We start from the raw sequence: 71,871 nt of genomic DNA on the forward strand, positions 1-71,871 counted from the left end.
TGTGAGATATGGCTTTTTCTTTGCAACTCTGCCTAGAAGGCCAGCGTCCCGGAGTCACCTCTTCATTGTTGATGTTGAGACTGATGTAAAAGGCTCTTTATGGTCAATCTGGACTCTGCATTGGCCTTACAACACTTACTGTGATGCAGCCTCTGCAGAATGCAGAGCTTTCATGCTTCACGGAGCAGAACTTTTGTGACAGAAGTGGTCAAGGAAGTGAGTTTGTGTTTATACAGGACCTCCGGCCTCCAACTACCGTCAACCAATCATGTCAGTGAGGTGCTATCTGGAGCCCTCCACATTGTTAAAACATTTGGGAGGCGCAAAGCGATGCGGTACAGAGCTCGACTTGGCCTCTGCAAGCCTCCAGAGGCTCCACAATTGTGTCAAAACCTCTGCCTAGCCTCCAGATCGCATTGCCAGAGCAAGCATAAATTGGCTTTAATGCATTAACAGTTTACATAATGTCAAAAAGGGGAAAAAATAGTTACTGATGTTATGAAATAGACTCATAATTATTGATTTCGTGCCAGTGTAACAGTATAATTTTAAACCGTCCCCTCGCCCATACCCGGGCGCGAACCAGGAACCCTCTGCACACATCAACAACAGTCACCCTCGAAGCATCGTTACCCATCGCTCCACAAAAGCCGCGGCCCTTGTGGGGTGTTTGTCTGCAAGGGGACTCGAACTCACCGCATCTAAAAAAGTTAGTAGCACAGAACATTAGCGACTTCGACCACATGCAAGTCTCGATGGAACTTTATGTAAAAAGTGGTGAATCGAAGCTGATTGATTTTCACTGTTAATTAAGTTGTATATATGCTAATATATTTGGAATCCAGCAATTATTTATATAATGAATTAGAATTTGATATTATAATTTTTTTTATATCAATAATTCCTTTTTATATAACTTAATCCAATTTTTGATGGCGGTAATTTAATTATTTCTCCATTGAATCCCATGGGGAATTATTGATATCCAGACTGTATCACAATCGGCGGTAATTGGGAGTCCCTTAGTGCGGCGCACAATTGGCCCAGCCTCGTCCGAGTTTGGCCGGTGCGCCGCCCGATAGGCCGTCATTGTAAATAAGAATTTGTTCTTAAACTGACTTGCCTTGCTAAATAAAGGTTGTATATATATATATATATATACAATTGTATGTTTTGATTTGTTCTTAAACTTTTGTTTGTTCTTAAACTTTTGTTCTTAAACTGACTTGCCTTGCTAAATAAAGGTTGTGTATATATATATATATATATATAAAATCGAATTACTGATATTGATAAAATCATTTCTTGATATACATTTTTGAATGATTGATATCAAAACATACAATTATAGATGAAAAACATTATATAAATATATGTTTTAACGGCTTTCCATTCATCCAATGTTCTCTGGCAAATCCGACATATTATTATGGTTATGATGAACCAAGCAGATATTCCAACGAATAACAAAATAGCACACTGGCCCTTTAATGCTGTCTTGCCCCTCAGGGAATGTATTCGTTGAATGGAGAGGAGATGAGGATATCAAGAAATTAATGTCGTTACATATATAGCTAGCTGTTGGTTGCAACAGAGTAGCGGATAGTTCTACCGAGTAGAGTACATTTGACCCGTAATTGGTAGCTGTATTTCCAATAGATAAGGGTACTTTGCGCCGATTTTCTTTCGAGAGAGCACGCCTGCGTTTGTGTAGGGGCGAGAGCAAGGAATGGCCGCGGACGTGGATAAAAGAATCCCGGAGGACAAGAAAGCTTGTTTGGGGGAGGATGAGCGTCTGGACAAATCTCAAGGCGGCGAACGACTGGCGCCTGGCAGGTCCAAGCGATCTTGGATCATTGGAGCAATGTCAACATTGCTTATGTTCATTATTGTTCCCCTTCTTGCCTTTGGTTACACATATTATCAGGACTCACAGCTACTTAAACGTCATGTAAGTTCAACATCTGTATCCATGTTTTACGCATCTTGTTCAGCAGATGTCTTTAGTTCTGCATCTGAATTGACTGTAGTGGTGTAAAGTATTTAAGTAAAAATATTTTAAAGTACTACTAAAGTCGTTTTTTTGGGTATCTCTACTTAACTATTTATATTTTTGTAAACTTGTACTTTTACTTCACTACATTCTTAATGAAAAAAATGTACTTTTAACTCCATACATTTTCCCTGACACCCAAAACTACTCGTTACATTTTGACAGGAAAATGGTCCAATTCACAGTTATTTATCAAGAGAACGTCTCTGGTCATCCTTACAGCCTCTGATCTGGCGGACTCACTAAACACAAATGCTTTGTTTGTAGATGGTGTTGGAGTTTGCCCCTGGCTATCCGTAAAAAAAATATATAAAAAAATAAATTGTTTATACTTTTACGTTTTGATACTTAAGTAAAATTTAAAACCAAATACTTTTACTCAAGTAGTATTTTACTGGGTAACTTTCACTTTTATTTGAGTCATTTTCTACTTTTACTCAAGTATGAACATGGTACTTTTCCCACAACTGATTGTTGTGGATAAAACATGAAAACATGAAACATAAAACATGAATTACCTTTTGAAATTATCGCAAAGATTGCATTTTCTCTGCCAAGTCTTGTGCTGATGGCAGTTATTTCTCTTAACTTTTAAAAGTTAATCGTAGTATTTGAAAACATGTGGCTTATTTTACATTTTTGGGAAGGTTTTAGAAGTTGAAGACATACCTTTTGTCTTTGTGGGATCAAACACTTTTATACCCCATAGTGTTTTTTAAACTTAAAAAAAATTAAAAATCGTTTTATTAGGGGGTTGGATGTCTGCCACAGCTGGTCCCACAATTAACACCCCACTTACAGAAATAGTTGTCTGGCTCACAAGTTGTTCTCCTTATTCCATCCATTGAGCTAACATAAGAGGGCACGCAGTCAGTGGATTTTTGTGTAGAAGGGCCTCAGGGTTACAACATTCTTTTGGGAAACTAATCCCCTCACTTCCTTGGCATGTTTAATTTCAAGTACACTCATTTGATAAACTGATATATTTGTAGCTGCTTTCTTTATCCAAAACAATGTTTTCAAAATTGTAGTATGCTTAGAGGTTAGTGTTAAAAAGGTTCACTCTGATCGGTCCCAGACATTGTTCAGGAATATCACTGGAGTGTGAGAACTGACACGGTAAGACGCAATAAGGAGCCCTTATTGTGTGTTCCTCCAACAGGAAGTGGCCTTGAAAGCACTGGGCACCGAGGGCCTCTTTCTCTTCTCCTCCTTGGACACAAACCATGACCTGTACCTTAGTCCTGAGGAGTTCAAACTCGTCGCAGAGAAACTCACAGGTTCACCAGCAGCCTTCTTATGCACCCTAACACATTCAAATCCAAAATACTCCATCCCCACAAACCCAACACGAATACACAGTCATTGGTTTGTATCCTTTTGCCTGCCTCCCTGCAGGGATCTCACCTCCAGCAGATTTTGAGGAGGAAGTGACCCATGACCCCAATGGAGAGACCCTAACCCTGGAGGCCAAGATGCAGCCTCTGCAGCTTGACACAATGACGAAGAGCAAGGACGGCTTCCTCGGGGTAATAAGAGTAGACCAGCCCAACACTCACGTTATAATAACAGTGATAACTTACCTTACCTGTGAATTGCACTGAATTATAAACTGGGTGGTTCGAATGGAGAATAGATAACACACTACATTGTAAACATTTTACTGCTTTCGAAGCTGTGTCTCTGAGTGGATTCAAAAGATGACCTAAGTTGCTTTTATAAAAGGACTTATGGTGATAAATTACAGAAAAGGGAGAAAAAGGTTCAAATAGACAGTCCAAGGTTTAGCAGAGAAAGCCTCAGATATCACAATTAAGTCTCTGCCTCTCCAGGTTACTCATAGTTCCCTGAGTGGGCTGCGTTCCTGGCAGAGTCCTGCTGTGCCCTCCATGTCCTTCTCTGCCAGCCAGTTCAGGGCCTTCCTGCCCCCCAAAAACAAAGGGGAAGTGGGGGACACCTGGTGGGTCATTCAGAGTGAGCTCAACATCTTCACTGGGTACCTGCCAAACAATCGCTACCACCCTCCTGCACCACGAGGAAAAGAGGTACGGTTTTAGGAAGTGACTGTATCTGATATTTTATATTGAGTTTGATTTGAACTGTCTACTACACTTGATCATCACTCAAACTCTTGGCGATGATTATATATACATTGGCGAAAACCAAGTGTTACTTTGACTATGAGATGATTTTACAGCATAGTCTGTCATGGTATCGGTAGAAAATGTAAAATGTCACAACTTGGTTGAAGAAAATATATGAACCTAGCAGTGACTGTATTTGTTTCCCCACAGGTTCTCATTCACTCCCTGTTAAGTATGTTCCATCCACGGCCCTTCATCAAGTCTCGTTTTGCCCCTCAGGGAACAGTGGCCTGCATCCGAGCCGCCAGTGACTTTTATCTAGACATTGTCTTCAGGTGAGGGAACTCTGAGATTCCTCATCAAGCCTAGTCCATTGCGTTTACAATTAGTTACCATGTTATTACCCCTGTACCTCCACAGGATCCATGCAGAGTTTCAGCTCAATGATGTCCCAGACTTCCCCTTCTGGTTCACCCCGGGCCAGTTCACTGGCAACATCATCCTCTCCCGGGACTCCTCCCACGTCCGACAGTTCACCCTCTACGTCCCCAACGACAGGTCAGTGAATAACACGGTTGACTGTTACCTCTGTTATCAGTAACAGAGGTAACCAGAATTACCTCTGTAGTCTACAGACTTTGTGTCTTATCCATCCAGAGTAGACCTTTTGGATGATAGTAATGCTACTGATATATCTGTAAGTGAATGTAAGATGGCAGACACTGACTTCTCCCGGTCTCACAGGACTCTGAATGTGGACATGGAGTGGCTCTATGGAGCCACTGAGAACAGTAATATGGAGGTGGACATTGGATACCTGCCACAGGTAGGCTTCTGTGCCTTGTCATGCTGTGTAATGTGACATAGTAGGATGTATTGTATTTGTTATGGGATCTCCGAGCACGCAAATTGGTGCACGGGACGGTCAGAGTATGAGTCCAAATCAAAGCACGGAGGGCACCTCTCAGATGCATACTCTATTTGTACATATTTTGAAGCATGCATCGACGCAAGCTTCAACGGAAAGTATGCACAGAAATATGACACGACACATGTAAAAAACGACTCAAAATGTCTTAATCAATGGAAGAGAATATTTTAGCTGAAGCAAGAGAAAATAAACTCAGACTTCGGAATGAAATGGTGCCCATTCACATATTGCATGACAACAATATTTTGTCTTGATACATTAATAAATACTGTGTTAATTGTGGCATGTGCATCGATCAAGCCCATAGTATGTAAATATGGCTAACAGGCTAGCTAGCTACCCACAAAAAAATGGACAGCTAGTCATCTACCTTGCATAACAACCGTTGTAGGTCTTTGCCTGTTAAACTACCTAGCTGATAATTATGAAGTAAAACGATGGCTATGTGGAAATCTTGTTTTTCGTTTCTATTGCCAATGTCCTGGCTGGAGGGAAGTTCAGGGAATGGGGAGGTGCAGCGTGAGGATATACAGTCAGGGGAGTGCGAGTGCTTCTCAAATGGAATGTTTTATGCGTTCTCCACACTCTCGTACTCAAGATAACGTCCTCGGAGAATGCACTCGTAGCATATGAGAGTGGAGCACGGTAGTATTCATATTAAGAAACGCTGTGTGTTGTCAGATGGAGCTGCAGGCCGCTGGTCCATCCACTCCCTCCTTCATCCAGGATGAGGAGGGGAATATTATCGATAGCCGAGGTGGAGGCAGCGACCCTATCCAGTTTGTCTTCGAGGACATACACTGGACGTCTGAGATCAGCCGCGAGGAGGCTGCTCGCCGCCTCGAGGTCACCTTCTACCCCTTCAAGAAGGTACAGCTCAATACGCCTGCTCAGTTTTGTCCCATCTATTTAGGGGATTGTTCTAGTCACCTTTGAACTTCGGTCACAGCTTGGTAGTCCCCAAGCTCTCTCAAAAATAACTTGATAGACTCCGCACCATTGTGATGATGTACATCTCTCCTTCCATTGTCCACAGGTGTCATACCTGCCCTTCTCGGAGGCCTTTCAGCGAGCGCAGGAAGAGAGCAAGCTGGTGCACTCCATCCTCCTCTGGGGGGCACTAGATGACCAATCCTGCTGAGGTGAGACGGTTCACCTGTGACACTGTGCTCTATGAAGATAATAATGATTATAATCCACCTTAGTGCTCACTTAGGGCCATTTTAAGTGATTAACTTACAAAATATAAAGTATATCCTGGACCTGGGGGTAAAGGGGTGTCATCTTGGGGGGTTGAAGTGAGTGACTAAGGGAAAGACATCCAGTTAAAGCAGCATAGCCTTACCCGTTTGTGCACTGAATATTACAATGTCTTCAGCCTTGCATCTGACCTTTTTTGCTACCTCCAAACACGTTGTCACAGGTTCGGGGCGGACTCTCCGGGAGACAGTCCTGGAAAGTTCGCCCGTCCTGGCCCTGCTCAACCAGAGCTTCGTCAGCAGCTGGTCCCTGGTCAAAGAGCTGGAGGACATGCAGGTGAGTGAGCGGCCCATATTGCTCAGCCCAGCCCAGCTGGTAGCCAGTTTAATCAAATGACAGGCTCATTGTAATGGAATGGCTGGAAAGGTGTTAAACATGGAAACTTTGTACTGGTTCCATTCCAGATATTACAATGAGCCCATCCTTCGATTTAAAGTGACACCAGCTGGCACCACTGGCTCATCCTCAAGGTTCAAGCTGAAAATAATGATACCACTTTTAATGGATAGTGTTCATTACTAAATCAAAGTTTGTCTCAAGTGACTTCAAGTTGAACATATTCCACTCCATCTGTTGTCGAGGTCCTGCTGTCTGTTTTGATTGATGTGGTGGTGATGTATCCTAATAATCTTAATCTCAGGCTAACAAGCAGAACCCGGTTGAGAGTCAGAGGGCCCGCCTACACCTGGAGAATTACAACTTTCCAGTAGAAATGATGGTGGCGCTGCCCAACGGCACTATTGTAAGTCCTTACAGTTACATCATGTTTCCATCTCAACATCCCAGTTGTTTATCAACAACCTTTAAGTGGATACTTCACTTTGTTGATTCTGGGCGTTGCTAAATAGCCAGCGAACACATTTAAAAAAGGGTTTGGAGGAAATGACAACAGCTTACGGAGGGGAGGGTTGAAAATGACTTGAATCTCTAATGACTTAAATTCTCTAGGTTCACCACATCAATGCTAACTACTTCCTGGACCAGACGTCCATGAAGCCGGAGGAGGAAGCTGCCACATTTAGCTTCTCTGGGGGGTTCGAGGACCCATCCACTGCAACGTACATCAACTTCCTCAAAGAGGGTCTGGAGAAAGCAAAGGAGCATCTGGCACAGTAAAGACGAACGGTGGTCAAAAGTGTGTGTGTAAAAACTAGAGTAATTCCTCTGTGAAGGATAATGATCAAAGAAAAAGCTAACTTGTGTGTAGGGATCAGATTCCTAAAGTGCTGGCTTGGCAGCTGTTAACTTTTCAGGTTGTTTTACTAGCATCCAATATGATCAGTATTACAACAACCTCTTCAAACGACAGTGGCCACTATACCAGTTGAGCCCTCAAGACAACATTTTTTTTTTTCATAACTAAACTCAATACTCAGTTACTAGATGTTCTTTCAAGTTAACATGCTTCTAATCCCATTCCATATAATCGCTAATGTTGCTGTTACTTACCAACTATTTTAAAGTACAATGTTCAGAACAGTGGCCAGGCTCCGAACATTGCTTTGACCTCACCTACTAGTGGCTAATTCATTTGACTTATTTATGCCTTCTGTTATCATGTCATAACAGTCAGTGAGATTTGCTCAAACTTTTCTTTTATATCTACATTTTCATATCAAAACAGACTGCACCATAATGCATTGTTCTGTTTTATTTGTTATATCTCTCAATATGCAAAGAACCACACGTTTTATTTCTGTTGGGGGGGCAGGTCAAGTCGTTCCCTCTAGAGTTTCAGCAGTTTGTGACGGCCTTGCCTGAAAGTCCAAAGTTGGCTGGGTAGGGCCTGATGTCATTGCTTAAGCTTCTGCAGGCAACACCCCCGCTCTGTTCCCCCGAGGTTGCCAACAGCTGTCATGGAAACAAAGCTGTATGGTGGCACAATGTGTAATGTAATAATTGTTTGTTTTGTTAATATTTTTTATGAAAGCCAACAGTCTTATGTTGACTGACTAGTTATTTCTTAACACCTTGACCATGAGATCTGAACTTAAGGGGTGACTACACCAAAGATTATATAACAAAATGAACTTAGAGACAAGAAGAAGTTAATCATTGTGGATTCTATCACGTGTACATGTGATAAACTTTGAAATGGGTCACATCTTAGGAAAGGTTTCTCCATCAGCCTCTTGTTAAGCGCTGCAATGTAGGCAGCACATTTAGCCATTGCAGAGGTGAGTCATCCCCTTGAAATAGGCTTTTTGACTGAGTGGCAAATTGTCTGCAAAAAATAAAAATGGATCTTTACTAAAAAGTAGTCTTGAGTGAGCTTGCGCTGAACACTGGATGAAACCGACGTGTCCCAGAAGTATCAGATAAAGACATAACGTCTATTTGTGTTGTACTGTGTGAACATTGATCAGAAATTAGATCTGAGTAATAATAATAATATATGCCATTTAGCAGACGCTTTTACCCAAACCGACTTACAGTCATGTGTGCATACATTCTACGTATGGGTAAATTTCAGGTTGTATGTAGGTAACATGAAACATTTCTAAAGGTAGTAAGTTTAGACCCCCTACCACCCCCCAGTTCATATGCAACAAGGAGTAGTGATTTCAGTTCCTCCAATTCATTAATTTTAAACTATGGTGCCAGAATAAGAGTGCGAGTTGTGCTGGGGTGGAAATGCAGGCAGGCATGGCCTTTAGATGGGGAGATCCATTGTTTGAAGGAAATTTGAATTCCACCATAGAATAACAGTATCCACAAGGCCGAGTCACCTGAAAGTGAGGACCATACCAATCTGCGGAAGGAGTGGGGGGCTGCAACAGGACAAGTCTTCCAATGCAGCGAGGGTACAATCTCCAAACCACCAATACCCCTCCACATAACAGTTTGGTCCACATTCAGTAGTAGGGTTCAGAATATTTACAGTTGAGTTTCCAGCCCAAAACTACACATTTAAGTCAAAATACTCGGGTACATCCAACAACTTATTGTACTAGAATGTGATTTCTAGAGTCCTGTTTAATGCAGTGATTGGACAGCCAGAGAGAGTCAGTATGTGTTGCTAGGCGAGGTGAGTTGAGTTCATGTCTTCACCAGAATGTCCACACCTCCAGCTCCATGACGTGGAAGTCGTCTCTTTCCGAAAGGCAGCAGTTGTTGAAGGTGTAACAGGGGCTACTCCTGCCCAGGTACAGCATTTCATCCAGCCACAAGCCAAAGTGACCACTGGGGAAGAGAGAGCGAGAGAAACTTGCTTTAGAATAGTGTAAAGTGATGTGTTTTCCTAAACATTGACGCACACTACAGTGGGGCAAAAAAGTATTTAGTCAGCCACCAATTGTGCAAGTTCTCCCACTTAAAAAGATAAGGCCTGTAATTTTCAATATCACTTCAACTATGACAGACAAAATGAGAAAAAAAAAATCCAGAAAATCACATTGTAGGATTTTTAATGAATTTATTTGCAAATTATGGTGTAAAATAAGTATTTGGTCAATAACAAAAGTTTCTCAATACTTTGTTATATACCCTTTGTTGGCAATGACAGAGGTCAAACGTTTTCTATAAGTCTTCACAAGGTTTTCACACACTTGCTGGTATTTTGGCCCATTCCTCCATGCAGATCTCCTCTAGAGCAGTGATGTTTTGGGGCTGTTGCTGGGCAACACAGACTTTCAACTCCCTCCAAAGATGTTCTATGGGGTTGAGATCTGGAGACTGGCTAGGCCACTCCAGGACCTTGAAATGCTTCTTACGAAGCCACTCCTTCGTTGCCCGGGCGGTGTGTTTGGGATCATTGTCATGCTGAAAGACCCAGCCATGTTTCATCTTCAATGCCCTTGCTGATGGAAGGAGGTTTTCACTCAAAATCTCACGATACATGGCCCCATTCATTCTTTCCTTTACACGGATCAGTCGTCCTGGTCCTTTTACAGCAAAACAGCCCCAAAGCATGATGTTTCCACCACCATGCTTCACAGTAGGTATGGTGTTCTTTGGATGCAACTCGTCATTCTTTGTCCTCCAAACACAACGAGTTGAGTTTTTACCATTTTACCAAAAAGTTATATTTTGGTTTCATCTGACCATATGACATTCTCCCAATCTTCATCTGGATCATCCAAATGCTCTCTAGCAAACTTCAGACGGGCCTGGACATGTACTGGCTTAAGCAGGGGGACACGTCTGGCACTGCAGGATTTGAGTCCCTGGCGGCGTAGTGTGTTACTGATGGTAGGCTTTGTTACTTTGGTCCCAGCTCTCTGCAGGTCATTCACTAGGCCCCCCCGTGTGGTTCTGGGATTTTTGCTCACCGTTCTTGTGATCATTTTGACCCCACAGGGTGAGGTCTTGCATGGATTCCCAGATCGAGGGAGATTATCAGTGGTCTTGTATGTCTTCCATTTCCTAATAATTGCTCCCACAGTTGATTTCTTCAAACCAAGCTGCTTACCTATTGCAGATTCAGTCTTTCCAGCCTGGTGCGGGTCTACAATCTTGTTTCTGGTGTCCTTTGACAGCTCTTTGGTCTTGGCCATAGTGGAGTGTGACTGTTTGAGGTTGTGGACACGTGTCTTTTATACTGATAACAATTTCAAACAGGTGCCATTAATACAGGTAACGAGTGGAGGACAGAGGAGCCTCTTAAAGAAGAAGTTACAGGTCTGTCAGAGCCAGAAATCTTGCTTGTTTGAAGGTGACCAAATACTTATTTTCCACCCTAATTTGCAAATAAATTCATGATAAATCCTACAATGTGATTTTCTGGATTTTTTTCTCTCATTTTGTCTGTCATAGTTGAAGTGTACCTATGTACCATCTTTAAAAGTGGGAGAACATGCACAATTGGTGGCTGACTAAATACTTTATTGCCCCACTGTATATACACACACAAAAGTATGTGGACACCCCTTCAAATGAGTGGATTTAACTATTTCAGCCACATCCGTTGCTGACAGGTGTATAAAATCGAGTTCACAGCCATGCAATCTCCATTGACAAACATTGGCCTTACTGAAGAGCTCAGTGACTTTCAACGTGGCACCGTCATGTGATGCCACCTTTCAGGTTGTCAAATTTCTGCCATGCAAGAGCTGGCCTTGTCAACTGCAAGTGCTATTATTGTGAAGTGGAAATGGTAGGCCACACAAGTTCACAGTTGCAAAACTCACGTCAGAGTTCCAAACTGCCTCCGCAAGCAACATCAGCAAAATAACTGTTCGTCGGGAGCTTTATGAAATGGGTTTCCATGGCCGAGCAGCCGCACACAAGCCTAATGCCTCGTTCGCATCGACAGCGTCATTGCATTTTGGTACAAAGTACATTCATTTCCAATAGAACGCTGCGTTTGCGTTGCAGTTGCAGTGCGTTCTGTGTGGTGCATGCGTTGGATTTATCGAACGTACAGTTTAAGTCAGTTGGAGTCATTAAAACTGGTTTTTCAACCGCTCCACAAATTCCTTGTTAAACTATAGTTTTGGAAAGTCGGTTAGGACATCTACTTTGTGCATGACAAGTAGTTTTTCCATCTATTGTTACCAGACAGATTATTTCACTGTATCACAATTCCAGTGGGTCAGAAGTTTACATACACTAAGTTGACTGTGCCTTTAAACAGCTTGGAAAATTCCAGAAAATAACATCAGGGCTGTATAAGCTTCTGATGTGTCAATTGACATAATTTGAGTCAATTGGAAGTGTACCTGTGGATATATTTCAAGGCCTACCTTCAAACTCAGTGCCTATTTGCTTGACATCATGGGAAAATACAAAGAAATCAGCCAAAACCTCAGAAAAACATTTGTAGACCTCCACAAGTCTGGTTCATCCTTGGGAGTAATTTCCAAACACCTGAAGGTACTACGTTCATCTGTACAAACAATAGTACGCAAGAATAAACACCATGGGACCATGCAACCGTCATACCGCTCAGAAAGGAGACGCATTCTGTCTCCTAGAGATGAACGTACTTTGGTGCGAAAAGTGCCAATCAATCCCAGAACAACAGCAAAGGACCTTGTGAAGATGCTGGAGGAAACAGGTACCAAAGTATCTATATCCACAGTAAAACGAGTCCTATATCGATATAACCTGAAAGGCAGCTCAGCAAGGAAGAAGCCACGGGGCCAAAGATGGTACTTTTTGGAGAAATGTCCTCTGGTCTGATGAAACTGTTTGGCCATAATGACCATCATTATGTTTGGAGGAAAACTGGGGAGTCTTGCAAGCCGAAGAACACTGTCCCAACTGTGAAGCATGGGGGTTGCAGCATCATGTTGTGGGGGTGCTTTGCTGCAGGAGGAACTGATGCACTTCACAAAATAGATGGCGTCATGAGGGAGGAAAATTATGTGGATATATTGAAGCAACATCTCAAGACATCAGTCAGGAAGTTAAAGCTTTAACGCAAATGGGTCTTCCAAATGGACAATGACCCCAAACATACTTCCAACGTTGTGGCAAAATGGCTTAAGGACAAGTCAAGTTATTGGAGTGGCCATCACAAAGCCTTGACCTCAATCCTATAGAACATTTGTGGACAGAACTGAAAAAGCGTGTGCGAGCAAGGAGGCCTACAAACCTGACTCAGTTACACCAGCTCTGTCAGGAGGAATGGGCCAAAATTCACCCAACTCATTGTGGGAAGCTTGTGGAAGGCTACCCGAAACGTTTGACCCAAGTTTAAATTGTTTAAGGCAATGCAACCAAATACTAATTGAGTGTATGTAAACTTCTGACCCACTGGGAATGTGATGAAAGAAATAAAAGCTGAAATAAATAATTCTCTCTACTATTATTTTGACATTTCACATTCTTAAAATAAAGTGGTGATCCCAACTGACCTAAAACAGGGATTTTTTACGCGGATTAAATGTCAGGAGTTGTGAAAACTGAGTTTAAATGTATTTGGCTTAAGTGTATGTAAAATGTATGCATCAAACTGTATGCGTAGATGGCTTGACAGAAATGGTAGCAGAAGGTGGATGTTTAACTTTTGTTGCACACATATCCAGATGATGCTGCATACCATTTTGCACAAAAACACTGTCGGTGTGATCAATGCGTAAGATCACCATGCGCAACGCCAAACGTCGGCTGGAGTGGTGTAAAGCTCGCCACCATTGGACTCTGGAGCAGTGGAGTGATGAATCACGCTTCACCATCTGGCAGTCTGATGGACAAATCTGGGTTTGGCGGATGCCAGCAGAAAGCTAGTTGCCCCAATGCATAGTGCCATCTGTAAAGTTTGGTGGAGGAGGAATAATGTTCTGGGGCTGTTCTTCATGGTTTTAGGCTAAGCCCCTTAGTTCCAGTGAAGGGAATACTTAAAGCTCCAGCATACAATGACATTCTAGACGATTTTGTGCTTTCAACTTTGTGGCAACAGTTTGGGAAGGTCCTTTCCTGTTTCAGCATGGAAATGCCCCCATGCACAACGCGAGGTTCATACAGAAATGGTTTGTTGAGATCAGTGTGGAAGAACTTGACTGGCCTGCTCAGAGCCCTGACCTCAACCCCATCGAACACCTTTGGGGTGAATTGGAACACCGACTGCAAGCCAGGGCTAATTGCCCAACATCAGTGCCAGACCTCACTAATGCTTTTCTTGCTGAATGGAAGCAAGTCCCTGCAGCAATGTTCCAACATCTAGTGGGATTGCCTTCCCAGAAGAGTGGAGGCTGTTATTGCAGCAAAGGACCAACTCCATATTAAACCCCCATGATTTTGGAATGAGATTTTTGAAGAGCAGGTGTCCACATACTTTTGGTCATGTAGTGTAGCTGTAGCATCAACATGCAGTAAGTGTCAAGCAAACAGAAATAACATCAGCATCAAGAAAACCATAACCTAAGACATATTGGTATGACTCTGAGTGACCCCACCTTCCTCCTCCGATAGCAAAAGAGTCCAGGTCTCCCTTTATGAAGAAGGAGTTTTCTCCGGTCCACTTGAAACACTGTGGGATGTGACAAGGACAGAGTCAGTATAGGATAACAACACAGGAGTACCCCTCTGTGCTTATGGATGACCTTGCCTTTCTGTAATGCTATGCACATACAGTACACTATTGATAGCAATGAGTTCCTACACAATGTTTGTGCATAAAAATGCAGAAAGGGACCTTTTTCTTAATCCACATTCACGCACGAATCGATTATGTGACGTTGGTAGAGACCTGGATGTGAATAGTAATTTGGTTGCTATGGAAACTCCTGCAATATTATGTCAGCAAGATTTACAACGAACAGTATCGTCTTTTCAGTTAGTTTGGCAAAATAACAATTCTGCACCTATACCTTAAAAAGCCACATTTCAGATTAGAACATGTGGGAGAGAATTGTATGGCATTGTATGCGTCATAGTGTGTCATAGTGAGTGTGTGTCATAAGGTGTGTGTGTGTCTTCGCTAACCTTGAAGCGAGGAAGCAGCATGAAGAGGAATGTCTCTCCTGTGCCGTAGAAGGTCTCGCTTGGCCTCAGAGGGTGAGAGAGGAAGCTCCCAAACACCTGGGGCACAGAGAAACAAACCTACCATTAACCAAAATACAACTCTTTGTTAACCAAACGAGACAGACTTCATAAAATGGAGGACTTCATAGGTGACCACAACGAACTCTGTCTGTGGCTCCTGGAAAATCGGTATGTTATTCAAACTAACCCCATAGTAGTCTTGACATGTGGGTGTCCAAGTTAATAGTGCAAATGAAATGAAAAGCAGGTAGTCTATGGCACACATTCTGTGTAATCTCTAACATCTAAGTCAGATAGATATTCGAAATATGGTGCGTGGAACATTAGGGGTGTCTTTGTAACGTGAAAATAACAAATACGAGTACATAAAAAGGACACCTGATTAAGTGAGTCCTTGATGACCATGAGTATAGGTGAGTCGCTCCCTTTCAGCCTCCGGTAGAGGGACTTGAGGCTGGAGCCGTGACGAGACGTGCTGTAAGCCAGCTGCCACGTGTGGCCCACTGTCCTGGGTGGCAGTTCCACTGAGAGCTGGAGAAAGATGGACGGATGGAGAAGGAGAAAGAGTGGCGGGTGAGTGAGAGAGAGACGGAAGGGGCAAAAAGATAGGAGAACATACACTTATTACAAGTTTAAAATGAGTGGAAAAGAAAGTGAAAGGGAGAGAGGGAGATAGATACCAACTAAGTGAAGGGGGACTGGAAACCATAAGCCACTTGCAGAGCTGACCTGCAGGGCTCATTAGATAATGTATTGGTTCAAAGTCATCACAGCACTGCTCTGCTTAATTCATTTTTTATTTAACCTTTATTTAACTAGGGAAGTCGGTTAAGAACAAATTCTTATTCACAATGACGGCCTACTCCGGCCAGACCCTAACCTGGACGACGCTGGGCAAAGTGATGTAAAAAAACGTGATTTTCCTGTGCTTTATTTACACTGAGTGTACAAAACATTAGGAACACCTTCCTACTATTGAGTAGGACCCCCCCCCCAGAGCGGCCTCAACTCTACAAGGTGACGAAAGCATTCCACAGGGATACTGGTCAATATGGACTTCACCCTCTGAATGGCACACATACACAATTCATGTCTCAATTGTCTCAAGGCTTAAAAATCCTTCTTCAACCTGTCTCCTTCCCTTCATCTACACTGATTGAAGAAAGAGCAGGTGTTCCTAATGTTCTGTACCCTCTGTGTATATTTCCACACCGAGTTTGGAATAATAATGCGAAATTGTGAAAATTATGATTATGCTCTGTTAAATGTAAGAGCTGTTTGAAAAGACCGCTTGAAATGGCTAATTGCAGCCTATTGTGGAGAGACGGAATTTTGGCCTGCCTGGTGCACTAGGCGGTAAATTAGATTTTAACCAGGCTAATCTGAAAACAAGACTCCCTAAATTGTATCAGCATATCGATTGCGCAACCAGGGGTGGAAAAACATTGGATCATTGTTACTCTAACTTCCGCGACGCATATAAGGCCCTGCCCCGCCCCCCTTTTGGAAAAGCTGACCACGACTCCATTTTGTTGATCCCTGCCTACAGACAGAAACTAAAACAAGAGGCTCCCACGCTGAGGTCTGTCCAACGCTGGTCCGACCAAGCTGACTCCACACTCCAAGACTGCTTCCATCACGTGGACTGGGATATGTTTCGTATTGCGTCAGTTAACAATATTGCCGAATACGCTGATTCGGTGTGCGAGTTCATTAGAACGTGCGTTGAAGAGGTCGTTCCCATAGCAACGATTAAAACATTCCCTAACCAGAAACCCGTGGATTGATGGCAGCATTCGCGTGAAACTGAAAGCGAGAACCAATGCTTTTAATCAGGGCAAGGTGTCTGGTAACATGACCGAATACAAACAGTGCAGCTATTCCCTCCGCAAGGCTATCAAACAAGCTAAGCGTCAGTACAGAGACAAAGTAGAATCTCAATTCAACGGCTCAGACACAAGAGGCATGTGGCAGGGTCTACAGTCAATCACGGACTACAGGAAGAAATCCAGCCCCGTCACGGACCAGGATGTCTTGCTCCCAGGCAGACTAAATAACTTTTTTGCCCGCTTCGAGGACAATACAGTGCCACTGACACGGCCTGCAACGGAAACGTGCGGTCTCTCCTTCACTGCAGCCGAGGTGAGTAAGACATTTAAACGTGTTAACCCTCGCAAGGCTGCAGGCCCAGACGGCATCCCCAGCCGCGCCCTCAGAGCATGCGCAGACCAGCTGGCCGGTGTGTTTACGGACATATTCAATCAATCCCTATACCAGTCTGCTGTTCCCACATGCTTCAAGAGGGCCACCATTGTTCCTGTTCCCAAGAAAGCTAAGGTAACTGAGCTAAACGACTACCGCCCGTAGCACTCACTTCCGTCATCATGAAGTGCTTTGAGAGACTAGTCAAGGACCATATCACCTCCACCCTACGTGACACCCTAGACCCACTCCAATTTGCTTACCGCCCAAATAGGTCCACAGACGATTCAGTCTCAACCACACTGCACACTGCCCTAACCCATCTGGACAAGAGGAATACCTATGTGAGAATGCTGTTCATCGACTACAGCTCGGCATTCAACACCATAGTACCCTCCAAGCTCGTCATCAAGCTCGAGACCCTGGGTCTCGACCCCGCCCTGTGCAACTGGGTACTGGACTTCCTGACGGGCCGCCCCCAGGTGGTGAGGGTAGGCAACAACATCTCCTCCCTGCTGATCCTCAACACTGGGGCCCCACAAGGGTGCGTTCTGAGCCCTCTCATGTACTCCCTGTTCACCCACGACTGCGTGGCCACGCACGCCTCCAACTCAATCATCAAGTTTGCGGACGACACAACAGTGGTAGGCTTGATTACCAACAACGACGAGACGGCCTACAGGGAGGAGGTGAGGGCCCTCGGAGTGTGGTGTCAGGAAAATAACCTCATCAACAAAACTAAGGAGATGATTGTGGACTTCAGGAAACAGCAGAGGGAACACCCCCCTATCCACATCGATGGAACAGTAGTGGAGAGGGTAGCAAGTTTTAAGTTCCTCGGCATACACATCACAGACAAACTGAATTGGTCCACTCACACAGACAGCATCGTGAAGAAGATAGCGCAGCAGCGCCTCTTCAATCTCAGGAGGCTGAAGAAATTCGGCTTGTCACCAAAAGCACTCACAAACTTCTACAGATGCACAATCGAGAGCATCCTGGCGGGCTGTATCACCGCCTGGTACGGCAACTGCTCCGCCCTCAACCGTAAGGCTCTCCAGAGGGTAGTGAGTTCTGCACAACGCATCACCGGGGCAAACTACCTGCCCTCCAGGACACCTACACCACCCGATGTTACAGGAAGGCCATAAAGATCATCAAGGACATCTACCACCCGAGCCACTGCCTGTTCACCCCGCTATCATCCAGAAGGCGAGGTTAGTACAGGTGCATCAAAGCTGGGACAAAGAGACTGAAAAACAGCTTCTATCTCAAGGCCATCAGACTGTTAAACAGCCACCACTAACATTGAGTGGCTGCTGCCAACACACTGACACTGACTCAACTCCAGCCACTTTAATAATGGGAATTGATGGGAAATGATGTAAATATATCACTAGCCACTTTAAACAATGCTACCTTATATAATGTTACATACCCTACATTATTCATCTCATATGTATACATATATACTGTACTCTATATCATCGACTGCATCCTTATGTAATACATGTATCACTAGCCACTTTAACTATGCCACTTTGTTACATACCCATCTCATATGTATATACTGTACTCGACACCATCTACTGTATCTTGCCTATGCTGCTTTGTACCATCACTCATTCATATATCCTTATGTACATATTCTTTATCCCCTTACACTGTGTATAAGACAGTAGTTTTGGAATTGTTAGTTAGATTACTTGTTGGTTATTACTGCATTGTCGGAACTAGAAGCACAAGCATTTCGCTACACTCGCATTAACATCTGCTAACCATGTGTATGTGACAAATAAAATTTGATTTGATTTAGATAATGTTCCCTCTACACTGCACTCGTGTGTGGCAGCATATCAATTCCAGGACTGCCACGCAGAAGAAATGCCAGGCCGCGCTGAGACGCAAGAGATTAAAATTCACAGAGTTTGAGGTTAGTGCTATATAGATCAATGTTTTTTCTGTGGTCGAATCAACATTATATCAGCCCCTTTTCAATGCAACAAACCAAACCAAATCTAACTTTGCAAGATTGAGTCTGTGATTTTGTTGTAGGCAGAGAAGGAGCGCAAAGGAGTAGATTTCTATTGGCTGGGGTAGACCACAAGCAGTCTTTCAATCACCTGCGAGTGATTGAGCTTTTCAGATCAGAGTGCATATCAGTGGATATTCGTGGATATTCTTTGCTCGTTAGCGAGTTATAACCCCAGTTATCGATAAGTATAGGTCAGCAATGGGGAGTTACTGCATCCTACAAGAGCACAAAATGTGTACGCTACATTTCAAGCTGTCTTTGAAAGGACAGTCCGGTAAAAAGCTCATGTCTTGTATTTTGAGACAGGCTTGAATATGCAAATAAGCCAATATGCAGAGGGGTAGCCTACATTGTTTTATTCTCTGTATGGTAATAATTATTATTTTGTAAAGTGGTTTCAAATAGGTGACTGTAATTTATAGGCCAACAATATGCTCGAACAGCCACAATAATGTCTAAAACCGTAAGGGTACAGCCTCAGTGTTCACCGTAAAAGCGTGCCGGAAGTTGCACATAATTCTCACAATGTTCAAGTTTCCGCTCACAAGACCTACAATTTTCTCGGTGACTCAAAAAATAATAGGGAACATTGTTAATAGACACAATAATAAAATAGAGTTCCAAACCCCTCTGACAATAACAGTTCATTTTCAGTTTGCCCCTCCCCACTCAGACCACTCCTAGCAGAATTCTTGCTTAAAAAATGTATCTTCGCTAAGAAGCTATATTTCTTTATTTTTGACCATTTTAATAAAAGATAATCACATAATAATCACAATCATAATCACTTAATTGTTACCCAGAAATAATATGACAGAGATAAAAAATGGCTATATTGGATCCTCATACCTGATCCCTTCCTACTTGACCCTCCATTGTGAAACATGGCCACAGTAGAGGTTTTGCATATTTTCTCGACTCAGTACGAAGGTTCAGTAAATGAATGGCACTGTGTTTGACTGAAGGCCAGGGCTGCTCAAGGGAGCCTGAGGCAGAAGTAGTGAGGTTCAGTCTCAGACTCTGGATTTAACTTTAAACCCAGACCAGTCAACGCATTTGTGGAAGTAGAGGCAAGTAGAGTAACGTGTGTAATTTCTTCTATATTTGTGGCGCTGGCCAGCGACATTAATTTCCCATTTGGGATTAATTAAGTAATTGTCTCTCCTTCTTATCCAAGAATGGATGAGATCTGTGAATGATCTTCCATTGTGAATGTGTGTGTGACTAGATGAGACAGAGCGTGTGTTTTGTGAAGTTCTGTCTATGAATATGTGCTCACACTCACCTCTCTGACAAGCGATGCGTCTAAGATGCGACTCTGGGCTACGATCTCACACAGTCCCTCTGGATCTTTGTCCATGTCCAGGGGGAGTCTCCCTCTATCATCCTCCACTGTCACCAGCTGCAAAACAAGACACGCAACCTAGTTATAAACCCATTAAAATCCCATTGTCACGAAAACTTGACACACACATGTCAAACAATAAACCCTGACCCCACCTAAACACTTCTCAAACTTTTAAACAACTGCCCAAACTTCCCCAGGCCATGGTGTGCACAAGGGGTCTTTACTTAACGCTATAGTCAAAAGCAATGTATTGCTTTTTGCCTGTATGTCCACATCAGGCAGTCTAGCCTTTCTTTATGACTCTCCTCAACTCTAAAATGCAGCCCCAGTAAAATACACTTACCTCCACAGTCCTCCGCAGTCTAAAATCCTGACTTACCTCCCAGTCCTCCCCAGTAAAATCCAGACTTACCTCCCAGTCCTCTCCAGTCTAAAATCCCGACTTACCTCCCAGTCCTCTCTAGTAAAATACAAACTTACTTCCCAATCCTCCCAAGTAAAATCCAGACTTACCTCCCAGTCCTCCCCAGTAAAATACAAACTTACTTCCCAATCCTCCCAAGTAAAATACAGATTTACCTCCCAGTCCTCCCCAGTAAAATGCAGACTTACCTCCCAGTTCTTCCCAGTAAAATACAGATTTAACACCCAGTCCTCCTCAGTCTAAAATACAGACTTACCTCACAGCCTTCTCCAGAAAAATACAGATTTACCTCCGAGTTCTTCCCAGTCTAAAACCCAGACTGACCTCCCAGTCCTCCTCAGTCTAAAATCCAGACTGACCGCCCAGTCCTCCTCAGTCTAAAATCTAGACTTACCTCCCAGTCCTCCTCAGTCTAAAATCCAGACTTACCTCCCAGTCCTCCTCAGTCTAAAATCCAGACTGACCGCCCAGTCCTCCTCAGTCTAAAATCTAGACTTACCTCCCAGTCCTCCTCAGTCTAAAATCCAGACTTACCTCCCAGTCCTCCTCAGTCTAAAATCCAGACTGACCTCCCAGTCCTCCTCAGTCTAAAATCCAGACTTACCTCCCAGTCCTCCTCAGTCTAAAATCCAGACTGACCGCCCAGTCCTCCTCAGTCTAAAATCTAGACTTACCTCCCAGTCCTCCTCAGTCTAAAATCCAGACTTACCTCCCAGTCCTTCCCAGTCTAAAATCCAGACTTACCTCCCAGTCCTCCTCAGTCTAAAATCCAGACTTACCTCCCAGTCCTTCCCAGTCTAAAATCCAGACTGACCTCCCAGTCCTCCCCAGTCTAAAATCCAGACTTACCTCCCAGTCCTCCCCAGTCCGCCCATGGTTCTTGGACACCTCCTGTTCTTCTTCCGTCTCCTCCTCTTCTCTGTCGTCAACCAGTACAAACTCCTCCTCATCGCCCTCCTCCGACCCTCCCTCCAGCATGCACAGGCCAGGCCTCCAGTGGTTCATGTAGGCATACAGCTCATCTGAGCTACAGACGACAAGACACGACAGGCCTTTGATTAACAAAAAAAAAACTTGAAGCCTACATTCCTCAGCATTCAACAGCAATTCAAATCGCTACAGGGGACATGTTGAACTTGATGTTAATGTTAGACATTGTCATTGTGAGGTGTTAATGTTCACAGAATCTAAACGGAATGTTAATGTTAAACTAAAACAGTCTGTTTCTGTGGCTCCAGACTGCAGACGGTTACCTCTCCTGGGAGAAGGCAAACCAGGAGTCCCTCTGGGGTAAGGTTTTGTTTGTCCCCAGCAGCAAGCCTGCAGCCACACCTTTCTTCTTCCCAGTGGATTGCTGGAGTCGCAGCCTGACAAACACCAGACCTCCAGAAGTCCCTGAAGACAGTCTAGAGGGGCCTGAAGAAGAGGGAGGGGGAGAATGAGGGAGAGAGAGGGAGTGAGAAAGCGAGAGAGAGAACGAGAGAAAGGTGGAAAGAGAGAGGGGGAAGGATGGAGAAAAATTAACTAAACAGTATTACTTGGGATAAAACCATGATAATAACCTATTGACTTGATTCCTTTCCTTACCTGGTATCTGATTCCTCACAGACTGCTGCTTCTTTGTACCCTCTCTGTCCATCAGCTCCATCCTCACTTTATTCCCTGTCCCTGCTGCCTCTTGTCCACCACAACAGAAGGTGGCAGAACTGCTCAACACAGCTCCTCCCACAGTCCTGGATGACTGCACAGCCAGCTCTTCCAGCGGACTACCCTTCCCCTCCAGCTGCCACTCAGCCATGTCACTGCTCCTCTCCCCCTCAGAGAACCCCTGGACCAGGCTCAGAGCCAGGGCAGACCTCAGCTCTGATGTAGCAGCAGACACCAGTGCTGGGACAGTCTCCCCCTTGTGGTGTGGAGGGCTACTGCTGCTTCGCCTCCCACCCTGCTCGAGCATCTTGACAGTTTTGGAGCCAGTTTTCTGTATGTTTTTAGTTCCATTCCACCTAGTAACAGGTTAAATAATAATTTTTAAGCCTCGAGACAATTGAGACATGGACTGTGTATGTGTGTCATTCAGAGGGTGAATGGACAAGACAAAATGAATGGTGGGTGTGCAACTCAATATTAGGAAGGTGTTCCTAATGTTTAGTATACTCAGTGTATGTTGCATGTTCTGCAATATCTGACCCAGCAAACATGCCTTGACACCATAGATGTCCAAGGGCCAATTTCATTGGCTATGATAGACAGGAGAGGGACAAGGCCAAGTGCATCAGAGGACCCTACACACAATCTTGCCAAATGTTTTGAACTGCTGCCCTCTGGAAGGAGATACAAGGTCCCACTGTTCAGCAAGAATAGGAGCAGGAGCAAGTTCCATTCCGATGGCCATCATGCTGCTGAACAGTGGGCCATAGGACAGCTGTAGGATGTTGAACAGTGGGCCATAGGACAGCTGTAGATTGCTGAACAGTGGGCCATAGGACAGCGGGCCATAGGACAGCTGTAGGATGTTGAACAGTGGGCCATAGGACAGCGGGCCATGGGACAGCTGTAGGATGCTGAACAGTGGGCCAGGGCCATAGGACAGTTGTAGGATGCTGAACAGTGGGCTATAGGACAGTGGGCCATGGGGCAGCTGTAGGATGCTGAACAGTGGGCCATAGGACAGCGGGCCATAGGACAGCTGTAGGATGCTGAACAGTGGGCCATGGGACAGCTGTAGGATGCTGAACAGTGGGCCATGGGACAGCTGTAGGATGCTGAACAGTGGGCCATGGGACAGCTGTAGGATGCTGAACAGTGGGCCATAGGACATATGTAGGATGCTGAACAGTGGGCCATAGGACAGCTGTAGGATGCTGAACAGTGGGCCATAGGAAAGTGGGCCATGGGACAGGTGGAGGCTGCTGAACAGTGGGCCATAGGACAGCTGTAGGATGCTGAACAGTGGGCCATAGGAAAGTGGGGCATGGGACAGGTAGAGGCTGCTGAACAGTGGGCCATAGGACAGCTGTAAGATGCTAGACAGTGGGCCATGGGACAGATGTAGGATGCTGAACAGTGGGCCATAGGACAGCTGGAGGCTGCTGAACAGTGGGCCATGGGACAGATGGAGGCTGCTGAACAGTGGGCCATAGGACAGCTGGAGGCTGCTGAAGTGGGCCATGGGACAGATGGAGGCTGCTGAACAGTGGGCCATAGGACAGCTGTAGGATGCTGGACAGTGGGCCATGGGACAGATGTAGGATGCTGAACAGTGGGCCATGGGACAGCTGTAGGATGCTGAACAGTGGGCCATAGGATATATGTAGGATGCTGAACAGTGGGCCATAGGACAGCTGTAGGATGCTGAACAGTGGGCCATGGGACAGCTGTAGGATGCTGAACAGTGGGCCATAGGACAGCTGTAGGATGCTGAACAGTGGGCCATGGGACAGCTGTAGGATGCTGAACAGTGGGCCATAGGACATATGTAGGATGCTCAACAGTGGGCCATAGGACAGATGTAGGATGCAGAACAGTGGGCCATAGGACAGCTGTAGGATGCTGAACAGTGGGCCATAGGAAAGTGGGCCATGGGACAGGTGGAGGCTGCTGAACAGTGGGCCATAGGACAGCTGTAAGATGCTAGACAGTGGGCCATGGGACAGATGTAGGATGCTGAACAGTGGGCCATAGGACAGCTGGAGGCTGCTGAACAGTGGGCCATGGGACAGATGGAGGCTGCTGAACAGTGGGCCATAGGACAGCTGGAGGCTGCTGAAGTGGGCCATGGGACAGATGGAGGCTGCTGAACAGTGGGCCATAGGACAGCTGTAGGATGCTGGACAGTGGGCCATGGGACAGATGTAGGATGCTGAACAGTGGGCCATGGGACAGATAGAGGCTGCTGAACAGTGGGCCATGGGACAGATAGAGGCTGCTGAACAGTGGGCCATGGGACAGATGGAGGCTGTTGAACAGTGGTCCTAGGACAGATGTAGGATGCTGAACAGTGGGCCATGGGACAGATGGAGGCTGCTGAACAGTGGGCCATGGGACAGATGGAGGCTGCTGAACAGTGGGCCATGGGACAGATGGAGGCTGCTGAACAGTGGGCCATGGGACAGCTGTGGAGGATGCTGAACAGTGGGCCATAGGACAGATGGAGGCTGCTGAACAGTGGGCCATAGGACAGATGGAGGCTGCTGAACAGTGGGCCATAGGACAGATGGAGGCTGCTGAACCGTGGTCCTAGGACAGATGTAGGCCCAATACACGGTTGGACAGTAGACCACATATACTGAATAATGTGTGCATTATTATTATCTTTCCAGTGTTTCCCTTTTTCAATGCATTATAGTGTATTATTTTCTTGTGTATCTGTATGTTGCCTTCACAAAATGAATTTCCATGTAAATGGACAATAAAGTATATCCTATCGTATCATATACCTCATTTCCACTGCTAGATATTAGAGATGATACAGTATTTAAAGCTGCAATATGTTAACTTTTTGGGAGACCTGACCAAATTCACATAGAAATGTGAGTTATAGATTTGTCATTCTCATTGAAAGAAAGTCGAAGAAGTGGTAGATCTGTTCTATCTGAGCTATTTCTATGCAAGCTATGCTTCCTGTTCTTAAGTTTAGTTTTTGTGTCTTTCACTTTCGGTTTTGTACACCAGCTTTAAACAGCTGAAAATACAATATTTTGGGTTACTGAAAATATATTTCACAGCAGTTAAGATGGTACAATGATTATCTACATTGCTTGTTTGTAACAAACTAAAAATGTCAGAGACCCACACTACACAAGTCAGTGTGTATTCGAGATACACCAATTTAACACAGGTCTGCGCAGAATAGAAGATCATAATAGTGACCTCATAAGTTAAACGTCTTCCAAGGCATTGTGAAGATATGTTGATCTGTGCAGAGCTATACCAAATCGGTGTGTGCCTTGAACGTGCACATAGCCATTTAGCGCTGACCTGTGTGTGGAGGAGTTGAAGTGCACGTGGGAGATGTCAGAGTAGAAGGAGACCGAGGCCAGGCTGTCCACTGAGCAGGACAGCAGGTACTCCTCACAGCCGTGCTCTATCACCAACGGGTGGGTCTTACACGGGTCAAAGAACATCTTATTGGACGTCACCAGCAAGATACCAGAAACCACACCCTGGTGAGAGAGAGAGAGAGAGAGAGAGAGATGGGTGAGAGACAGGTGAGCATGTGTAGAAAGAGAGGTGAGAGATGAGATAGATGAGTGGGAGGTGAGAGAGGTGAGCAGGTATGTTATTAGGATCCCCATTAGCCATTTCTGAAGCAGCTACTCTTCCTGGGGTCCACACAAAACACGACATAATACAGAACATCAATAGACAAGAACAGCTCAAGGACTGAACTACACACATTTTAAATAAGAACAATAGAACCAAAATAGGTTCTACGGACAGTTGCATGCATACATACATTAGTACATATAAACCGTGTACAAAACATTAGGAACACTTTCCTAATATTGGAGTTACACCCCCCCCCCCCAACTTTCCTTCAGAACAGCCTCAGTTCGTCGGGGCATGGACTCTAGAAGGTGTCGAAAGCGTTCCACAGGGATACTGGCCAATGTGGACTTCAATGCTTCCTACAGTTGTGTCAAGTTGACATGATGTCCTTTGGGTGACGGACAATTTTTGATACACACTGGAAACTGTTGAGCGTGAAAAAAACAGCAGCGTTGCAGTTCTTGACACACCGGTGCACCTGGCACCTACTACCATACCCCGTTCAAAGCCTCTTACATTTGTTTGTCTTGCCATTCATCCTCTGAATAACAACTGTCTCAAGGCTTAAAAATCCTTCATTAACCTGTCTCCTCCACTTCATCTACACTGATTGAAGTGGATTTATCAAGTGACATCAATAAGGGATCATAGCTTTCACCTGGTCAGTTTGTCATTGGAAAGAGTGTTCTTAATGATTTGTACACTCAGTGTACATATGCCTATGAGTTATTTAGGTCAGATAGATAGGGGAGAGGCACTGTGCTGTGAGGTGTTGTATTAGTTATCATGCTGTTTGCTTGAGTAATTTGAGATGGAAGGGAGTTCCATGTGATCATGGCTCTATATAATACCGTGCTTGCTACGCCACTGCTTATAAACTCAGCAAAAAAAGAAACGTCCTCTCACTGTTAACTGCGTTTATTTTCAGCAAACTTAACATGTGTAAATATTTGTATGAACATAACAAGATTCAACAGACATAAAGTGAACAAGTTCCACTGACATGTGATTAACAGAAATTGAATAATGTGTCCCTGAACAAAGGAGGGGGTCAAAATCAAAACTAACAGTCAGTATCTGGTGTGGCCACCAGCTGCATTAAGTACTGCAGTGCATCTCCTCCTCATGGACTGCACCAGATTTGTCAGTTCTTGCTGTGAGATGTTACCCCACTCTTCCACCAAGGCACCTGCAAGTTCCCGGACATTTCTGGGGGAATGGCCCTAGTCCTCACCCTCCGATCCAATAGGTCCCAGAATTGGGCAATGGAATTGAGATCCGGGCTCTTCGCTGGCCATGTCAGAACACTGACATTCCTGCCTTGCAGGAAATATCACGCACAGAACGAGCAGTATGGCTGGTGGCATTGTCATGCTGGAGGGTCATGTCAGGATGAGCCTGCAGGAAGGGTACCACATGAGGGAGGAGGATGTCTTCCCTGTAACGCAAGCTTTGAGATTGCCTGCAATGACAACAAGCTCAGTCCGATGATGCTGTGACACACCGCGCCAGACCATGACGGACCCTCCACCTCCAAATCCATCCCACTCCAGAGTACTGGCCTTGGTGTAACGCTCATTCCTTCGACGATAAACGCGAATCCGACCATCAACCCTGGTGAGACAAAACCGCGACTCGTCAGTGAAGAGTACTTTTTGCCAGTCCTGTCTGGTCCAGCGATGGTGGGTTTGGCCCATAGGCGATGTTGTTGCCTGTGATGTCTGGTGAGGACCTGGTCTACAAGCCCTCAGTCCAGCCTCTCTCAGCATTTTGCAGACAGTCTGAGCACTGATGGAGGGATTGTGCGTTCCTGGTGTAACTTGGGCAGTTGTTGTTGCCATTCTCTACCTGTCCCGCAGGTGTGATGTTCAGATGTACTGATCCTATGCAGGTGTTGTTACATGTGGTCTGCCACTGCGAGGATGATCAGCTGTCCGTTCTGTCTTAGGCGTCTCACAGTACAGACATTGCAATTTATTGCCCTGGCCACATCTGCAGTCCTCATGCCTCCTTGCAGCATACCAAAGGCATGTTCACGCAGATGAGCAGGGACCCTGGGCATCTTTCTTTTGGTGTTTTTAAGAGTCGTAGAAAGGACTCTTTAGTGTCCTAAGTTTTCATAACTGTGACCTTAATTGCCTACCGTCTGTAAGCTGTTAGTGTCTTAATGACTGTTCCAAAGGTGCATGTTAATTAATTGTTTATGGTTCATTGAACAAGCATGGGAAACAGTGTTTAAACACTTTACAATGAAGCTCTGTGAAGTTATATTTATACTAATTATCTTTTAAAGTAAATCCAGGTATGGTACAGAAACAATATGATGGTAGGAAAATCTGGACACCATCTCGATACCACCCAACCCGAAATCAATCTCTCCTCTACTTTGAGCCATACTGTGGACATTAGCCCTCTGTACATAGAAGGGCAAGACGTGCTGCTCTGTTCTGGACCAGTTGCAGCTTTTCTAGGTCCTTCTTTGCAGCACTTGATTATATCACCGGGCAATAGTCAAGATTAGGTCAAACTAGAGCCTGCAGGACTTGTTTGGTCAACTGTGGTGTTAAAAGTGAATCAATATGCCTTTACCTTGACAATTTATAGTCTAAGGTGACATGCTAGTGATAGATCATTAGAGGGCCTTGTGAAATGCCACACTTGACAAGTTTTCCATTAGAGAAGCTTCCATTCAATAAAACCCTCTGTGTTCTATTGGATAGATAACTCTCAACCCATAATATGGTTGAGGATGTAAAGGCATAGCACATTAGTTTTCTAATAACAGATTATGGTCAATAATATCAAAGGCTGCAATGAAGTCTAACAATACAGCTCCAACAATCTTCTTATTACCAATTTCTTTCAGCCAATCATCAGTCATTTGTGCCAGTGCAGTTGAGTGCCCTTCTCTGTGGAAAGTCAGAGAAATACAGTAGCATTGTATCTGCTCCACACAGAAAAATACCCCAAAGGTTTTCTATGAGCCAGTTAGCTATGAGACAGTTAGGAATGGCTATAGAGTCAGCTATCATCCTCAGTAGCTTTCCATCTATGTTGTTAATGCCATGAGGTGGTGAAAGAGGTGAGTGGGTGTTGAGAGAGGTGAGTGGGTGTTGAGAGAGGTGAGTGGGTGTTGAGAGAGGTGAGTGGGTGTTGAGAGAGGTGAGTGGGTGGTGAGAGAGGTGAGTGGGTGGTGAGAGAGGTGAGTGGGTGGTGAGAGAGGTGAGTGGGTGGTGAGAGAGGTGAGTGGGTGGTGAGAGAGGTCAGTGGGTGGTGAAACAGAGGTCAGCAAGAGGTTAGAGAGGAGTGAGCGAGAATGACTCGTCTCCACCCACCTTGCGGTCAGTGATGTAGCGGCAGAAGAGCTTGAGGTACGGCATGGCCGCTGGCCCCTCCCCCAGGGAACACTCAGGTGGGAGGGCCAGTAGGCAGATCTGTCCATCAGGCATTGGCACTGCCTCCACATCCTATGAGAATCAAAGCAAGCACTGTTTTTTTATATTTTTAAACACAGCAGAGAAAATGCACTTTTTTAAAGTCTAGTGGAGCAGCGGTCTAAGGCATTGCATCTCAGTACTAGAGGCGTCACTACAGACCCTGGCTTGATCCCGGGCTGTATCACAACCGGCCGTGATCGTGAGTCTCATAGGGCGGTGCACAATTGGCCCAGCATCGTCCAGGGTTATTAGGGGAGGGTTTGGCCGGGGCAGGCCCTCATTGTAAAATAAGAATTTGTTCTTAACTGACTTGCCTAGTTAAATAAAATAAAAATAAAAGTCAGCAGTGTTTAAAGAAGGCATTATCCACTCATTAAAACAGTGCTTTACATTGAAAGCTAACTAAGCAGCTTCCAAAAGAACAGCATTTGAAGAAACAATCAATCATTGCCATTAGCGAAAAAGTTTTCCCAGTCCTGCATTGACTCTTGTTCTATTGAGCAATTTCAGCTCTCCTAAGCTAGTTTAGCCTCTCTTAACAAGAACAGGTAGGTTCACCACACCAAAAGCAATAACACACTCCATTAAAGGCCCAACATGACACAGAAAAACATGGTTAAATCATTTAAAAACATTGTTAAATGTACTTCCTCTTCTGTGTGGATTGTGGAATAAATTCATCCACATTGTCCTTACCAGTAACTTGTCATACTCTGTGTCCGGTGACGGGGAGTGAGGGCTGGGCGATGGGGCCGGAGAAAGCCCTGGGTCAGTGTCCAACTCTGGCTCCAGCCTGAGGTCGGGGTCAGGGTGCGTCGCCACGGGAGGTGAGCCTTGGCCAGAGCCTTTACTCTTGGGAATGCGGAGGTGCTTCAAAATGGAAGAGCGTAGAAACATCACAACACAGAACAACACAAACTCAAGCACTGCTGTTAATAATACTCTGCCAAGTCTAGGACCTCCCACTTCCTCTTTCTAACTGAACTTTACATCTGCGGGCTCATCTGTTGCCTACTGGAGTGGAGGGATGGACACTTGATTGGCAACCATGCAAATAGGTTTTCCCAGAATGCCATGTGGTGAAGGCTATGCTCTGTCACTCACTTTGCATGTCAAATCCATAGTGGAAGGGACAAACAAAACAGCAACATGTCACTACGCTGACTTTTGATCATTATACTGGAAGAAAAACACACGTATGGAGATAAAAGATGACAATGTACACATTTTGTCCGTTTCTCTTCAAATGATATGAAGCTGATCATACCCGCAGGCCTGCAATTAGTGTGTTAGGTCTCCTCACCGTGAGATGTGATATAAATAACCTGTCACATCTCATGGTGAGGAGAATGTTCAGAATGCTGATACAAAGACAGATACAGAAGATACCAGTGTCATAAATTGTATGTATGCATGTATGTAGCATCTGATAAGGTTGGGAACCATGGTGACTTTTTCTTACCTCCCGGGAGATGAGGGAGGAGGAGGTGGAGAGATGCCTGTTCAGCTTGGTCTGATCTCCCAGGCTACTGTACTGGGATGTGACACTGAACACAGTGTCTTCATGGTGGGCCTGTGAGTACACACATAGTGCAGAAATCCACATTAGGTACTCCAATATGAAAATAAAATCAGATCAAATAATACCAATCTTTTAAATTAATTTGAGATTGAGGCCTACTTATTTTCCGAACGCTTGATAGCTGGATCTACACCTATGACTACAGACACGGGAGATAGGGCTGCTGCCCTATGAGGTGTTCAGGCTCACACCAGTCAAGGCTTGTGTAAGGCTACTTACTACTACACCTATGACTACAGACACAGGAGATAGGGCTGCTGCCCTATGAGGTGTTCCGGCTCACACCAGTCAAGGCTTGTGTAAGGCTACTTACTACTACACACAAGCACAATAATATCATGCGAATCCTCCATCCGCTGCATCCCACACAACACAACCAAAACTCAGCTATTGACAGATGGGGCCCATTGACCTAAATTATGTTCCTCACGCTTGACAGACTCCATGCAGATAAGGAGCGCAACTTTCACTGGGGACGGGGGGACATGATGTGATTATTACTATTTGACCATGCTGGTCATTTATGAACATTTTAACATCTTGGCCATGTGCTGTTATAATCTCCACCCAGCTCAGCCAGAAGAGGACTGGCCACCCCTCATAGCCTGGTTCCTCTCTAGGTTTCTTCTTAGGTTTGGCCTTTCTAGGGAGTTTTTCCTAGCCACCGTGCTTCTACACCTGCATTGCTTGCTGTTTTAGGCTGCGTTTCTGTACAGCACTTTGATATATCAGCTGAAGTAAGAAGGGCTGTATAAATAAATGTGATTTTGATTTGATTATTGATCTGTCCGTATCCCTAGCTAATTCCCTACTTTTCACACTTACACGGTATAAACATATCTACAGACTACACTGTCATGGTGCACAGTAAGTACACAACACAATATTGATGATGAATGGATACAGATGTCTGAATGCCCAGTCACGTTCATATCATCTCAAACATAAATGACTGCAGTTTCAGACCATCCATTGAACATCCTGTATGCCAGTGAAACTGAATTACATGCACTCAGAAGTGTAATTTCTGCGCTGGAGGTGTAAAACACAACAGGGGACATATTTGCATTATTTTATGATCTTGGTTTGGTTCACAAGATCAGCATGTATACAGATTCTCCCTTCTCCCTGTTTTTGTTTGCTTGGTAATGTTGATACTGAAGACTGTTATCAGAAGAACCTAGCATTTATAGCAGGTAAGAAATGCATGTCCATTAATTGGAAGGTTGGTTATCCTCCCACAATGTCAAGTTATGTATCACTAGATTTGATGTATTACTAGATTAAGGGTCCACTGTGCAATTCCTAAAGTCTGGGTGCCTTATATGGAATAGCCTAGGGAATGACAAAAGGGGTCTGTATTGAAAACATGAGATTTTCTTAGTCGAGCAGTCGCAAATAGAAACAAAAATGTCATGGCACACGAGACGCCTGTGTGATTTGCGCCTGTTTTAGTGGAGGCCATGGAGATGCCACGGTCCAAGAATATGGGAATTGTGTCTCAGATGCACAAGCCCGTCTCTCTCCAGAATGCGCTCTCCCCTGCCATTTTGTGAGTATTCATTGTTTCATAACTTCCTTGCTTGCTACGTCTATCACTTCCCCATTACATACATCACCAGTAGTAGCCTACATTAACCTTTAATTCACATCATTTCTAATCTGCAATGTTTGTTTGGTAAATGGTCATTTCTGTTAATGCATTCAATAGGTTATTATTCCAGTCATTTACTGTTCTCATTGTCAGAGCGGACATGTCTTTTACAGAACTCACAACTTATGCTACCCCCTGTTTCTCACATCACATTTATGAATTGTCAATTTATTGATCGTCCTTTGTTTGAAATGCTTTTGTCAAGGTTGAATAAGGACACGCACACAATTCCACATATAGAAGTAGGACTAGTCTACCTGGCCTACGCGCAAATGTAGGCCGATGAATGTGCCCATTTTGGGGATGTCTAACAATATTTCTGATTGTCTTAACTCACCATCATTAATGAAGCTTCTCAAAGTAATTTTATTCACCTCAAACAGCAATGAAACAAAGTCTGTTTTTAGAATCAATTGAGAATGAGTTCTCAAACTATTTGAACAATATTTACAGCTCTCTCCCTTTTGATAACCACTCGGCATGAAAGGGGAAAATGTAATTCTCTGATCCAGTGGAAATGTCATAAAATACCTGATTACTTCTCATCCATTGCACCTACAGCTGTCTCTCTCCCGAGCTAACTGGAGTGGGAAACTGAAGGCCCAGAATATTTTATACAATGTTTAAAGTTTGCTGGTATAAGTTTTTGGGTGACAGAGTTGATACAATGTTTCAAGATGTTTGGAGACAATGTGATTTATAGGATATTTATTTTTATCAGGATATTTTCTACCTGCAGGCTGCAATGTCTTTGTGTTGGCTTTATGCATTTTATTATGTATTAGATAATTGGCAATGGCAATAAAAGTTACTTTTAATTTTCATTTAGATAGAATGTAGATTAACCACAGACAATGATTGTGAGATACAAAGACTATTGTAAATTAAATGAAACTTTTCCATGAACATGAAACTCATAACTGGTATGCAGATTGGTAGAAATGGTACAATAATCAGGCACTCCAAATGGAAAAGGTTGCCCACCGCTGGCATAGCCTATTACCGGCAACTTCAGAAGACTAACTGCCACGGTCAGCAGCAGCGGGAGAAGGCGGGGCAGGAACAGGTTTTTGGTTCTTCTGGTTATGCGGTCTTGATCTCTGGCTCCCTCAAGTCATTTGTGTGCGTGCATAAAGCATCAGACAAGTTCAGTACATATAGCCTAGTTGACTTTATTAAACACACATGCAGGCCTCAGCCACTACCCTGAGAGAACTTGATTCAGTGTATCATGCAGCCCTCAGGTTCATTACAAATCAGAAACGTCTAACACATCATTGTGATCTCTACAGTGCTGTTGGCTGGTTGTCATTGACCTTGCGTCGCTTAAACACTGGAATACACTGATTTATAAGGCCACATTGGGTAAAACGCCATTTTATCTCTGTTCTTTTTTAGTCAGTTCGGTAAATAAATAACAATTACGGTCCCATTCTCATTTACTTCTAACAGTACCAAAAATTAGAGCAAGCGATGGTAGAAATAGTTTTAGTTACTTAGCTCCGTGGTCCTGGAATTCTCTCCTGAATATTATAACATTTGATGATCTAGTTTTGCTGGTGGAGTTTAAACACTTGATCGATGTATATATCATAGAAGAGTGTCATTGTTTTTAGGCCAGCTGTTTTTAGTCAAGACTTTCGTGTTTTTTATGTAAAACGTTTTTGTTGTACTGTATGTGTGTTTATAGTTTTGTTTAATGTTGTGTTAGTGTATGTAAGTTGTTTTGTCTGAAACGTTGTTCTCCATGCTGCTATTGGACCAGGTCTGTCTTGGAAAAGAGATGTTCTCAATGAGAACCTGCATAAATAAAAGGTAAACTTTTTTTTTAACTAAAAAAAAAACATAGGGTGTGTCTATATAGGCCTATGGAAGAATACAGGTTTTAAAATTTCGACCAATTGATGGACAGTCGGGGACAGTCCTAGTAGGAATGCAGGAAATTGGCTTTAGATACCCCAAAACATTCCGAGGGAGGACCCTCTGCCAGATTATGTCCCCTCCACTTCTACAACTAAAGTTGTGCCCCTGCATGCAGTCATTATTCAAGCATAGCTATGTGTGTGCGAGTGTGTGCATGCTTGCAAACTATACTGTTGAAAATATGCCTTCCGTGTGTGTGTTGAGTGTTAAAACATATTTAAACTGATGGCGAGCCATAGTGATACAGGCTACAAGTTCGGCATTATTTTAACACTGGTTTAGTGAATCCACCTCACATCCTACATGACAGATAGACATGGAACTCATTCATATTTTCATAACTGTAAAACAAAAGTCTATAGTCCAAGTACCTAACTGCAAAGAATACAAAGGGCCTAAATGGATCATAGACATTCTGTCTACTTCACATATTCCGTCCGAATTCAGTTATCAACACTAACATCATTGTCACACTACGATTCCAGATTCAGAGCAACACTGGTCCTTAAAAGTCTCTTAATATGCTGTATATCTTTTCAATGTATATTTTCTAGACAGATGTGCATTAGAAAGGGATTTTCTAGACACCTCAAAAAAGTTATTGAATACATGGTTTTGCCTTGATTTAAGTTACTACAGTAGTTCCACATATCCATATCTGCTTTACGAAAGACATGATCTGATAACAACGTTTAAAAGCTGTAGTAATAGAAGCTTCTAAATCTGTATATAATAGAATTACCAGCATTTACTTTCATCACATACCTTGGAACACACTGTCCTTCCATTATAACTGTTGTAGAGCTTCTGAATATACCGGTGGATACCCATTGAAATAGGGGAAGATCTGGGACTAATCTCTGAACACCGTTTCACTGAAATACAGCTCGTCTGACCTTTGAACATTTATTATCGACATCTTTCAATACCATATATACAGTATTATGCAATGTATCGGTTATCAAGTGTATGGGTAAAGCAGGTCTTAAATATGTTATCATTATTGATTTACGAGTAGGTCTACATGAGTTAGTGACTCACCATACAGTCTGCTTTGTCATCAGATGGTTGACCCTCTTCCCTGGATTTATCTGTGGCGCGCTCTGGTACCCATGTAGCTTCTACGAAGGCAAGATGTAAAAACAGAGATAGATGATGACTCTTTCCACCAATTCTTTCTGCTCCTGAAATCCAACAGCCGTTTCTCCAAATCTACTTGTTTGCGGTCCTTTAAATAATTTTAATTAATGCAACACAACTCCCTCCTCTTAAATCTAGCCCTGTGGGTGGCATGCATCTTTACAAAATGTGGCACTGCTCTCTAATACCTACATGAGGCATTATGGATGTTTTGGAGATTTATTAAGGTACTGAGGATTCTCCTTGAATGTCAGGCCTGCCTGCAACAAGGCAGCTATGTTGGCGCTAATAAACTGCGCGTACACTTGTGCTACAACCTAGGCAAGACTAGAAGTAAAATCTCCAAAAAAATATCAAAGTTCTGTGTGGGTGCCCTCGGTACTGAATATAATCCGAAATAAATACTACAATCTAGAATACGTGAGGCAGAAGGCATCTTGCACCTCTACAGTTCTTGGATAATTGTTTCCTTGAATGAAAGAGTGCGACTTATTACAAAAATGCATAATCAGATTTAGGGAAAACAAGTAGGTCATAAGTATTTGAGCTAAATAAACATGGTCTATGGTGAAAATGCTACCAATTACATGTCACAAACATGATTTGTTACAAGTAAGTTAACAGATTTTACACAAGTGATTTTTCAGGTATACTAATAATCGTACCTAACTGGATATCACTAAAAGCATACTGCTGTGTTCTGTAAAAGGGACTCGAAAATAAACCATTTAACCACAGACAAGCACATTCAGAATCACTGTTGTCTTACTGTGAGTGCTGGCAAAACCTGTCCCCTCAGTTATGGATGGCATAAGGAAATGACAATAGGATCATGTGCTTATGAGTGAATGTTTCTGAGTATTTTGGGTATTTTGTATCCATGTCATCCTGAGAGAGGTTCCCAAGCATTCCTAGCTGCAGTTTTACAATTCCTCATAAGTCATTTAAATGTTTTATTTAACCTTTATTTAACTAAGCAAGTCAGTCAAGAACAAATTCTTATTTACAATGACGGCCTACACCGGCCAAACCCTCCCCTCTTAACCCAGAAAATGCTGGGCCAATTGTGCGCCGCCCTATGGGACTCCCAATCACGGCCGGTTGCGAGACAGCCTGGATTCGAACCAGGGTGTCTGTAGTGACGCCTCTAGCACTGAGATGCAGTGCGCCATTCGGGAGCCCAATAAATAAATGCCAGAGAGAGGAATTCTCCTTACCAACCTTCCTTTGAGTGTGTTATCTGTCATTCCTTAGGTTGTTTGCTATGAAAATACACAACACATATATAAACACCATATGAATAATTGGATAGGGAACTAACGCAGCTACCAAGCCCCTACTGGGGCAAACAAAGCACAGGCTGACCTAGATATCGAGATAATCATGTTAAGAGATACCTCACCTTGGAGGTAATACCGGCGCAGTTGGGGGTTCCGGATGTGGCGGACGTGGTCAAAGGGACGCCCCACGGCACGGTGGGACTGACCGCTGTCCCTGGCCTCCTTGGTTGGGCCGGTCTGAGGCCCTGTCTCCCAGGGGCCGGCGATGAAGCCGGGGGGCTGAGCAACACCAGGAGGGAGCTTGGACCCCAGCCTGGAGGGGAGACAGACATGTCGCAAGGATCTGTACACAATTCCTGGAAGCTGAATATGTACCAGTTCTTCCACGGCCTGCATACTCACCAGACATGTCACCCATTGAGCATGTTTAGAATGCTATGGATCGACGGCCATACCTTCTTTTTTAAAGGCATCTCTGAAATCCATAGATTAGCGCCTAATGAATGTATTTCAATTGACTGATTTCCTTGTATGAACTGTAACTCTCAGTAAAATCTTTGAAATTCTTGCATGCTGCGTTTATATTTTGGTTCAGTGTATATTGGTAGGATTGTGGGAGTTCAGAATAGGCTGTTGCTGTTCCTGGCAAGCACCTCCACTCCTCTCTCCCACGTAATGCCCTTGACTGTTTGTGCTTGTTTTTTTTTCAAAGGAGAGGTACATTCACAAGGGTGACTATATGAAAAATGGTGATGGAGTGCTCCAACACGTAATACAGTGCATTCAGAAAGTATTCAGACCCCTTGACTTTTTCCACATTGTTACGTTACATTGTTACATTACAGCCTTATTCTAAAATATATTCAATTGTTTTTTCCCCCTCATCAATCTACACACAAAACCCCATAATGACAAAGCAAAAACTGTTTCTTATACATTTTTGGAAATGGAAAAAAAATTATAATAATGAAAATACCACATTTACATAACTATTCAAACCCTTTACTCAGAACTTTGTTGAAGCACCGTTGGTAGTGATTACAGCCTCGAGTCTTCTTGAGTATGACACTACAAGCTTGGCACACCTGTATTTGGGAGTTTCTCTCATTCTTCTCTGGAGATTCTCTCAAGCTGTCAGGTTGGATGGGGAGTGTCACTGCACAGCTATTTTCAGGTCTCTTCAGAGATGTTTGATTGGGTTCAAGTCTGGGCTCTGGTTGGGCCACACAAGGACATTCAGAGACTTGTCCCAAAGCCACTCCTGCATAGTCTTGGCTGTGTGCTTAGGGTCACTGTCCTGTTGGAAGGTGAACCTTCGTCACAGTCTGAGGTCCTGAGAGCTCTGGAGCAGGTTTTCATCAAGGATCTCTCTGTACTTTGCTCCATTCATCTTTCCCTCGATCCTGACTAGTCTCACAGTCCCTGCCACTGAAAAACATCCCCACAGCATGATGCTGCTACCACCATTCTTCACCGTAGGGATGGTGCCAGGTTTCCTTCAGACGTGATGCTTGGCATTCAGGCCATAGAGTTCAATCTTGGTTTCATCAGACCAGAGAATCTTGTTTCTCATGGTCTGAGAGTCCTTTAGGTGCCTTTTAGAAAACTCCAAGCAGGCTGTCATGTGCCTTTTACTGAGGAGTGGCTTCCTTCTGGCCACTCTACCATAAAGGCCTGTTTGTTTGAGTGCTGCAGAAATGGTTGTCCTTCTGGAAGGTTCTCCTATCACCATAGAAGAGCTCTGGAGCTCTGTCAGAGTGACCATCAGGTTCTTGGTCACGTCCCCAATTGCTCAGTTTGGCCGGGCGGCCAGCTCTAGGAAGAGTCTTGGTGGTTCTAAACTTCTTCCATTTAAGAATGATGGAGGCCACATTGTTCTTGGGGCCCTTCAACCCTGCAGACATTTTTTGGTACCCTTCCCCAGATCTGTGCCTTGACACACTCCTGTCTTGGAACCTCATATGGCTTGGTTTGTTGCTCTGACATGCAATGTCAACTGTGGGACCTTATATAGACAGGTGTGAGCCTTTCCAAATCATGTCCAATGAATAGAATTTACCACAGGTGGACTACAATCAAGTTGTAGAAACATCTCAAGGATGATCAATGGAAACATGATGCACCTGAGCTCAATTTCGAGTCTCATAGCAAAGGCTCTGATACATTTGCAAAACTTTCTATGAACCTGTTTTTGCTTTGTCATTATGGGGTATTGTGTATAGATTGATGAGAGAAAACATTTGTTTAATCCATTTTAGAATAAGGCTGTAACGTAACAAAATGTGGAATAAGGGAAGGGGTCTAAATACTTTCCGAATGCACTGTACATCTCCTGTTTTCTACTGCAGTGCTCCTTTCACCTCAACATCTCAGGAGAGAAACAGAACATGTCAGGAGAGAAGCACTCTATCGGCTGACACATTCTGGGAATAACTAAACAACACATCTCTCTCAACAAGTCTAAGCAGCGCTTTTCTTCATTTTTAGCCAAAAAAACATTTAATCGCTGACCTGGTCTTGACGTTGCCAAAGTAGCTGGGCCTGTTTTTGTCCCTCTGTTGTAGTTTATGTTCCATGGCTCCGAGGCCTTCTCAGGGACCTATCGGCGACTACTGTGATGTTGACAACAGCAATATTCTGGTAGGTTGAGGGGCTCTGCTGGCATCCCTCCGTTCAGTCTCCATGCTTATTAAGCTCCTGTAATCGTACCTACAGGAGAGTCAAAGTTGAGAGTAAGACTGAGTGCATAAGCTCCAAATAATGAAGTCAGGTCTTTCAATTCAATTCAACTCGAGAATCAACGATGACTCAGAGGATTTTAGCAGGGGTAAAAGCTTGTGCTGGAAAAATGGACAAATAAGCAATGTAGACATTGTATTGAGACAATGCTCTCAAAGACTATATGCAAGAACCATGCAAGGGAAGAGAAGCCTGGAAGTGGATGCATGTATATTGAATGTACATGCATTCTTGGGGTCATGAGGTGGAGGAGGGTAGTAAGTTGGTGGTCTGTTAAAATCAAATCAAATGTATTTGTCACATACACATGGTTAGTAGATGTTAATGCGAGTGTAGCGAAATGCTTGTGCTTCTAGTTCCGACAATGCAGTAATAACTAACGAGTAATCTAACCTAACAATTCCAAAACTACTACCTTATACACACAAGTGTAAAGGGATAAAGAATATGTACATAAAGATATATGAATGAGTGATGGTACAGAGCAGCATAGGCAAGATGCAGTAGATGGTATCGAGTACAGTATATACATATGAGATGAGTAATGTTGGGTATGTAAACAAAGTGGCATAGTTTAAAGTGGCTAGTGATACACGTATTACATAAAGATGCAGTAGATGATAGAGTACAGTATATACATATACGAGATGGATAATGTAGGGTATGTAAACATTATATTACGTAGCATTGTTTAAAGCGGCTAGTGATATATTTTATATCAATTTCCATCAATTCCCATTATTAAAGTGGCTGGAGTTGAGTCAGTGTGTTGGCAGCAGCCACTCAATGTTAGTGGTGGCTGTTTAACAGTCTGATGGCCTTGAGATAGAAGCTGTTTTTCAGGCTCTCAGTCCCAGCTTTGATGCACCTGTACTGACCTCGCCTTCTGGATGATAGCGGGGTGAACAGGCAGTGGCTCGGGTGGTTGTTGTCCTTGATGATCTTTATGGCCTTCCTGTGACATCGGATGGTGTAGGTGTCCTGGAGGGCAGGTAGTTTGCCCTCGGTGATGCGTTGTGCAGACCTCACTACCTTCTGGAGAGCCTTACGGTTGTGGGCGGAGCAGTTGCCGTACCAGCCGGTGATACAGCCCGACAGGATGCTCTCGACTGTGCATCTGAAGAAGTTTGTGAGTGTTTTTGGTGACAAGCCAAATTTCTTCAGCCTCCTGGGGATGAAGAGGCACTGCTGCGCCTTCTTCACGATGCTGTCTGTGTGGGTGGACCAATTCAGTTTGTCTGTGATGTGTACGCCGAGGAACTTAAAACTTACTACCTTCTCCACTACTGTCCCATCAATGTGGATAGGGGGGTGCTCCCTCTGCTGTTTCCTGAAGTCCACAATCATCTCCTTAGTTTTGTTGACGTTGAGTGTGAGGTTATTTTCCTGACACCACACTCCGAGGGCCCTCACCTCCTCCCTGTAGGCAGTCTCGTCGTTGTTGGTAATCAAGCCTACCACTGTAGTGTCGTCCGCAAACTTGATGATTGAGTTGGAGGGGTGCGTGGCCATGCAGTCGAGGGTGAAAAGGGAGTACAGGAGAGGGCTCAGAGCGCACCCTTGTGGGGCCCCAGTGTTGAGGATCAGCGGGGTGGAGATGTTGTTACCTACCCTCACCACCTGGGGGCGGCCCGTCAGGAAGTCCAGTACCCAGTTGCACAGGGCGGGGTCGAGACCCAGGGTCTTGAGCTTAATGATGAGTTTGGAGGGTACTATGGTGTTAAATGCTTGAGCTGTAGTCGATGAACAGCATTCTCACATAGGTATTCCTCTTGTCCAGATGGGTTAGGGCAGTGTGGTTGAGATTGCATCGTCTGTGGACCTATTTGGGCGGTAAGCAAATTGGAGTGGGTCAAGGGTGTCAGGTAGGGTGGAGGTGATATCCCTCTAGTGGTGTGGGGGCTGTGCTTTGGCAAAGTGGGTGGGGTTATATCCTGCCTGGTTGGCCCTGTCTGGGGGTATCGTCGGATGAGGCCACAGTGTCCCCCCGTCTCAGGCTGCAGTATCTATGCCGCAATAATCTATGTGCCAGGGGGGCTAGGGTCAGTCTGTTATATCTGGTGTAATTATACTGTCTTATCTGGTGTCCTGTGTGAATTTAAGTATGCTCCCTCTAGTTCTCTAACTCTCCCTCCTCTCAGGACTAGCTGGCCTGATGACTCCTGGCTGTCCCCAGTCCACCTGGTTGTGCTGCTGCTCCAGTTTCAACTGTTATGCCTGAGGCTATGAAAACCTGACCTGTTCACCAGACGTGCTACCTTGTCCCGGAACTATTGTTTTCAACTCTCTCTCTACCGCACCTGCTGTCTCGACCTCTGAATGCTTGGCTATGAAAAGCCAACTGACATTTACTCCTGATGTGCTGACCTGTTGCTCCCTCTACAACCACTGTGATGATTATTTCACCCTGCTGGTCATCTTGAAGAACGATCTGGCCTTAATTGCCATGTACTGTTATAATCTCCACCTGGTCCAGCCAAAAGAGGACTGGCCACCCCTCAAGAGCCGGGTTTCTCTCTAGGTTCCTGTCTAGGGACATTTTCCAAGCCACCGTGTTTCTACATCTGCAATGCTTGCTGTTTGGGGTTGTAGGCTGGGTTTCTGTATAACACTTTGTGACATCTCTTGATGTAAAAAGGGCTTTATAAATACATTTGATTGATATTGAATGCTATTTTTGTTGCCTTATTTCTTGACAAGCAGACATAACATATTGTATTTGCAACACAGTCGATTAGGGCTAGCACTCAAATTCCTTTGGGCCCGAGTTCTGATGCAATGGATGGAACTATATTTTAAATGTTCTTTTTTTCACCAGAAGATCTGTTCCTACACTAACCTTAAGTACGTAAGGGATACGGATTCTTACTGTAGAAGGAAGCATCCCTACAAATCATTGTCTTGGAAAATATTGCAATAGATTACTGTAGTCTTTTTAAACATGGATGTTCCTCACTTCCATATCGAAAATTCGAGGCATGCGACAATAACACGAAGCAGTGGGGTACAATGAATTCGGAAATGTTAATATTGAAAGGATTTAGGGACTGACCTGTCAAAAAGATTGGCCGGAATGTTGATCGAAAGCGAGTGATTTCGGAAGGCTTCATATTACCCACGGTGTTATGTTCTGTGATATCACTGCAGACAACAGCAAAAAGTTGAGCATATACGCTCCGCCCATTTCATCCATCCTCCAGTGCCGGAGATTGAGGAGTCTTTGACCATATACGTAGAATCATTGCATGGCTCGAACAACTATTTTCTGTAATCATCAATCCAACCCCAATGTTTTCACGCACCCCCATACAAACAGTTTAAATTACAATGGTAACTTTTAAAAATTCATTTGGTTTGTGGCACTCATTCATTGCAGAGAAATAGCCTATGCATAAAACAGTCGGAACAAATAGCATGGCCTTCCTCAATTTAGAATAGAAAACTAGAGTGGCTTCCAGTTTAGGGAAATATTAACCGTATTTATAAGGGGGTCCACAGCCATTCTGCAAAAAGCCTCGCATTTGCTTTTCCTGCCACACTGTCGTCACATCGCTTCGCTTGTTGATGCTCAAATTTTATTGGCTGGAGAAAAGGCATGTGTAATGATCCGACCAATCACATTTTAGCTTAGAGTGCTTTTTCCGGGCCTAGTAAAACGATAACATTGCTGAAGTCTGAAAGACGAAAACGAGAACGTGTTAGTCGAAAAGAAAATAATTATTGAAATATCTCAAACGTTACATTAACAAATGTGAGTTGCATGCTTATAGTTTTCTTTATATTGTAATAAGATAATCGAAATATATGTTATAATTTCGATTTACGCTTGAGGGTCAATCAAAGGACCGGCTGAAGCTTGTTAGCTAGCAAGCTAACATATAAACTGCGGTTAGCAACTGCGGTCATCTAGCTAATCAATTTATTGTGAACCGGTTAGCTAGTCAATTTATCATTAATCATTTGCTTTGCGTGATATGTTAGGATTATACTTTCGGTGTTCGGAACTGTTGCTCATTGAAAATCCACTCATGCCATTTGATCAACCTCATTTACAGCAACATTAAAGGTCCAATGCAATACAGCTGCATTTATCTCGATGTCAAATCATTTCTGGGTAATAATTATGTACCTTACTGTGATTGTTTTAAATTGAAATGGTCAAAAAGAAACAAATAGCATCTTAGCAAAGAGCAATTACTCAAGCAAGAATTTTGCTATGCCTGTCTGAGTGGGGAGGGGAAAACTTGCTGTTATTGCAAAGAGGTTTGGAACTCTGTCAATTTGCTGGTATATCAATAAGAAACAAACTCCATCCCACCACAACAGGCTGACAGGTGGTCTTTTCAAGCATTTTTTACACTAAAATGGCACGATCATCGTTTTCACAATTTCACAGTATTATTCCAACCTCAGTGAGGAAAAAAATATATATCACGTTTTTGACTGCACTAAGCCTTTTAATATAATCCTCAACACACTTTTGAGGCAACTTCGTCTACTAATTTCATAGCTACCGAGTTGGCTCGAAAAGGCTGGATGGCTAACATTAGCCATTCGTACATAAAGTCTTCTAACTTTATGTAGCTAGTTAAAGCCATTTATAACTTTCAGCTGAATGTGTGGCCTGCTGTCAATAATCTACATAGTCCATTTTCAATTGTCAACATGTGTCTTTGTTACCCTCACAGATGTTGGAAGACCTCAGTATCAGCGTCTGAAGACTGTTTATGGCATGTCCTTTGTTTACTAAACACACATTAGCCAACTGAGCCCAGCGCTGATTAGGTGTCCTCTGCACATTGTATGAGCAAGATCATTCACCATGGAAACCGAAGCAGTAAGTTAGCTTGCTAGCCCTTTTTATAGATTAAAAGCATGCATTCTGAAATGTACTAACAAGAGGTTGTGGTAGCCTGGGTGCCAGTCTGTTTCTACCCTCCATCCCACTCATTGGCTTGACAATGACAGCAAAGCTGGCAAGACCACAGATCTGGGACCAGGCTAAGTTTGTGGTGTGTTGGAAAAACTAACAGCATGTTTCTTACCACTATTCAGGAGGTTATTCCTATTTGGCAGAACAAGCCTCATGGGTCGACTCGCAGTGTGGTGAGGAGAATAGGCTCTATTGTACCCATGAAACCACCGCCCAGGGCATGTTTCCAGGTAAATATGGTCATTATCAAATTCAACACATGCAATAGCATAAGTACACGGTACAGACAATGACTTTATGTCAGAAGGCCGACCTTGTGGCCAAATTGCATTAAAAGTGCTAACAGGGAACCTACACCTGTTTACCAGGAACTCCCAGGTCTCCCTCCTCTGCGGCCCATGGATGGCCCCACGGTGCCCACACTGGCAGACATTGCCTGGATCGCAGCAGATGAGGAGTCTGAGACCTATGCCAGAGTGCGGTAAATATGTGCTTTTCTCACCCACAGTGCAGAAGAATGTGGCTGCTGAACTTGAGTATGTTCCTTCACTGAGGCCACATATGTCAGCTATCGTGGGGTCTAAATAATTGGCCTATTGTTTATGCTATCATTACTTATGACAAAGGACACTCCGGTAGATGTGATAGAGGATTTCACCTCCTGTTCTTTTAATGCAAGCGTTTTCTTGGGGTCCATTTATTTTCTCAGGAGCGATTCACGCCCTCTTAGACATGAGTGGCGACCCACGCCTCTCCTGGTTATGCACAGGAACTCCTCTGTGCCCAACTTCCGCCGCGACGTCAAGAAGGTGGAGACGCTGAGGAAGCCTGCAGTGACGGCCATGAACCGTACCACCTCCCTGCAGGATGAGCTGAGCAGACTCCGCTCCCAGATCGCCAAGATCGTAGCCACAGAATCTGGTAGGGAATTTGTCGAGCAGTTTCCCCACAGCTGTCATTAGGTTAAATTCACCAGTGAAAGGGGCTCTTTCTCTGGCAAAGCTAGCTAGCTATATTAGGCCTATCAGGGCTCTAAAGTGCGACCATTTTACTTGCATATGTGCCTAAATATTCTGCGACCTGGAGCACACATGCTCCTTGTAAAAATAGGTAGAGCCCTTCCTAAGTGCCTATCAGTGGAGGCTAGTGGGAGGAGCTATAGGAAGACTTGCTCATTGTATTAGCTGGAATAGAATTAATGGAATGCAGTCAAACATGTGGTTTCCATATGTTTGATACCATTTCATTTTTCCATTCCAGCCATTACAATGAGCCCTTCCTCCTATCGCTCCTCTCGCTAGCTTCCTCTGGTGCCTATATACAGTATCTGACGCTTTGTCATTTATGCAGCAAGGGGATTGTCTTAGAGTAGCTTGGCTTTATGTGTTGCGTTTAAAGTGTCATAATCTTCAGTATGGCTACCGCATGCAGTGATGTGTAATAATAATAGCCTCCTGTTTTAATCAACCTCGGATATTACCATGTGTATATTTTAGAAGACGTATGTGTCTTATTGGTCCTTGGGATTGTATGTCTTATGTCGTGGATGCATTAGCATATACCGTAGTCATTGTTGCAGAAATTATGAGGACAGTGTCACATGCTATAGCCATGCGCTGTTAGATGACACGAGTTCTTATCAGGCAGATAACCTGATTTTCCTAGACGAGTGTAGGGCTCGCCCTCTGAAAGTGATGGGCTTTGGGATTAAAACTGAAAGCACACTAACCTGCCTGCCCATGCATCAGAAGCTCATCAGAGGACTCTGTATTTTAAATAGCCTGACCATGTGACCCAAGTGCAGGAGATTAGTTGATTGCCAATCTGCATCCGTTTAAGGCTCTGTCTGTCCCAATTCTGAGGTTTATTTATGGGAAAATAATAAAATCTGAAAAGTGTGATAACTAGCCTGTCTCTGCTCTGTTTGTCACCCTAAAGGCTCCAACCCCTTGACCCCCGACCTCCTGTCCCCCGACGACACCAGCATGAGCTTTTCCATGGCGCCCTTCGAGACGGCGCCCTACCAGCCCGCCGCCTCAGCCTCCTTCGTCATCAGTGACGTGACGGAAGAGGAAGAGGAGGAGGAAGATGAGGAGGATGTGGTGTCTGTGGTTTCGGAGCTTATGCCGGACCCCATGCCGCCCGCAAACATGTCTGCCTCTATGACGGCCTCGGCGACCTTTGACCTGGACCATCCCAGCATGGACTTCCGGGAGGCGGAGGAGGACACAGTGTCGCTGTCCAAGTCCACCAGCTTTGCTGACGTCATGGACATCCTGAAGGACATGAACCGCATGAAGATGAGCAAGGACAGGTAGGTTAAAGAGCGAGTCAGGATACGGAAGAAAATGGCTTCCTCTCATGTCTCTTAATACACACACAGTGTAAATACCATGTCAGCAGAAGGTGTATGATAATGCATTGGCAGGAAACACAAGGACAGCTGGTTGTTGTCCTGTTTTCCACAGATAGAAAAAAGCAAGAGGAATCAATTTGGTCAAGGATGGTCAACTTTGATGGGTGGGGTCACAAAAAATCTGAACTCTTTATGAGGGGCCACAGTGGCTAATATCTCAATATTATTTTGGGACGATATTATACCGATATTTGACTTATATAAACTTTTTTTGCTATTGTAAGTAACGTTAGATTGTGCTAGTCGGCTGTATCTGCGCCAAAACTCAGGTATTTTTCATCCTATAGCTTAGCTTGTAACTCCTTTTCTCATGCTCTCTTGTCTCTCTGCAGCAGACATATAGTGAGCCATATGTTTGGAAAATCAAATCACAAAATCACAATGCATATAGAATCGTGAGAATTGCATAACCTCGTATCAGCATTTAAGTGTAAACAGTAACCAAAAAAGTGTTAAACAAATCAAAATATATTTTTAGATTTTAGATTCTTCAAAGTAGCCACCCTTTGCCTTGATGACAGCTTTGCAGACTCTTGGCATTCCCTCAACCAGCTTCATGAGGTAGTCACCTGGAATGCATTTCAATTAACAGGTGTGCCTTAAAAGTACATTTGTGGAATGTCTTTCCTTAATGAGTTGTGTTGTGATAAGATAGGGGTGGTATACAGAAGATAGCAATATTTGGTAAAAGACCAAGCCCATATTATGGCAAGAACAGTTCAAATGAGGAAAGAGAAATGACAGTTCATCATTACTTTAAGACATGAAAGTCAGTCAACCTGTAATATTTCAAGAACATTGAAAGTTTCTTCAAGTGCAGTCGCAAAAACTATCAATCTCTATGATGAAACTGGCTCTCATGATGACCGCCACAGCAAAGTAAAGGACACAAAAAATGGACACAAATATGAAAGGACACATATGAAGAAGAGATTGCTTGGGCCAAGAAACTCGAGCAATGGATATTACACTGGTGGAAACCTGTCCTTTGGTCTGAGGAGTCCAAATTTGAGATTTTTGGTTCTAACCGCCGTGTCTTTGTGAGACATATAGTAGGTGAATTTATGATCTCTGCATGTGTGGTTCCCACCGTGAAGCATGGAGGACGAGGTGTGATGGTGTAGTGGTGCTTTGCTGGTGACACTGTCAGTGATTTATTTAGAATTCAAGGCACACTTAACCAGCATAGCTACCACAGCATTCTGCAGCGATACGCCATCCCATCTGGTTTGCGCTTAGTGGGACTATCATTGATTCCATATGTGTTTTTTCAAAATTTTGACGTCTTCACTATTATTCAACAATGTAGAAAATAGTACAAATAAAAACCCTGGGATGAGTAGGTGTGTCCAAACTTTTTACAGGTACTAATATATTTAATCCTGTTCTGAAAATCTGTGGGCCTACAAACAGGGAGGCCTTGGCTGCCATTTGCCATTTCTGAATTAGGTCATGGATTTCAGTTGTCTTTGTACCAGACCATGCTCTTAATGTGTGTGTCCATGCAGGTGCAACAGAGGCTGCACCTCCCTGATGGGCGAGTCGGACTCCGCCTCGCTGATCTCCGAGGCCTTGAGGAAGAAGTTTACCCTGAAGGATGAAGACATCAGGGGATGAAGAAACACACCTAGAGCCCCTGTAGTCCTCCACCTCCCCACGTAAGTCAGGCCACACAAAGTAGTCCCTCTCCACAGACATTCAAGCTTTACTTTGAAAATGTTCAATTGCCAGTGGACTTTCCAATGTGTGTTGCATGACAGCATTTTACTCTTGGTTCACAGAGGATTGTCTCTCATTGCGTCTCTCTCTTCTGCTGCCAGGCCTGTGCCTGACGACCCAGTCCCGTGGAGACCCGGCTGCACCTCATCAACCGTGGCAACGGTTAAACCAGACGGAAAAACAAACCACCACCTCGCAGCAGGCCCAGTCAGTCTGAACCCAAACAAATCTAAACCATACCCTAGCTATTAAAAATATTGCCTAGTCAGACCATGGTAGCAGCTGGCTGATAGGCACTATTAGATGGGTGCTGTTTGACGGAGCACAGAGAATTTTTGACCAACCTTAACTTGGCGATTCTTCCTCAATTCCAGACTTGGAAGACAACTAATGTCTTCTAAAAGTCAATGTCTAGTTTCAGGGGGTTTGAATTTAGAAAAATCTATTTAGTCTGCCACCCATTAATAATGATTAAAAAGAAAAGTCAAAAGGTTTGACAGCCGTACCATATGAAATGCAAGTCAGTTGGGAACAGGTTTTTGATGTCCCAATACCTTTGCATCGAGTCTATGAACTGACATATAAAACAATTATTGACATCAATCTTCATTTTAATTTAAGCTATTATAAAATACTTACTACAAAAGAATGCTCAATATATATGGGACATTCCTCACTGCCACGAGGAAATAGAATCAATAGAACAGTCAGCCTTGTGCAGACTCTGCCACGAGGAAATAGAATCAATAGGACAGTCAGCCTTGTGCACCCTCTGCCATGAAGAAATAGAATCAATAGAACAGTCAGCCTTGTGCACCCTCTGCCATGAAGAAATAGAATCAATAGGACAGTCAGCCTTGTGCACCCTCTGCCATGAAGAAATAGAATCAATAGAACAGTCAGCCTTGTGCACCCTCTGCCACGAGGAAATAGAATCAATAGAACAGTCAGCCTTGTGCACCCTCTGCCACGAGGAAATAGAATCAATATGACAGTCAGCCTTGTGCACCCTCTGCCACAAGGAAATAGAATCAATAGTACAGTCAGCCTTGTGCACCCTCTGCCACAAGGAAATAGAATCAATAGAACAGTCAGCCTTGTGCAGACTCTGCCACGAGGAAATAGAATCAATAGAACAGTCAGCCTTGTGCAGACTCTGCCACGAGGAAATAGAATCAATAGAACAGTCAGCCTTGTGCACCCTCTGCCATGAAGAAATAGAATCAATAGGACAGTCAGCCTTGTGCAGACTGCCACGAGGAAATAGAATCAATAGAACAGTCAGCCTTGTGCACCCTCTGCCACAAGGAAATATAATCAATAGAACAGTCAGCCTTGTGCACCCTCTGCCACGAGGAAATAGAATCAATAGAACAGTCAGCCTTGTGCAGACTCTGCCACAAGGAAATAGAATCAATAGGACAGTCAGCCTTGTGCACCCTCTGCCACAAGGAAATAGAATCAATAGGACAGTCAGCCTTGTGCAGACTCTGCCATGAGGAAATAGAATCAATAGAACAGTCAGCCTTGTGCAGACTCTGCCACGAGGAAATAGAATCAATAGAACAGTCAGCCTTGTGCAGACTCTGCCACGAGGAAATATAATCAATAGAACAGTCAGCCTTGTGCAGACTCTGCCACGAGGAAATTGAATCAATAGAACAGTCAGCCTTGTGCAGACTCTGCCACGAGGAAATTGAATCAATAGAACAGTCAGCCTTGTGCAGACTCTGCCACGAGGAAATTGAATCAATAGAACAGTCAGCCTTGTGCAGACTCTGCCACGAGGAAATTGAATCAATAGAACAGTCAGCCTTGTGCAGACTCTGCCACGAGGAAATTGAATCAATAGAACAGTCAGCCTTGTGCAGACTCTGCCACGAGGAAATTGAATCAATAGAACAGTCAGCCTTGTGCAGACTCTGCCACGAGGAAATATAATCAATAGAACAGTCAGCCTTGTGCAGACTCTGCCACGAGGAAACAGAATACTGTCCATCGGTGGCTTGCTTTTGGAGTCATGTCCAGGAATGGTTATGTCATATCAGGGTTCAGATGGACATGCCGACTATTGTCATGGCATCGGAACAACCACGAAAGGTCAATGGGGAAACATCATTGTAGTCTTGGGTAAAGTATTTATTTTCAGGGCAATATCGGTAGAAATTTTACAAATAGGGAGGTTGAGGAGCCTCGTAAGACATCACAGTAAAATGGAGGGATGTATTGCAGAAGGAAATTGTTAAATGGCGTTATACTGTGAAAGATGGGTTAGTCTGTGGACACCTTTAGGGTTGGCGTAATACTGGGAAAGATGGGTTAATCTGTGGACATGGGAAGGTTGGCGTAATACTGGGAAAGATGGGTTAATCTGTGGACATGGGAAGGTTGGCGTAATACTGGGAAAGATGGGTTAATCTGTGGACACGGGAGGGTTGGCGTAATACTGGGAAAGATGGGTTAATCTGTGGACATGGGAAGGTTGGCGTAATACTGGGAAAGATGGGTTAATCTGTGGACATGGGAAGGTTGGCGTAATACTGGGAAAGATGGGTTAATCTGTGGACATGGGAAGGTTGGCGTAATACTGGGAAAGATGGGTTAATCTGTGGACACAGGAGGGTTGGCGTAATACTGGGAAAGATGGGTTAATCTGTGGACACCGGAGCGTTGGCGTAATACTGGGAAAGATGGGTTAATCTGTGGACACAGGAGGGTTGGCGTAATACTGGGAAAGATGGGTTAATCTGTGGACACCGGAGCGTTGGCGTAATACTGGGAAAGATGGGTTAATCTGTTGACACCGGAGGGTTGGCGTAATACTGGGAAAGATGGGTTAATCTGTGGACACCGGAGCGTTGGCGTAATACTGGGAAAGATGGGTTAATCTGTGGACACCGGAGCGTTGGCGTTAAGATCGGGAAGAGAATGTGAATTGGCTGCTGTGGGTGAAAATCCAGCACTTGAAGAAAGAGTAAATTAGAAATATAAATGTATAGTTATTTAATGACAGGTACTGTAGATGTGAGTGAAACAGCTGTAAATAGCAGAAGTATTGTAGTCTGTTTATTCCAATCAGAGTAGGGAAATGAACAAATAAGGAGATTGGAAATGATGCAGACACTTTCATGGATAGAACCTATAATCTATATGCAATATTAAAGCTGATCTATTTGCCCCCCCCACACCAACAAAAAAATCAATGGAATTAATGTTTTGCTCCATGAGGTAATCCAACAATGTGTACACCGCCATCGTGCTCATCTTCTCTCATTGATTAAGTCAGGTGGGTGTCCACCCTGTAGTGCCACATGTCATGATTAAACTCATTTGACTTTGAAATAGTCAAGATGGTGGCGTACAGATTGTTGGATTACTTCATAGATCAAAAAATGTATAACAGCATATTCTGAAATTCAAACGAACTCCCTGCAACTAGATATGGATGTTTTAGGTCTTCCAAGTCAGGAATGGAGGAAGTCTCGCCAAGTGAACGTTGGTTAAATTCTGTGCTATGCCAAACAGTACCTAACCTGTAAGGTCTGATGGAGCATCACATTAGCCATTACAATATGCTAGCTAAACCACACCCCTCCTGTTATTCAATCAACAATCTGTTTACACTCACTGTCTGCTCCCACACACCTCCCAAAAAGGTAGATTCCTTATCCCATTGCTTCAGGAGCAACGTCATGGCAACGTCATTTTGTGGGCACCGTATAACATGCCCTACAGATTCACCTGCTTTTGATGGCTCTCGCTAATCACCAGACTGACTCCAGTGCTGCCTAGTCATCTTTTTATCTACAGGCTGGGGTTTCTCTAGGATATCGTACCTGTTCTAGTACCACGAGAGAAACCATTTCCCCCTTCTTTTTTTTGACAAGCTTAGACTTTCAACAGAAGAGTTGTGGATGGATGCATTTGTTGGAGTGGGATAGTTGTAATTTTTTCTCATTTTGTTTCTGTATAGTCGTGATAATACATACTTGAAGTTGTATGTACAAATAAGACTGAGGTGAGTAACAGATTACTACAAAACACTTAATACTCTGTTCATTTACAGCTAAAAATCTAATGTTTTTCAGTGTTATGGCTGCATTAGAAATACAATAATGACCTTGCGGTCATAGTCAATGTGTACAACATAGGTTTATTTATTTGCAGTCTTCTTCAGGACCTACTCATTAACCCATTGCATCAATACGAGAATATGTTATTGCTGTCCTTGGGGTAATGACTCTCAGAATTTAGCTTGATTGATGGCCCTTTGGTAAACATGATACAGATAAATAAATCCCAATTAAAATCAGTGGACGGCCAAGGCTAAATATGAATGATATGTGTTTGATGTGTCGTCTTCGGACTTGTGTGATACAAGGAAAGCTTGGAAGACTTATACATCTACGGTAAAATGTGAATGAAAGTTTTCTCTTGTGTGATGTTGCGCTATAGCTGCCTGTTAAGACACCAGAGAACAACTGTACAGTTTTTTTTATGTAGATACAAAATGTCAGATTTCCCTATGGTGTAGAATGCGTGGCTCTTGGGAATGTGACAATGTGCATGTTTACTGTCACGATACACTAAAAGATATGAGTATGAGTGACTCTTGTGTCTTTTTGAAAATGATCTCCTGTTGACGCCTTATAACAAAACCTATTGCCTCTTCCCATATGGCAGTTGTTCTTTTTATTTATTGGTTGGTGTGCCGTAACTTTCCACTGTTTTTGTATTTTTCCTCAGTTTGCCCCACCTCTTGAGCCCCTAAACTTTTACGCAACCACCCATAGGCACATTGTATCTGTCCCATTATGGCGTCTGTGAGAGCACCGGCAGCGCCATTGAGGCCATCTCCATTTTGAAGTAGTAAATTTTGTCATTCTCCTTCTATGAGTTGGCAAACAAACTTAAAGGGTGCACACTGCCACCTAGAGTGTGTTTTGAACAGGTATAAAGACGAGGTTCGGCTATTTACTGCCACCTGCAGTTATGGAATGTTTTCTCACAAGTATAATTCATTGGCTGATCCCTCCTGGTGACCTGGATTTAATTATGTGATCCTTCCTTAAGCCATAGGAATCCCCACCCAGATTACTACTTTAAAATGCTGGGTGCCCTCAATGGCAATGTCCATGAAAAAATAGGTTTTCTACATCTAGAGACCTCTGTCATTCTCTTTGTCAACAACCACACGTTTGACATTTGCATACATCAAGTGACTGACTTGACTGCTTTGGGAGCCAGTCATGTGTCATTTCTTCTCCTTTATCATGAACCCCCCACAGAAAAAATGCTTCTCCACTCATTTTGAGTTCTTATCATATCAGGATAAGATAATTATATTACTCTACTCTTTGTTGAGATGTGTGAATACCAACTTGCGTCTAGGCAGTGGAACTGTAGTTTAGTTTGCAGTGAAAGCGAGGTCCCACAAAGTTATCTATGGGGTGAGATAAGGACGCCCAGCTGTGTGTTAAGGTCTGTATCTTGTCTGTTTTTTTTTCTTCAGTGTCTGGCTCCACTTAGGTCTTTAACAAATATTCCCATTTTAAGTGTGCAAAATCGAGAGAATCAAAGCTTTGAGCTGAGCATTTCACAAAGTATGCTTCAGATGTATTTTATTTTTCAAGGTTTGGCATTACTCATGTGGTCAAGAGTCTGTCTTTACAGGCGTTTTGTGAACCCCATAGGTAACGGAACCAGAGCCGTTACTACTATTCTTGGTGCACCGGTGTTCCTATTGATAGAAAGGGATCTTTACTGAGCATTTCAATCACCAGCTTTGTTTTTATTCTGCTTTGCGCCATTTTTGTTTTGGATAACTATTGACCATGCCACATAATGGTCTCTGATAATATGCCCGCCATACTTGTCAGTTTTATTCTGCCAAATGGAAGAAAGAGCTCTTTGTCTGTCTTGTTTTGAAACGTAAATAAAGATGGGCTGATGTTTTAAACTCCAGAATTATTCTTTATCATCCACTTTGATAGTTGACCATTGTTCAAAAACTTGTTTCCGACTTTAACAATGTTGTAATATATACACTGCTCAAAAAAATAAAGGGAACACTAAAATAACACATCCTAGATCTAAATGAGTGAAATATTCTTATTAAATACTTTTTTCATAGTTGAATGTGCTGACAACATCACACGCAACTTATCAATGGAAATCAAATTTATCAACCCATGGAGGTCTGGATTTGGAGTCACACTCAAAATTAAAGTGGAAAACCACACTACAGGCTGATCCAACTTTGATGTAATGTCCTTAAAACAAGTGAAAATTAGACTAGTAGTGTGTGTGGCCTCTGTGCCTGTATGACCTCCCTACAACGCCTGGGCATGCTCCTGATGAGGTGGCGGATGGTCTCCTGAGGGATCTCCTCCCAGACCTGGACTAAAGCATCTGCCAACTCCTGGACAGTCTGTGGTGCAACGTGGCGTTGGTGGATGGACCGAGATATGATGTCCCAGATGTGCTCAATTGGATTCAGGTCTGGGGAACGGGTGGGCCAGTCCATAGCATCAATGCCTTCCTCTTGCAGGAACTGCTGACACACTCCAGCCACATGAGGTCTAGCATTGTCTTGCATTAGGAGGAACCCAGGGCCAACCACAACAGCATATGGTTTCACAAGGGGTCTGAGGATCTCATCTCGGTACCTAATGGCAGTCAGGCTACCTCTGGTGAGCACATGGAGGGCTGTGTGGCCCCCCAAAGAAATGCCAACCCACACCATGACTGACCCATCGCCAAACCGGTCATGCTGGAGGATGTTGCAGGCAGCAGAACGTTCTCCACGGCGTCTCCAGACTCTGTCACGTCTGTCACATGTGCTCAGTGTGAACCTGCTTTCATCTGTGAAGAGCACAGGCCGCCAGTGGCGAATTTGCCAATCTTGGTGTTCTCTGGCAAATGCCAAACGTCCTGCACGGTGTTGGGCTGTAAGCACAACCCCCACCTGTGGACGTCGGGCCCTCATACCACCCTCATGGAGTCTGTTTCTGACCGTTTGAGCAGACACATGCACATTTGTGGCCTTCTGGAGGTCATTTTGCAGGGCTCTGGCAGTGCTCCTCGCACAAATGCGGAGGCAGCATACTGCAGTCATCTTCAGTTCCTGCTTGTTTCGGGGACTTATTGCCTTCAGTCTCCTCTTCAGCATGTAAAATGCACGTTCAATTGGATTCAGATCCGGTGATTGACTCGGCCAGGCAAGGTTTTTCCACTTTTTGGCCATCAAAAACCCCTTCGTTGTTCTAGCAGTATGTTTATGGTCATTGTCTTGTTGCGTGATGAAGTGCTGTCCAATGAGTTTGGAGGCATTTTGTTTTATCTGAGCAGATCAAATATTTCTGTAGACTTCAGAATTCATTGTTTTACTTCTGTCTGCAGTCACATCATCGATGAAGACAAGTGAGCCTGTTCCACTGGCAGCCATACAGGCCCAAGCCATAACACCCCCTCCACCATGTTTCACGGATGAGGTGGTATGCTTTGGATCATGGGCATGTCTTTTTTTCCTCCACTTCCTTCTTTCCATCACTCTCGTACATGTTCATCTTTGTCTCATCTGTCCACAATACTTTTTTCCAGAACTGTTGGGGCTCTTTTAGGTGCTTTTTAGCAAACTGTAATCTCGCCTTTCTGTTTTTCAGGCTTATCAGTGGTTTGCATCTTGTAGTGTATCCTCTGTAGTCCTGCTGGTGTAGTCTTCTACGTATTGTAGACTTTGACACATCTATACCTGCATCCAGGAGAGTGTTTTTGATCTGTTGGTCTGTTGTCAGGGGGGTTTTGTTCACCATAGAGAGTATTCTCCAGTCATCCACTACAGTGGTCTTCCTCAGTCTACCGGGTCTTTTGATATAATTGAGTTTGTCGGTTGTTTTTTTTCTTGTTAATGATGAACCAAACTGTTGACTTGGGCGTGCCCAGGATTTTTGCAATGTTCTTGATAGATTGATTGTCATTTCTGAGCCTTATGACGGCCAGCTTCATTTGCATTGACACGGCTGTCTTCCTCATGTTGTCACACCCCAACAACAACATCCAGGCAATAGCAAAGTCTAGAATCAAAACTATTCATCATCAGCTCTCCTGCATTCACTAACAACACAAAAAAATACACCTGCCTAACGACACACATCTGTGAAGCCAATTCAACAAATACTTGTAGTACCTTAAAATGGGTGGACCATGTACAAAAGGTGCTGTCATTTCTAAACGGTTCATCCGATATGTATGAAAATACCCTCAAATTAAAGCTGACAGTCTGCACCTCGCCCTCATTGTCATTGTGTCCTTTCAAACTCAAAGTGCTAGAGTACAGAACCAAAATAACAAAAAAAATGGTCACTGTCCAATGAATTATGGTGCTCACTGTAGTAGCACTGAATCACCACTGGGTGGGAGTGTAGGTTCACGATTGCCTGAACTGTTATGCTGAATCAAGAATTTATCAGTAAATGTATTTTATACTGAACAAAAATATAAATGCAACATGGAACAATTTCAACGATTTTACTGAATTACAATTCATATAAGGAAATCGGTAAATTTCAAATGAATAAATTAGGCCCTAATGTAAGGATTTCACATGACTGGGCAGGGGTGCAGTCATGGGTGGGCCTGAGAGGGCATAGGCCAGGCCCAGCCAATCAGAATGTTTTTATTACATACATATATTTACTCTTCAGTTTCATCAGCTGTCTGGGTTTCTCGTCTCAGACGATCCCGCAGGTGAAGAAGCCGGATGTGGAGGTCTTGGGCTGGCATGTTTACACGTGGTCTGTGGTTGTGAGGACGGTTGGACGTACTGCCAAATTCTCTAAAATGAAGTTGGAGGTGGCTTATGGTAGAGAGATTAACATTAAATTATCTAACAGCTCTGGAGTCAGCATGCCAATTGCACGCTCCCTCAACTTGATACGTGGCATTGTGCTGTGTGACAAAACTGCACAGTTTAGAGTGGCCTTTTATGGTCCCCAGCACAAGGTGCACCTGTGTAATGATCATGCTGTTTAATCAGCTTGTCAGGTGGATGGATTATCTTGTCAAAGGAGAAATGCTCACTGAAAGGGATGTAAACAAATTGGTTCACACCATTTTAAAGAAATAAGCTTTTTATGCATATAGAACATTTAGAGGATCTTTTATTTCAGCTCAGGAAACATGGAACCAACACTTTATGTTGCTTTTCTATTTTTGTTTGGTATACATTTGATTCATATGTAGCCAACAGGGTTGGGTATGTTACTTTCTAAGTGTAATCCATGAGTTACTTGTTACCTGTCCAATTGTAATCAGTAATATATAACTTCTGGATTACCCAAACTCAGTAACGTAATCTGATTACATTCAGTTACTTTTAGATTACTTTCCCTTTAAGCTGCATTAGAAGAAAAATGTATGTTACCAATTGAATGACATCTATTGCAGGATAAATCCATGTTAAAGTTTACATAGCTGGCCATATATGGATGTTACATTTTACTTTATGGGTTGGTTATGTAGGCTTCTTCTAACCCATCGATTTCTACTACATATAATAATATGATTAAATTTAGGGATGTACCGATAAACATTTTGGCCGATATCCAATATTTTCCTTGCCAAAAAACTGATACCGATAACCGGTATTAAAAATGTTTGCGTCCTTTTAGGCATTCTAGTACAGTTAAATAGTTTAAACACACGCACACTGACCAAAAAGTAATTTTTTTGGCATTTACGTATGTCCCCATTTTTTTTTTATTTTATTTATTTCATCTTTATTTAACCAGGTAGGCTAGTTGAGAACAAGTTCTCATTTGCAACTGCGACCTGGCCAAGATAAAGCATAGCAGTGTGAACAGACAACACAGAGTTACACATGGAGTAAACAATTAACAAGTCAATAACACAGTAGAAAAAGGGGAGTCTATATACATTGTGTGCAAAAGGCATTCCACTCATTTGGCCACTCTAAACTATCCTTACCGCCAAGCGTTTATTCAAGTTGGATAAATTTTGGATGCCGACAGCAGTCGCACCATTGGAAGACATAGCTTGGACTGTAGCCTATAAAAGCCTATTCCTGCTCTTTTCCCGCAATCCTTCAAACACATTTGGTGTGTCATCATAGTGGTCTCCGACTTGTGGTCAGACTCAAATGGAACAAACTTAAACTTGCTCCTTTTTTCAATGCTCATTTGAATGTCATTGAGAAAACAGAAGTGTCAAAGATGTATTTTCTCGAAAACATCCTTTCGGAATTTAAAAGTAATCCTCAAGGTAATCATCTAGTTTTTCAAAAGTATCTGTAATCTAATTACAGTATTTTAGCTGGTAACGTAATGGATTAAAGTTACCAGGTTTTTGTAATCCCTTACATGTAACAGTTTACCATGTAATCCGTTACTCCCCAACCCTGGTAGACAAGTGGTATCATAATGTATATCCCCTTTCTCTTCTTGAGCGTGTAAGCATATACTGTGATACACAATGCTAATAAAAAATAAATAGTGACAGTAGTACCATTGTATATATAACATTCTGCAGACTTGTTCTGAAATGGCAAGGCCCCAAGCTAAAATCTCCTGTGGTTTCTGTTTACTCGACAGTAGCACACTAGAGCAGAATTACAGATGGAAAACACAAGTCAGTTGTAATTTGGTTAGATCTTGTTATCCTGTTGTTGAGATGATCTTTTGTCACCTGCCCTAAAAACCTGTCCACCATGACACCTTTAGATCTTGCCCTGTTGTTAAGATGATCTATTGTCACCTGCCCTAAAAACCTGTCCACCATGACACCGTCAGTTCTTTAACAATCTTTGAAAGGTCTCCTTCATTCCCTAGGGAGGCTAATAACTTTCTAGTTAACCTCGTTATTTTTCTCTCTCTCGATGGCCCAAGATGATCCAGGCCAGTCTATTTTCCATGTTAATCCTTGGCCTACTTTGTCTCCCTCACCTCCACTAAGACCTTCCTAGCTATTTTAGATGCTGGGAGATGTCTGTGGAGAGTTGATCTGATATGGCTCGGTGTCAACGTGGCATTGTTAAAACTATTATTATAGACATTAGGGTGACAGTGAGACGGTTTCGTAATCAAATATATATGTAAAGCTCCTCAAAGAAGGTTACTGTGCTTCTGAGAGAAAATTAACGGACCGTGACATGAGAAGTCCCACGAGAGATATTCCAAATGCTTCGGAACCCATTATGAGTCTGCCCTAGTAAACTTCTTTCCCTTGCCAGGTAGGCCTTAGTAACATTTCTACACAAAGTGGGTGCAATAATGTGACATGGAGCTTTGGGTCTTTTGATTTAAACTTGTCCTGTAAAGGGTCAATTTGTTCAAAGACTTGGATGCCAGACGTGTGTTGTTGCCATATTATCTTCTCAAATAATCCATGTTAAATGTTCTAAACATCTTAACTTTACTCATCTCTCTCAGCCTCATCAATATATTTTGCCCAAATCACTATGGATCCCACCTTTGACAACATGTTATATATAGGTAGGGCCAGGAGGTTAGGGACACTTTTGACACCATGTTATATATAGGTAGGGCCAGGAGGTTGGGGACACTTTTGACAACATGTTATATATAGGTAGGGCCAGGAGGTTGGGGACACTTTTGACACCATGTTATATATAGGTAGGGCCAGGAGGTTGGGGACACTTTTGACACCATGTTATATATAGGTAGGGCCAGGAGGTTGGGGACACTTTTGACACCATGTTATATATAGGTAGGGCCAGGAGGTTGGGGACACTTTTGACACCATGTTATATATAGGTAGGGCCAGGAGGTTGGGGACACTTTTGACAACATGTTATATATAGGTAGGGCCAGGAGGTTGGGGACACTTTTGACACCATGTTATATATAGGTAGGGCCAGGAGGTTGGGGACACTTTTGACACCATGTTATATATAGGTAGGGCCAGGAGGTTAGGGACACTTTTGACACCATGTTATATATAGGTAGGGCCAGGAGGTTAGGGACACTTTTGACAACATGTTATATATAGGTAGGGCCAGGAGGTTGGGGACACTTTTGTATGTCCCAATTATTTTACCGGTATTTCCAGCATTGTCCACTGGTGTTGATGCAGGTTGGAAATTCTAGGAAATGTTCTGTAATTGATGCAAGCTGTCTCCAATCAATCAATCAATCAATCAATGTCTGGTTGTGTGTGTGTGTGTGTGTTGTGTGTTTTTATGGGGGGATTGCCTAAGCTAGGAGATGGGAAGCTCTGCAAATCATAATCAAACAACAACCTATTATTTGTCAGGGAATACTATTTGTAGATCAGTGATACTACACCTCAATTTGTTCAAGCTGATCTTCTCCAACATACTCAGCAGTTGTAGCTAAAAATAGGTAAATTAGGGGCAGTTAAAGTGGAGAGTCAATGAAACCAACAATGGAAGTATATTGTAGTGAATTCAGGGGGTAGCCCCAGCTCCAGCAACTGTCAAGCCAACACTGTAACTGTTCCTACACTCGCTTTGCTATTTCAACTAGGCTGCTAGCTAGTTGTTTCTAGAATTGAGTGCTCCTATCTGTCATATAAATCAACATGATTTTCCAACTTGTTCAACTACAGTGTTTTTCATGAATGGCTCTTTCGTTTGCCAGAAACCTTTTATAAAACAGACAAGTCATTAAGCGGGAAACTTTCCCAATGTTCTCAAAGTTCTCCTTGCTTCCCAGACATTGCCACTACCGTTTTACAAGTTGTCCATTTGTCCCAGTCCCACACTGTGACTGTAAGTGTTGTTCTCTAGTTGTCTGTCTTCAAAGTGCCCAGGGAACAAGACACTTGCTCAGCAAAGTGATGAAGTGGAAACTTTAGCCTCGATTAATCTTTCTGACAAATGTGTAGAGAGTTGAGGCACGGCTGTGCAGCAGACTGAGCAGAGGTAATTCTGAGGCGTTGCTAGGCTTGGCTGAGGTGAAGAGCGATTTGCTTCTACGTCTCTGCTCCAACCAGGGGAAGAGAGATTGCCCTAACGGTCATCAGTCTTGTAAAACTGCAAGCTGCAGGGCGGGTGTCACAGGGAATGTGTCATTTAGGAAGATTTATACCCTCTCTGGGCTTTCGGGGGAAAGTCACTTCAGTGCAGTGGAATGTCCTCATCCATGGTTCATACCCATTATAGCGGAAACTAACTGCATGATGTTTGTACTAATGTAAACTAGCTCTGTTTTTTTTGTAAATTAGTTATATTGTCTTTTTATCACAATGCAATGTCATATCAAACTCAAAAGAGCGATAAGAAAGTGCCATTTACACAAAAAAATGGCTCAAATTCACTTGTCTGAGAATAATTGGAAGACAATCACAATATCTGTTTCTGTTGGATCCAATGCTGCTGTAATGATTCCGTTGTCCAGATGAGTATGAATGACTTTCCAATTTGAAAATACCAGAGACAGAGAGCTGCCAGCTGCCAGCTTAATGAGCATTACTGTCTGAACTCTGTCTCAACCATACCCATAGCAACAGATTAGCAGGAGAACATTACCTTCAAGAACGCACCCTCTGCCAGTATTTCATATTAATTCAATCCACTGACAGCACCTTGCTTCTGCCCTCTGTGTTATTAGGATGGCTCTATAGGGCCCAGCTGTCTACTAAATGGTTAGTTCAGGGGTGGGCAATCTTTTTGAAATTCAACGGAGGGCCACTCATATTTTTTGTTGTTGACCAATTTGTTTGTCAAAATCAATTTGCGGCCCAAAAAAAGAGCAGTTATTTAAAAATACATATGTCCATTATCAGTCCTACATACTTTCTATCTGGTTATAGATGTTCCTAAAATAATCCCCCCCCACAAAAAAAAAAAAAAAAAAAGTTGTCCACCTCTGGGTTAGATGGAGGCGCAGGAATATACAGTGCTATCGTCCATGGGGTACATAAACTAATCACTCACTTAACAATATCTAAAATACCAGAATTATAACTAAAACAATCCCTCAAAGGGGTTCAGACTCGTTGGCACAACTTCTAGATTCTTATAATGACAAGATTATACACTATGGACTGGTTTGAATCAAGATCACCCCCCCATTTGCTTCAAACAGATATGCCTACATGACTTATTCAAAGATGTGTGTGATGAGCAGGTCTGTTGCCATGCAATTAAAGGTTCCCAGGATGAGTATGAAAAGTTGGCAGTCATTTTTGTGTCTGCCCGGGGAGTCATTTCTTTCCTCTTGACATCACACATCGGAAGGAGGTATTGTAAAAACAGCCAATTGTATGTTGTTAAACTAAATGGAGGAAAACAGTCTTGTGGAACACCCCCCCACCGGCTCAGCTCCCACTTCAGTCGCCTATAAACACTAAATGTTTGTGAGTCACAGCCAAGACAAGAAAGCTTCAACAACAAAGAGGATCTCCATATTGAATGTACTGTTTTCTCCTGCTTTTGAAAATGTGTTTGCCTCCTTCTCTTGATGCTTTGTAATGGAAAATAAAGTGTCTCTGATGATACTCAGATATTCCCCGATTCTGACCCGAGTTAAGGGTGCGTAAATGGAATAGAATTCCCTTTTTATGCGCTTTTCTCTCAATGCGTATTCTGACCTTGAACTTAAGCAGGAGAATAGCATGCTATTCATTTTGGGTGGAGATGGAATAAATGAAGAAGAGGAGGAGGTCTGTCTACAGATAAACCATATTCTGACCTTGACTTAATTCCCTCATGACTTAAACACCTCTCCCCCATGTGACCTACTTGTTGTGTGTGTGTGTAATTGATAGATGCACACACACTATATGTTAATGCTTTTTAAATGTATGTAAATTGTCAAGTCTTTTGTCTGTAATGTTCTTTTCATTATGTGTCGGACCCCAGTAAGACTAGCTTGGCATCGGCTAATGGGGATCCTAATAAATCAAATACCAATGAATAAGATCAAGCGAACCTGCCGGTTCCAAGTGGAAAAAGCATCTACTTTCTTTTTTTCCTGGTAGAAATAACACCATTCTCCATGCACTGTAATTTATCATTTGATAAGAGCTATTGATAAGAGCTAGGTAAATGAGTAATCTGTTTGGAGAAGGGGATTGTAAATACACATAGCAGTTGTTTTAAATGATTTCTCCTTATGATCCCTGGAGACGAATGTGAAAACCAGCCATATGGAAGCAAACTGAATATTGTATCAACAGGAAATGTATTACAGCCTCTTTTCCACAGTGAAGTAGGATATAACTAGCTGTTGCCGTTATTCTGAATTCTAAATGTGTGGCTTCATAATTTGCATGGATGAAATTTGGAGACCCAAGCTACAGGCTTCTGTAGGGCTGAACCTGCTGAGGTGATGTATGCGCTGTAGAATGTTTTCTTATATGCCCAGGCTTTTCTACATTTTATTTGACAATTTGTAGCATGTTAGATATTAGCCACTATCAGGAGCCACTGTCAATAATACCCACATTCATTTATTTATGCATCATTCCATTCCGTTTACTTTTCTTTCCTCTGTCACATCTGTGTAAGTTGTCCCAGAGGGTGTCGAGCATTAATGAATGATATTAGACTAACGTTGTGCTATAATCTGGGACATGTAGGCTATTTGAATCATTTTGGAATAGTACTGTATTTAGTGCTTAAAAGCTCTCCAAACCGTTTTTTATTTTTTATTTATACACACATTCCTAACCCTAAAATATGCCAAAATAATCGACAAGATCATAGTATTTTTATTATCTATCAGTTGGTGCTGAAACAGAGACCAAGATGCATAGATGGCTTTCTTTCACTGATCTCTATAACCTGACCCCATTCTCTCAATATATTCTATTGAGCATGTCACCAAAATTCCAATTACGTGTTGATTGTGCTGAGATCTCAGAAATGAACAGTGCTTTCTTCACTACATAACCTGAAGGCTTTAGTGATGTGGAAGTATATTGAACATGTATTCCATACTTCTTATCTTTTAATCAATATGTTTTGATAAAGATTATCACTCAAACCAACCATGTGATTCATATCTTTAGTATTTTGTGGTGTCATCGTGAATCATGAATGACCCCAAGTCTGTCTAAAATTCCCCAATTAGATTCACAATGTGTTCATGACACTTGATTTGGTTTTTGTATGTTTTAGGGCTTGCTGGGCTTGTTTGAAAACAATAACTCCCTACCCATATATTTTGGGATGCTCAAAACCATCAGTTATACCATTAATTGGAGCATCATGTCATCATCAAAGTCCTGTTCTAGGCATTCATCTTCTCGTAGTGGGCATTTGGCGTTCATCTGACACCTTCGTAGCAAACGGTTTGATCTGGGGCCCAGCTCCTGCTCCCAGCTGCCTCCCAGAGCTCATAAAAGGGAGAAGAGAAGAGAGAGAGAGAGAGAGCGAGAGAGAGAGAGAGAGAGAGAGAGAGAGAGAGAGAGAGAGAGAGAGAGAGAGAGAGAGAGAGAGAGAGAGAGAAGAGAGAGAGAAGAGAGAGAGAGAGAGAGAGAGAGAGAGAGAGGAGAGAGAGAGAGAGAGAGAGAGAAGAGAGAGAGAGAGAGAGAAGAGAGAGAGAGAGGAGAGAGAGAGAGAAGAGAGAGAGAGAGAGAGAGAGAGAGAGAGAAGAGAGAGAGAGAAGAGAGAGAGAGAGAAGAGACAGAGAGAAGAGAGAGAGAAGAGAGAGAGAGAGAGAGAGGAGAGAGAGAGAGAGAGAGAGAGAGAGAGAGAGAGAGAGAGAGAGAGAGAGAGAAGAGAGAGAGAGAGAGAGAGAGAGAGAGAGAGAGAGAGAGAGAATGGGAGTAATTGTGAAGTCTTTTCCCCTCCTCCTCAGCTCAGGGTCACGTTTTGGTTAGAAATTGATGCGAGGCAGTTGCCTTCCACATAAGGTACTCTTGCAACATGGCTTCTGTGTTAGAAGTCCGTATGTTGCCGCAACACTAAAGGCCAAATTCAGAAACCGATCACTTTTATGGCGGGAAATATGATAATGATCTGATATTCGTGAAGTGTCATTTCACTATTAAATAGTTCATTTTTTTAGGGTATAGTTAAAGTGTGATTGTGGATCATTGTGAAAATAATGTGTTTCATGCGACTGAGTTTCTCATCTTCTTTGTCAGATAGGAATAACACTTTTCTTTCAAAACAATAATGAGATTTCTTTGGTAAGAAGATGACGTGGGAGGAGAATTGATGCTACCTGGAGACAACAAATGAGAGTAAATTGAGTTAATGAAGAAACAATTACAGAAGCCAAGTGGAAATATTTATGCTGCTTTCTTCAGCAACCCAACAAATGATGATTATTCAGTGTAGGTGGAAGATTCACTCCCCTCCTCACTGATGATTCAGTCATAGCTTCCAGAGTCGTACAAATAAACCCATTTAGTCTAATATAAATAATAACTACTGGTGACTAATTGGCAATTTCTGGCATCAGAACACAAATAAATTATTTCCAGTCAGAGATGATTCATGCTTTTGTGACGTTACCTACTACATGAGTGTTTGTGTCTGCCTTCACATTAACTATGTGCTTGATTTATCCACAAATAAATATGGGGTCTGACACTAAATTTGACCAACAAGACACAATTAGAGTAAGCAGTACTGTAAACTAAGGTTAGCCATGTGTTGGCAAAAACACATGTCCAAGTGAAGAAAGCTTACCAGCAGCCAGCAACACTTGCTGCACTGGTGGCCTGTTCCGCGTTGCTTTTTCAAAGCCATTTTCAGATACTACAGTGAGTGTAATTTGCTCAAAGTCATCTGTAAGGTCCCTCAGTCGAGCAGTGAATTTCAAACACAGATTCAACCACAAAGACCAGGGAAGTTTTCCGATGACTCACAAAGAAGGGCACCTATTGGTAAAAAAGTAATGAATTACACTTTGGATGGTGTATTAATACACCCAGTCACTACAAAGATACTGGCAACCATCCTAACTCAGTTTCACAATGAGGCCAATGGTGACTTTAAAACAGTTACAGAGTTTAATCGCTAAGATAGGAGAAAACTGAGGATGGATCAACATTGTAGTTATTCCACCATACTAACCCACCTGAAAAGAAGCCTGTACAGAATAAAACATATATTCCAATAAGTCACTAAAGCAAAACTGCAAAAAATGTGTCAAAGAAATTAACTTTGGCCGTGTCTAGACTTGACAGTTCATGCAGCTTTAGAGTTCTGATCATGGAATTTAGAACGCTTCATGTGTATACACCACATTTAAATGTGCAGTGTCAACAGTGTGTCCGGATTAGCGGTCGACCGATTATGATTTTTCACCACCGATACCGATTATTGGAGGGCAAAAAAAGCAGATACCGATTAATCGGCCATTTTTAAAATGTATTTGTAATGACAATTACAACAATACTGAATGAACACTTATTTTAACTTAATATAATACATCAATAAATAAATTTAGCCTCAAATAAATAATGTCACATATTCAATTTGGTTTAAATAATGCAAAAACAAAGTGTTGGAGAAGAAAGTAAAAGTGCAATATGTGCCATGTAAGAAAGCTAACATTTAAGTTCCTTGCTCAGAACATGAGAACATATGAAAGTTGGTGGTTCCTTTTAACATGAGTCTTCAATATTCCCAGGTAAAACTATTTCTCTCTATACCATTTGTATTTCATATACCTTTGACTATTGGATGTTCTTATTACCACTTTAGTATTGCCAGTGTAACCGTACAGCTTCCGTACCTCTCCTCGTCCCTACCTAGGCTCGAACCAGGAACACAATGACAACAGCCACCCTTGAAGCAGCGTTACCCATGCAGAGCAAGGGGAACAACTACTCCATGTCTCAGAGCGAGTGACGTTTGAAACACTATTAGCGCTCACCCCGCTAACTAGCTAGCCATTTCACATCACATCGTTACACCAGCCTAATCTCGGGAGTTGATAGGCTTGAAGTCAAAATCAGCAGAGCTGCTGGCAAAACGCACGAAAGTGCTGTTTGAATGAATGCTTATGAGCCTGCTGGTGCCTACCATCGCTCAGTAAGACTGCTCTATCAATTCATAGACTTAATTATAACATAATAACACACAGAAATGCGAGCCTTGGGTCATTAATATGGTCGAATCCGGAAACTATAATTTCGAAAACAATACGTTTATTCTTTCAGTGAAATACGTGACCGTTCCGTATCTTATCTAACAGGTGGCATCCATCAATCTAAATATTCCTGCTACATTGCACAACCTTCAATGTTATGTCATAATTATGTAAAATTCTGGCAAATTATTCCGCAATGAGCCAGGCGGCCCAAACTGTTGCATATACCCTGACTCTGCGTGCAATGAACACAAGAGAAGTGACAAGTGACAATTTCACCTGGTTAATATTGCCTGCTAACCTGGATTTCTTTTAGCTAAATATGCAGGTTTAAAAATATATACTTTTGTGTATTGATTTTAAGAAAGGCATTGGTGTTTATGGTTAGGTACACATTGGAGTGTCAGTCCTTTTTCGCAAATGCGCACTGCATCGATTATATGCAACGCAGGACACGCTAGATAAACTAGTAATATCATCAACCATGTGTAGTTATAACTAGTGATTATGATTGATTGAATTAGTTAAATAAAGTCCACCTGTGTGCAATCTAAGTGTCACATGATCTCAGTATATATGCACCTGTTCTGAAAGGCCCCAGAGTCTGCACCACCAAGAGGCACCACCAATCAAATGACACCATGAAGACCAAGGAGCTGTCCAAACAGGTCAGGGACAAAATATCTGAAACTTTGAACATCCTACGGAGCACCATTAAATCCATTATACTTTTTTGTTTTCAGAATATGGCACCACAACAAACCTGCCAAGAGAGGGCCTCCCACCAAAACTCACAGACCTGGCAAGGAGGGCATTAATCAGAGAGGCAACAAAGAGACCAAAGGTAACCCTGAATGAGCTGCAGAGCTCCATAGCAGAGATTGGAGTATCTGTCCATAGGGCCACTTTAAGCCGTACACTCTACAGAGCTGGATTTACGGAAGAGTGGCCAGAAAAAAGCCATTGCTTAAAGAAAAACAATTCGCAAAATGCACGTGGGAGACTCACAAACATGGAGCTCTATGGAAGAAGGTACTCTGGTCAGATGAGAATTGAGCTTTTTGGCCATTGAGAAAAACGCTATGTCTGGCGCAAACCCCACACCTCTCATCACCCCGAAAACACCAACACCACCCTGCTGATGTTTTTCATCAGCAGGGACTGGAAACTGTTCAGAATTGAAGGAATAATGGATGGCGCTAAATACAGGGAAAATCTTGAGGGAAACCTGTTTCAGTCTTCCAGAGATTTGAGACTGGGACAGAGGTTCCTCTTCCAGCAGTACAATGACCCTAAGCATACTGCTAAAGCAACACTCGAGTGGTTTAAGGGGAAACATTTAAATGTCTTGCAATGGCCTAGTCAAAGCCCGGGGGGGATTGTCATGCACGCTCTAGTTTTCTGTTTTTTTTTGTCCTATTTCTTGTTTGTTTCACAATAAAAATGATTTTGCATTTGCAAAGTGATAGGCATGTTGTCTAAATCAAATGATACAAACCTTCAAAAAATCTATTTTAATTCCAGGTTGTAAGGCAACAAAATAGGACAAATGCAGAGGGGGTGAATACTTTCCCAAGCCACTGTACTGTATGTGAGAATGCTATTCATTGACTACAGCTCAGCGTTCAATACCATAGTGCCCTCAAACTCATCAATAAGCTGAGGACCGTGGGACTAAACACCTCCCTCTGCAACTGGATCCTGGACTTCCTGACGGCCGCCCCCAGATGGTAAGGGTAGATAACAACACATCCAACAGGCTGATCCTCAACACAGGGGCCCCTCAGGGGTGCGTGCTCAGTCCCCTCCTGTACTCCCTGTTCACTCATGACTGCACGGCCAGGCACAACTCCAACACCATCATTAAGTTTGCAGATGACACAACAGTGGTAGGCCTGATCACCGACAATGACGAGACAGCCCATAGGGAGGAGGTCAGAGAACTGGCCGTGTGGTGCCAGGACAACCAATACAATTTTTTTATTTTAAATTTACCTTTCAGCAGGACAATAACCTAAAACACAAGGCCAAATATACACTGGAGTTGCTTACCAAGGCATCATTGAATGTTCCTGAGTGACCTGGTTACAGTTTTGACTTTTAAACTAGGTTGAAAATCTATGGCAAGATATGAAAATGTCTGTCTAGCAATGATCAACAACCAACTTGACAGAGATTGAAGAATTAAAAATATAAAAATGTGCAAATATTGTACGATCAGGTATGCAAAGTTCCTAGAGACTTACCAAGAAAGACTCATAGCTGCCAAAGGTGATTCTAACGTTGACTGAGATATTTCTGTATTTCATTTTCAACAAATTTGCAAAAACGTATAAAAACATGTTTTCACGTTGTCATTATCGGGGGTATTGTGTGGAGATGGGTGAAAAAAAAATTACATCCATTTTGAATTCAGGCTGTGACACAACAAAATGTGGAATAAGTCAAGGGGTATGAATACCTTCTGAAAGCAATGTATATAGAGGTATCACTTCAACTAAGAATGCGAAATGTGTGGATTGAGGGATTGAGAGGAAAAACACAGTACATAAATGTTAAAGGGGAAAAATACAACCCTTGGGTTTTCCATGCTGTCAATGCCCTCACTACCAGACCATCTTCACTGTCTGAACCCTCACTGTGTGTTACATCTTGCCCTTGGGTGAAGTAGCCTTTAGCACAGTGCCACTTTAGGAGAGAGATGCTTTCAGTGAGGCAGGGGGCTTCTGCTGCTGCTGTTGCATGCTGTTTTTATCCCTGCGCAGCCTCATTAATGCTGGCTGCTGCACACAGAGACAAAGTGACCAGCTGGAGACCAGCAGCATCATGGTCTTTGGGGTTCAGTTGTGTGCGTCACCAGATGAAAATACACAAGATGTTAGGTTCAAAACACGACACTCGGCAACGACAGTTCGTTGATGTATTTTCTGCATTCGAGGAATTAAGGCAGTGCATTTCACATTTACAATACAAACACATGCAACTGTTGAGTTTTCATTTTATTGAAGACCCCTGCTCTCATGTCAGACTTCATAATCAGTTTCAACAGCTTTACTAAAAGGATAGTCAAGTAAATTGTGATGTCGAAGTGCTATTAAGTGCTACACAGCCACTTGACCCTGACCACGGTACATTATTCTGTTTTTAAAAAGTGATGTTGTGCACTGATTATAATTTGTGTAATCTTAAAAGATACATTCACAAAATTACCATGCTCAATTAAATTAGAGTTTCTGTCTTTTATCTCACATCGGTCTCCCTCCCTGCTGAGATCCTTCCTTGGATTCCTCATTATGAGTTGGGTTAATTAGCCCAGTGCCAGTGAAGAGCTTCTTAGGGAATCCATTTACCCATTACTCCAAACCCACGCTGTGCCTCTCTCCGCCCTCCCAAGTAGCTACAGACAGTAGGGGAGGTGTATGTCAGGTCATGTGGGGTGGAGACACAGTATATTTCAGTCACATATTTGGTTTTATCATCATGTTTCTTTGGGTTGAGGTCTCTGTCAGTGTGAGACACAAAGCTTGTTAGCTTCCTGATCAAAATATCATTAGAATAACTGGAGTGCTGAAATTCCAGCAGCCCGTAATAGTTGCCCACCAGAGACAATTCTTACCATAGAAAGGCAATTATGAAGGGAATTTGCAATCTTTCATCCATAGCTTAGAAATTTCACTGAAATACAAATTAATTTGCAGTGCTTCATCTTTAACGGTATATTTTGTTGGATTTTTACAGGACGTTTTTCACAGGGTGGTGTCAGCATAGCGATTTAGATATTCTCACTTCCACTTCAAAACAGTGATGGATACTGTATATGATTTGTTTTCCCCTCTAATGGCATTTTTGCCAATGGCCTGACACCTTACATTAGAGTGGTCTTACACAAGTGCAACATCCAAAGAACATCTTACATAAGAACTTGTTGATTTTGGGGGCATTTAAAAATAGAAGCACTACC

General features: G+C 43.1%; 3 protein-coding genes and 1 long non-coding RNA gene across 8 annotated transcripts; 3 read left to right on the top strand and 1 right to left on the bottom strand.

Annotated features, from left to right (window-relative positions):
- The first annotated feature begins 1,484 nt into the window (after window positions 1-1,484).
- selenon (selenoprotein N) lies at window positions 1,485-7,682 on the top strand. The gene is made up of 12 exons (XM_035742495.2): window positions 1,485-1,951; window positions 3,216-3,333; window positions 3,452-3,582; window positions 3,886-4,098; window positions 4,348-4,472; window positions 4,558-4,695; window positions 4,882-4,963; window positions 5,750-5,938; window positions 6,105-6,210; window positions 6,492-6,604; window positions 6,969-7,070; window positions 7,277-7,682. The coding sequence occupies exons 1-12, from the start codon at window positions 1,730-1,732 to the stop codon at window positions 7,442-7,444; spliced, it is 1,707 nt and encodes a 568-aa protein (XP_035598388.1). The 5' UTR covers window positions 1,485-1,729; the 3' UTR covers window positions 7,445-7,682.
- A 282-nt stretch (window positions 7,683-7,964) lies between these two features.
- On the bottom strand, window positions 7,965-43,006 carry si:ch211-15d5.11 (nuclear receptor coactivator 7). 2 transcript variants are annotated; one of them, XM_035742493.2, is made up of 16 exons: window positions 42,843-43,006; window positions 39,563-39,760; window positions 37,174-37,364; window positions 35,673-35,752; window positions 30,935-31,045; window positions 30,169-30,342; window positions 29,371-29,502; window positions 25,745-25,929; window positions 22,355-22,770; window positions 22,021-22,183; window positions 21,617-21,794; window positions 20,281-20,397; window positions 15,137-15,289; window positions 14,699-14,794; window positions 14,170-14,243; window positions 7,965-9,511 (listed from the first exon to the last, which is right to left on the bottom strand). In XM_035742493.2, the coding sequence occupies exons 2-16, from the start codon at window positions 39,625-39,627 to the stop codon at window positions 9,376-9,378; spliced, it is 2,271 nt and encodes a 756-aa protein (XP_035598386.1). In that variant the 5' UTR covers window positions 39,628-39,760; window positions 42,843-43,006; the 3' UTR covers window positions 7,965-9,375. The 2 variants fall into 2 exon arrangements, with proteins under 2 accessions (XP_035598386.1, XP_035598387.2); XM_035742494.2 differs by lacking the exons at window positions 35,673-35,752; window positions 37,174-37,364; window positions 39,563-39,760; window positions 42,843-43,006 and adding an exon at window positions 35,397-35,534.
- Window positions 43,007-43,405: 399 nt separating this feature from the next.
- Window positions 43,406-49,684, top strand: mtfr1l (mitochondrial fission regulator 1-like). 4 transcript variants are annotated; one of them, XM_035742497.2, is made up of 8 exons: window positions 43,406-43,541; window positions 44,479-44,627; window positions 44,846-44,953; window positions 45,092-45,204; window positions 45,433-45,644; window positions 46,662-47,037; window positions 48,648-48,797; window positions 48,960-49,684. In XM_035742497.2, exons 2-7 carry the CDS (start codon window positions 44,613-44,615, stop codon window positions 48,754-48,756), a joined length of 933 nt encoding a protein of 310 aa, XP_035598390.2. In that variant the 5' UTR covers window positions 43,406-43,541; window positions 44,479-44,612; the 3' UTR covers window positions 48,757-48,797; window positions 48,960-49,684. The 4 variants fall into 4 exon arrangements, with proteins under 4 accessions (XP_035598390.2, XP_035598393.2, XP_052341837.1 ...); XM_035742500.2 differs by lacking the exon at window positions 43,406-43,541 and adding an exon at window positions 43,771-43,904; XM_052485877.1 differs by lacking the exon at window positions 43,406-43,541 and adding an exon at window positions 43,979-44,124 and having other exon boundaries at window positions 48,921-49,684.
- Window positions 49,685-49,755: 71 nt separating this feature from the next.
- Window positions 49,756-54,817, top strand: LOC118362287 (uncharacterized). The gene is made up of 2 exons (XR_008086074.1): window positions 49,756-51,245; window positions 51,340-54,817. It is a non-coding gene; the product is annotated as an uncharacterized LOC118362287 (long non-coding RNA).
- Window positions 54,818-71,871: the final 17,054 nt, after the last annotated feature.

This window comes from Oncorhynchus keta, chromosome 29 (assembly GCF_023373465.1).
Source record: "Oncorhynchus keta strain PuntledgeMale-10-30-2019 chromosome 29, Oket_V2, whole genome shotgun sequence".
NCBI lineage: Eukaryota > Metazoa > Chordata > Actinopteri > Salmoniformes > Salmonidae > Oncorhynchus > Oncorhynchus keta.

Coding starts and splice junctions, on each gene's coding strand:
- mtfr1l (XM_035742497.2), top strand. Junction 45,205..45,432: donor GAGACCTATGCCAGAGTGCG/GTAAATATGTGC, acceptor TTATTTTCTCAG/GAGCGATTCACGCCCTCTTA. Junction 47,038..48,647: donor ATGAAGATGAGCAAGGACAG/GTAGGTTAAAGA, acceptor GTGTCCATGCAG/GTGCAACAGAGGCTGCACCT.
- si:ch211-15d5.11 (XM_035742493.2), bottom strand. CDS start 39,627: ATGGAACATAAACTACAACAGAGGGACAAAAACAGGCCCAGCTACTTT. Junction 20,398..21,616: donor GGACTGGGGAGGACTGGGAG/GTAAGTCTGGAT, acceptor CTTGTTTTGCAG/CTGGTGACAGTGGAGGATGA. Junction 15,290..20,280: donor ACGCATCGCTTGTCAGAGAG/GTGAGTGTGAGC, acceptor ATCTTTCTCCAG/CTCTCAGTGGAACTGCCACC.